At 33.0% G+C, this 72,089-nt stretch overlaps 2 protein-coding genes, 1 long non-coding RNA gene, 1 other non-coding gene and 1 pseudogene across 9 annotated transcripts; 4 read left to right on the top strand and 1 right to left on the bottom strand.

Moving 5' to 3' along the window:
• Positions 1-798: 798 nt before the first annotated feature.
• LOC140004608 (probable dolichyl-diphosphooligosaccharide--protein glycosyltransferase subunit 3B) lies at positions 799-6,372 on the bottom strand (annotated as a pseudogene).
• On the top strand, positions 1,546-3,731 carry LOC113737419 (large ribosomal subunit protein uL23-like). The gene is made up of 2 exons (XM_072083758.1): positions 1,546-1,606; positions 3,285-3,731. The coding sequence occupies exons 1-2, from the start codon at positions 1,546-1,548 to the stop codon at positions 3,710-3,712; spliced, it is 489 nt and encodes a 162-aa protein (XP_071939859.1). The 3' UTR covers positions 3,713-3,731.
• A 12,455-nt stretch (positions 6,373-18,827) lies between the features above and the next one.
• On the top strand, positions 18,828-18,932 carry LOC140004634 (small nucleolar RNA R71). Its single transcript, XR_011812691.1, has one exon. It is a non-coding gene; the product is annotated as a small nucleolar RNA R71 (small nucleolar RNA).
• An 11,673-nt stretch (positions 18,933-30,605) lies between these two features.
• Positions 30,606-35,989, top strand: LOC113705036 (uncharacterized). 4 transcript variants are annotated; one of them, XR_011812672.1, is made up of 6 exons: positions 30,608-32,745; positions 34,359-34,475; positions 34,683-34,896; positions 35,029-35,054; positions 35,158-35,270; positions 35,362-35,729. It is a non-coding gene; the product is annotated as an uncharacterized lncRNA (long non-coding RNA). The 4 variants fall into 4 exon arrangements; XR_011812670.1 differs by lacking the exon at positions 35,029-35,054 and adding an exon at positions 35,746-35,989 and having other exon boundaries at positions 30,612-32,745; positions 35,362-35,641; XR_011812671.1 differs by having other exon boundaries at positions 30,606-32,745; positions 34,683-35,054.
• A 13,220-nt stretch (positions 35,990-49,209) lies between these two features.
• On the top strand, positions 49,210-54,182 carry LOC140004607 (norfluorocurarine oxidase-like). 3 transcript variants are annotated; one of them, XM_072044704.1, is made up of 4 exons: positions 49,210-49,498; positions 49,859-49,911; positions 52,023-52,841; positions 53,407-54,182. In XM_072044704.1, the coding sequence occupies exons 3-4, from the start codon at positions 52,161-52,163 to the stop codon at positions 54,016-54,018; spliced, it is 1,293 nt and encodes a 430-aa protein (XP_071900805.1). In that variant the 5' UTR covers positions 49,210-49,498; positions 49,859-49,911; positions 52,023-52,160; the 3' UTR covers positions 54,019-54,182. The 3 variants fall into 3 exon arrangements, with proteins under 3 accessions (XP_071900805.1, XP_071900803.1, XP_071900804.1); XM_072044702.1 differs by having other exon boundaries at positions 50,201-52,841; XM_072044703.1 differs by having other exon boundaries at positions 49,210-49,911; positions 50,201-52,841.
• The last annotated feature ends 17,907 nt before the right edge of the window (positions 54,183-72,089 follow it).

The following is a 72,089-nucleotide window of genomic DNA, read 5'->3' as shown; positions in this document are numbered from 1 at the left end:
CTAGTGATTAGGAGAAGGCTCATTGAATTCTTTTCGCTATCAGATTCAAGATTAAATTTTGTACGCAACAATTGAGATTGAAAGGGCATGGGAAGGAGTAGGAAGGTATTTAAAAAAAATATTCATCCAAGTTAACTTTATGACTTATTCAACATTGGTACCGAGAAAGTTAACAGAGTAAGGTTGATCTTTAGAACATTTAATTGAAAAACATGCATATTTCACATCAGAGTTACTTCTATTGTATTTTATTTCAAGACAAATGACATACAAACACCATGATCATTCCATTGTCACTACAAGAATTTTGGTCATCAATGACAACTACTTTTCGTCACAAAAAAGCAAAAAGTCGTCACTGATGACTTTTATTGACAACATTTCGGTTGTCACAGAGTCGTCACTGAATCTCCGTCGGTAAAAGTATACAGTGACGACTTTAAAGTCGTCAGTGAATAAAAACTTTTTTATGACAAGATATGTTGTCAATAAAAGCTACAAATTTAGTGACGACATGCTTTCTTGTCAATGATGCATGAAGCAACATAGTCAGTGTATATATTAATTAGTGACAATTTTGTTGTCAATAAACCCCTTATCAACTGTGACAACAACTTCTTATCAATGAATAGTTTTGATTCAGTGACAACAACAATTGTCAATAAAGACAGCCTGCTTGAGAAATGCTACTCATTTACAACACCTTGCAATGTGTAGTTTGATGATTTTCCTACTACAATAATATCTAAAAAATGAAAACATCAGCAATGTTTAATAAATAACAAACGTAGACACCCGTTACAATAGGAAATGCCATAATAACATATTAAATATTCAAATGTCATAAATAAGTGCAACATCACACTACAAATAGTTTGATAAGTTTCAATAGAGCAAATTTTGCCATATAAGTCAAGGCTACACTAAAAAACAATTCCAAGTCCCAAAACATTTTCCGTGCTACCGAAACATTTTCTAAACTTAAGATAGCACTATAACCATAGTTTTTGAGTCGACACGTAAGCCGTACTGCTAATCTTCCAAACCTCTAAAATGAGCAATATATCTGCAATAAAATAGTAAAGTTATTAGTAGATGATAGAAAAATTAAAACAAGGAAAATTAGTTAAGGAGTCACCAAAAAATAAAGTGAATCATTTGTTTTAAGTCTCATCTAGATAGTGGCTATACAAAGAGTAGAAAAAGAGACATTATATGGGTAGTTCGGAAACAGAGTCTACTAGAGGATGGAAGTTTAATAACATTCATTAAGAGCCAAGGATTATATGGGCAGAATTGTTCCACTTCTTTATTTTAATATTAAGATGTCAAAGGACAGCAACAAACGATTCCACATTTATGAGAAACAACTTTGCAAACTTCACTGTGTTTTAGACCAAAAGTAGTCTTTGAAGCTTTGAATGTCATAGGATTTCATATATCTAAAAATATGTAACTATACATAAGGTCTAATAAACAAGAAAAAGCAGCCTTATCACCTACCAAGCACTTTTGAAGGATACTAATTTGTCCATTACTTGAGACATGAATCCAACTACTGCCTACAAGAATAGTGAAATCAGCATATACAGCAACAAGATAAAAAGTAAGTCCAAGCACCGTACACATGATTGCAAGTTGGCTAATTGAAGAGACAAATTGGATATCCTAATAGCTGGAAGCTATAAGAGCTACACCTAGAGCCAAAAAGTCAAACTTTATCCGAGTCCATGTTAATAGTAACCTGTGGACTTATTGCCAGAATAATTACTTTTAAGACTCCAACAGTGGCAGGGGGAGAGAAAGTGCTACTACAAGAAGCAGAAACATATTCAAAACTATCATCTTTTAACTAAAGTGAGTTAGCAACTAGTGTTCATTAAGCACATTTGTCAATATCATAATTATGTAGACACAATACTTTGGTTAGGATACACAGGAATGTCAAAGCCATTATTTACAAGTGACAAATCACATACAACAAATTGTAGTGACCAAACTTGTAATTCATTGTTTGAAAACCACAAATTGATTACCAAAAAACATGAAACAGTAATCATTTTCAAGATTTTTGAGACTTTAGGCAGGCAAAAGCAAGCCCTAAGTCTTAAATACGTTTGGAATTTTTTTAATCTAGTTTTTCATTTTCTTGCCTGTACTCTGCTACCAATGGAACGCATTGCAAATTCCAGTAGTTCAAAGAAGTAGTACAACATACATGACTAATTTGTGCTGTGACATCTGCCAAAGATTGTCTTCATGACACGATTTTGTGCATTGACAGAATGATTTAGACTCATGCAGGACATATTTGCTTCATTTCGAATGTCTTTCCCTTGTTTTTCTGTCTTTAGTTTAGATAGAATCAGGATATCAACTAGCTTCACACTCAATTTTGTATCGCAAGTGGAGATTCTTCACCAAGATTCTACTCATTCTAAAGCACTTACCAAAAGATACTTCATATGAATTAAATATACATCATCAAAGCAGCCATTCAATCGAATTACTTGCCGCATGGGAAGTTTCTACTTCAATTTTAGCAGAGTCAATAGCACTTCAGAATGGATATTGCTTCAGAAAAATTAACACAGTAGAAGCAGAAAATGCAATAAACTTTAGAGATTCTTATGCAACCCAGCAAGTATTAACCATAAAACAGATAGAAGGCATTCATTCAAATTACTTGCTGCATGGGAAGTTTCTCCTTCAATTTTAATAGAGTCAATAGCACTTCAGAACAGAAATTGCTTCAGAAAAATTTGCACAGTAGAAGCAGGAAATGCAATAAATTTCAGAGGTTTTTACGCAACTCAACAAGTATTAACTGCACAACAGATAGAAATGAGACGTAATGTCAAAGTACTTACCACTTTCAACTCCATCAATCCATCAAATGGCTGATAAGTTGCTATTCCACTAATACTCATGTCCTGTCCCAATATTGATTCCTTGGCATTCTCTGCTAGCCATTCTTGAACCAAATCTAGTGACAACTGGTCCAATAAACAAAAAAAAATCTTACAAGTAATTACACTCCATCCTTAAACTTAAAATCAGCATATAAACAAAAGCGAACATTTAAGTGCAACTATATATTGTTATTAATGAAAAATTCTGATTCAATGATAACTCTTTATCACCATGAAAATTGAAAATTTTCCTACAACAATTATATCTATAAATGGAAAAAAATGACAATGATTTATAATTAGCAAATGAATGCATCCATTGCATTACGAAATGTCAAAATATCATATAAGCATTCAAATATCATAATGAAGTTCAACAACACCCTATAGCCAAGGTTGCCAAATTTGTCAAATCTAGGACAACTTTTAAGAAGAAAGCCAAGAAGATCCGGACCAAAGTTACCTTCCATCGTCCTAAGACATTGAAAAAGGACGGGAACCCGAAGTACCCACGCATCAGTGCTCCTCCTAGGAATAAGTTGGACCATTATCAGATTCTCAAATATCCTTTGACTACTGAATCTGCCATGAAAAAGATTGAAGATAACAATACCATGGTATTCATAGTTGACATCCGTGCTGATAAGAAGAAAATCAAAGATGCAGTGAAGAAGATGTACGACATACAGATCAAGAAAGTGAACACTTTGATCAGGCCTGATGGAACAAAGAAAGCATATGTTCGGTTGACTCCAGACTACGATGCTTTGGATGTGGCAAACAAGATTGGAATAATATAAACAAATTTAGTCATTGTTTTGTTCCGATAAAAGATACTGTCTTTTAAGTGTGACAATTTGCTAGGCTGTTTTGTCGTGAAAAAAAAATACCAAATTTCAACACAAGGGGGAATTTTTAACATCAGACAAAATTTCACTAAACCTTGCCATTTCCCAATTTCACTATATCTCTTGTAGTTCGGTTGCTTAGCTAAAATTTGCAATCCAATAAGAACCTCAATAATTAAAGCTGGACATTCAAAATCAGCCCCAAAGAAAATCAAAATCAGGCCCAAACTAATGCACCAAATTAGCTCAAGAAATAAGTACTGCTATTAAACTTCAGCCTCAAAGGAATAATATAACAAGTTGATAAGGCAACAAGCACTACTATAACAAGTACTGATATAAGTACTGCTATGAACAATATAACCAGTTGATAAGACGATAAGCACAACACTAAAGGAAAAGCAACTTCAGTTCACTTGCTTAGCTAAAACATTCAAATAAACTAAACTAAACTAAACCAAAACAATCCAAACTAATGCACCACAGAGGATACAAGGTGTCAAGTATGATAACCAAAGTAATGTCGATCATGATATAAGGTGTCAAGTAGGAGCAATGTGTACCAACATAACTAGAATGTTTCTTTGCCATTTAAAAGCAAAAAACAACTTTCTTGTTCTAGATCTCTGAAATTACTTTTGCTGTTTGTCATGGTGTATTAATTCCATAGAAAACCAGCACCCCTTAATATTGTATTCCAATCAAACTAGTAAGTTAGGCAAGTGGCGGGACATTGCAAAACATTCACAATGAAATTTACTTCAAGAATGGCACCAAAAATGGGAACCATTCATGTGAAAAGAAAAGGTATTACCTCAAGGAATGCCTTCAAAACCCACATAAAAGTTAGTATTATTACTCCGTTAACAGAAAATCCAACCTACATCCAGCAAAAAGTTTGTGATTATATAGTATAAAATAATGCTATATGGAGAACAAACTACCATGTAAGACATGAAACTACCATGTAAGACATGAAACTTAAATTCCAGGAAAGCAAGCAAAACAGATTTTACAAAGTACTTATTCTTACTCGAACTAGAAAACTACCATAAAGATCACCGTTGTGCAAGTTGATTGAGAATTACTTATATCACAAATAATATAGCAGTATCCTCTTGCACTAAGCTCTAGCACTCAAGCATCATCCTCTCTAGTCTAATTACTGAGTACGTAGTATAGCCTTTTAAAATGTTATGGAATTGTGAATCAAATTCTTCCAACTCCTGAAGAAACACCCACTACCAACTGCAAATGCCAACTTATAGCTCTAGTTCATAATTTGGCATGTGATTTGCAATTTGGCCGCAGGTTTACCATTCAAAATTGCACCTTTCCTCATTTAGTCGGAAACTTATCTCAAAGCCATATCTACATGTGAAAGAAGATCTAGAACAGATACCATAGAAAACGAGAAAACAAGTGATTGCTATGCTTATTACAAGCATTTCACCAAGACAACACCAAAAAGATACATAAATCACTGCCAATTACATGATTCAATTTTTTTAGCAACAGTTGCAAATACAGAATATGAGCACAAAAGCAAAATAAAAGGTACATTGTTAATTTACACCAAAAATAAAACGTCAATTTTCCTTATCTGAAACACTAACAAAAACTAACACGGTAGAACAAACTAAAATCAAGAAACCAGAAATGCGACAAGAATGCCAACAAAAATCATCTGAACAGCCCAGGAGGAAATAAACATCACCAACCTCTGAGCATTCCTATTCCTCACATAGACAATAACATGAGTAACAAAAGCCAGCAACAATCCCACCACAGTGTACAAGAACCCAACCGCGAACCCTTTAGCTCCCAATTGCATCCCGGACCCCCTGATAAAAGAAAACCAACTTCCCAGGGTCATTCCTATCAACCAAAAACATGGGTATTTTCCTAATTATGTTATGCATTGAACCGGAGACACTGAAAAAGTAGACAAAAATCTCTCCGGTCATCCAAATACTCTTATTGTGCAAAAGGGTGTTCCCATAAATCACTTTTTTCACCAAGAATGGAGCCGAAATCAGAATAACAGCAATGAGAAACATCAATTGCTTCTTAGAAATCAAAGAGGGGCGATCAATTGGCCCAATGCTCAGCTTCGTTTTGGCCTTGACAAATTCAGCCATGGATTCGGCGAGCCTCGAGAAATCTGATGCATTTATCTGGACGGAGTCTTTCTTGACATCGGTGTGGGGCAGAGAATTTACTCCGAAAAGGGCGAAAAAGGACTGGAATTCTTGAAATTCGATGTCGAAGAAGAAGAGTTTTGAGTGAGAAGTTGGAGGGTTGTTGGCTAAAAAGGATTTAGAGACGAGGGAGAACTCGGATTTGAGAGAAGGGAGGGAGAGTTCGGGTTTGGAGTGGAGTTGTTGGGTGTCGAAGAAGACGAGGAAAGTACAGGGACGATGAGTTGGAATGGATAGAATCCGTTTGAGGGAATCAGTGAGATGGATAACGCCGCCTTTGGGGGACTGGGATTGGAGGGATTCGAGCTGCAAGAGCAAATCCGAACTGGGGTCTTGAGAATTGGTGGAGATCGGGAGGAGGGTGATGAGGAAGAGGATGATGAAGATTGGGGCTTTTGTGAAGGCCATTTTGCAACCTACTATAAGTTAATGTCCGTCTAAATTCTTTTTTGGGCGAAAAGGAAAAAAATTGGTGGTAAAAAAATGGTGGGAAAACGAAAACTTTTCCTGATGAATTGACGTGGGCAAAAGTAGAAAAATATGTTTAAAGTAGCAGTGCCTTTTGAAGGATATTTGCCTGACGAATTGCCCTTTAATGCTATAGTATTATTCTTTATTTTTTAGCAAAAAATAAAAATTTTCATCAACATAGGTGGCAAAATTTGTTAATTTCATATAATTGAAAATATACTTTTAATATATGATTGTTGTATTATTTCTTATGCAAATATAACATTTAATTATTTAAATTTGATTTTATTTTTACAATTTATAAAATTTTTATCACTTATATAATATTTTTAAAACCCTAATACATCTAAATTTGATTTTATTTTTCAAATTTATAAGATTTTTATTTAAAAAAATGGGATACGGATAAGATATCCGGTTGGTTCGATTTGCATAGATGCATATGAGAATATCCGAATACTCTTTAAACCCGCATGCGGGTTTAAGGAGATTATGGCAACTCTCTGACACACTAGTTACCCATCCAACTTGTGTGTAACTAAAATATATTTAAATAATATATTTCATATTTTTGTTATTTAGAGTTTAACAAAACATTAATATTGGGTAGATTTGAGGGATATGCATAATTTTGCATATTTGTAGGAATATTAGAAAATGGAAAATTTGGGTAAATTCCCAAATTTTGGAGGTAAGGTGCAATCCAAGAACTAAAACAGTCATTTATAAAACCTTAACAGTAATAAGGTGCAAACCAAAACTGCAATCCAAGAGTAATATCATTACAAATTTCATAACCATACATTAAATAAATAGAAATGCAATCCAATACTATCCAAAACACAAAATGTCTTGGGTATAATAGTAATTTTGCATTATATGATGTCAGCAATTGGGTCCCAAGTTCTGCCAGGGGAGGTCAGTGTAATTGTGGAAACCTCAGGGGAGGTTTCTGAAATTATCCCTTTTTAATATTGTCAATTGCTAGTTTTTAATAGTTTTGTGAAAATATTGATAATGGTTGAGAAAATTTTGTTACATTACTGCAAGTAATAAATGTGCTTTTGTTCTTTTTCAAACATTTATTTTAATGTTTAATTTTGTTTAAAACTATTGTACTAGTATAGATTTGCAAGACAAAACTTAAGTTCTCAATAGTTAAAAAATTCATTACAGAGAAAACACAAAGTAGTAGTTGCAAAATGTGTATAAATTACAGATATTTTAATGTGTATAAATTACAGTTTATTTTAATGTTTAATTTTGTTTGAAACTATTTTACTAGTTTAGATTTGCAAGACATAGATTTATGGGTAATTTCTTTTTTTTTTTTGCTTTCACATATTTAATTTATGTTAAATACAAAACCTACCAGTTTCCCTTTCAAAAAAATATTAGTGCAACATTTTTTGAATTTTACTTACAAACATTTATGTATTTAACATAAATTAAATGATTCAGAGTGAAATGCCCATAAAGAGCAGAATATTTGTTCATGTAATGGAGGAAACCCACAAAGAGTTGGTACTTTATGGGTCATTTCTTTTTAAAAAAAATTTAATTTATGTTGAAAAGATAACCTGCCAGTTTTCGTTTTGTAAGAAATCAGTGTAACACTTTTTGAATTTTACTTACAAACATTTATAAATTTAACATAAATTATATGTTTGAAAGTAAAATACCCATAAAAAGTTGGTACTTTGAATAGATAATGCTCATTTGCCCATAAACTACACTCTCTGAAGGCTATTTTGTTAATTACTTTGTAGTACTTTGTTATTCCTTTGCTAATACTACTTGGCATGTAGTACAAAAGATAAATCTGGCATAAATTTCTTATTCCATTGATAAAAAGACCTGCCTGCCTTATAACTATTGTAATGAAAGATATATCTTTAGAGTTTATAACAAATTATTACTTAAGTTTGAGAAAATTATAAAATATTTATGCATGGTTTATCAAGATACCATTCGCAATTTCCTAATAAAAAAATAGGGGCTAAATTGTAAAAGCTAGGGTGCCATAATAAAAATAATAAAATTGGTGTATTACATATGGGGGTTAAATTGCAAAAGTTAGAGTGCCATAATAGAATTAATGAAATTGGTGAATTACATATGGGGCTAAATTACAAAAGTTAGGGAGTAATAATAGAATTAAAGAAATCGGTGTACTACATATGGAGCTAAATTGTAAAAGTTAAGGTATCATAATGGAATTAATGGAATTTTTTACAACATTTGGGGCTAAATCGCAAAAGTTAGGGTGACACAGTAGAATTAATGAAAGTGACTTAAAAATAATTACTTTAAACAGTGACAATTAATTCTTGTCACTAAATCCGAATCGGTAGAGTGACAGTGACGATATTAGAAGTTGTCACTATAGAAATCATTTTAGTGACAACTTTTTCAAGGTCGTCACTGAAGACTTAGTTGCTTTGAGCAATTATGACAACTTTCCTTGTCGTCACTAAACAATGTTGTCACTAATGACCATATTTCTTGCAGTGTAGTTTGTGACGAATATAACGGGTCGTCACTAAACATTTGGTTGCTTTGATGCAATTGTGACAACTTTAGGTGTCGCGACTAAAGAAACTCCTTTTGTGACGACTTATTGTCATCACTACAAAATGTTGTCACAAATAACTTTTTTTTTCGTGATCAGTGACGACAACAAAAAGTCGTCCGTAAATAACTTAAATTAATATTTAAGTAACTATGACTAGTTTAATAAATCATCAAATTTTAAAAAAAAATTAAATTAATATTGAGGCTCACAATTAAATAAAGTCATAGTTAATAAATCATCAAATTTAAAAAAAATAAATTAATATTGAGGTTCACAATTAAATAAATGCATTAGAGATGTTCAAGTTAGTGATGATACTTATGTTGTCACTAACTACACTATAGTTTTATTGACAAAAATTGGTCGTCAATAAACATAAACAGTGACAACAACGAAAAGTTGTCAAAGAAAGTGGTAGAATTACTGACAACTTTTATCAAGTCGTCACTATCGCAAAACTCGCGCCTTCCAAGTCCCATGGCGCGAAGTAGTTTTGTGACAACAATTAAAAGTTGTCACTGAAAACTCAGTTGCTTTGAGTCAATTGTGACAACCTTCAAAGTCGTGACTAAACAACCTGATTTTGTGACGACTTTTTGTCGTCACAAAGAAATGTTGTCACTAATGACCTTTTTTCTTGTAGTGTGTATTCTTAAGCATCCCAGAGCATTTAGAGCATTGCTAATATCTTTCCCAAGGTAGCTAGGAGCTACGGAACTCTTTGTATGTGAAAGCTCTATTAAGTATAAACAGGAGGATTTCCTTTGTCAGTCAAAGCCATTGCAGGTTCTATTGCAACATCATTAGATAGAGCCAAGAACGTTGTAATGGTTGTTCAGGCTTTTGTGTTTGTTACCACTCGATGTTTAGGACTTATGAACAAATCATCCCGTACCATTTACAAAAAAGATGGATACCTAGCAGGGAGATATACATGATTATTGGCAAGAATTATAGTTCAATGAGCTTCAGGATAATATGTACATTTAATAGGAGACCACGAATGACGATTAATGCATCAGGCAAAGGTTCAACACCAACCCACTATTTTCTTCCTTGAAGAACTGAAGTTTAGGTCTTCTGCCTTGATGAAACATAGTTATGAGATTAAGATTATAGTGTTCTGGCATTCCCAATCTAAGAACAGCTGAACTTGGGTTAGCTCATCTTCCAAGTAGCCTATGAGTCCCAATCCTTCACAAATCAAATCCAAAATCCTCAAGAGAAACTTCCATGCTTCAACACAATATGTACTTATGACATCCCTAAAAAAAGGTTGTATGAATTGTGATGCTAATCATTGTAATGGAATTCCTGATTTCATTCTTATTTAAATAAGTTGGGTCATACATAGAGGCTTCACTGATATCTGGTAGGCTTTTCGGGCAAAGATTGAATATGATCCTCCACAGGATGGCAACTGTGTGTGACGTTATCACTCCAGTAGTGAAAATCTTCTTTGTGATAATTTAGAGTGCTGGAGAAGATTCTGCAGATTTGCCAAAACAACTTTCATGTTTTGCACAAGAATTAGTTCGACCTCCATCATTGAGAAAATAATAGTTGATGTGGTGTTAAATGCACAGAAGTGAAAATGCGAGCTACCAATACGCGACCCTAAGGTCACGTATTCCATGGTCGCGTATTCTTTTCTGTTTTCTGAAACTTGCTCATCAACTTGCCCTACTTTCACACAACTTTTCCAACTCACTTTCAACTAACAATTTCGGCTGTATCTGACCAAGAAGAGTGTGCAAAGTTAAAGAAACAACTCATGGGAGTTTCAAGAGTCAAAAATTACAACTAGAAATAATTCATTTTGCTCTTGAATCCTCTATAAAAAACAACCTTTGGAAACCATTTTCACAACTTTGGAAGACTAGAGAAACTTACCAAAAATGTAGTCTTCACTAGAATTTTCTTAGTTCATTAGTGAGAGCAATATAGTATAGTTAGTGTAGTTTTTCCTTCTTGTATTTGTAGCTAGATTTGATAAAGATTGAGGAGCATAGATGAAGAGTTGGAGCTCATGTAACAAGGGTGATTTCTCTTCTATCACTTTCTCTTTTGTATTTGATTTCATGTTTAACTATAATAAAAGTTTGGATCTTGTTTTTCATGTTTAGTTAAAGTTTATACCTAGAGTTATGGATGAACTTTCTATTTCTTGTTAGTGATGTTTATTTGGTTATTTAGTGATATTATTTTGAGCAAGTTATTTATCACTTTTGCTTATGTAATCATGATTAACTGGCCATTAATTATGATAATCTTAAAGTGTTAAGTTTGCAATGAGAATTGGAATTTAATAATAGTTCAAAGAAGTAATGAACCTAGGGAGTACACTCACGAGAGTAGAAGAGCACCTTTGTATCTTTAGTGACTTGTTTCATATAATTTCATAGAAGAAATGATTTTATAATTAATTTCATAACCATGAGAGTAGGTATGACTTAGTTACAATTATAGTTGATTCACTACGAGAGTAGGTTTCACATACATTAGAAAATTGCATTATAACTAGCTAAGATAATAGCATTCACTTAACCGGTAATGTCATTTGCAAGAGTAGTAAGGAATTCCATACCTTTAGCAGTTTTCTATTGTATTTTTGTTACTTTTATAGTGTAGACTTAATTTATTGTACTTGTTAAAGTCTAACTAATACAAGAGTTTGAAAACTACCAGTAATTGATAATCTTTCCTGTGGGATCGACACCTCAGTAAACGACTCATATACTTGCGAAAAAACACGTGTAGGGTATTTAGAATTTATAAATGTAAAATTTGACTGTGGATAACTTAATTGTATATGTATACCCCACGCTCATCAGCAACATCCGCAAAGGTGTCTTAAATGCCATCCGATAAGTCCAAAGTGCATTGTCGAGTTTTCTTATCCAATCTTTTCTTGATATGTTCATCGTTTTTTCTAAAATGAACTTGGTCTCTTGATTGGCTAACTCCACTTATCCGCTTGTTTAAGATGTGAGAACCCTCACTTAAAAATATAAGTTCTCCTAAATCACTTGCATTACCCTAAGACTAAATAAATTGTAACATTTCCTTCTATTGCATTGCATTGTCTTTCTATATGAATTGTAACATCTTTTTGAATTGGTATCATTTTATTTCACTATATGCACTAGGACCAAATACCCTTTTTTATTTGTGTTTGAGACCTTATGTGAAAGTTTAAGGGTACTATTTAGACATTTGAAGCATTTGGAGGGAAGAAACATTAATTGGCAAAGTTTAAGGGAAGGAATGACCAAGATTGGGCCAAGTGTCAATGGGACCACTCAAACAAATTGACCAAGGAAATTAGTATTTTAAAACCTTTTTGGTTCCATTTTTTTCCCTTGCTTGGCTGATTTTCTTGAACTCCAAAGAGAGGAAAAAAATTCCATTTTTCTTGCTTGAAACCCTAGCTTGGACTTTGAGAAAAAATCAAAGGAGAAGGAACCTTAGTTAGTTTGAGTAAACTATCTTCAAGACTTGCTTGTGATTCAAGCTTGGAACTCTTGCTTTGGTGGACTTTTGGGTGGTTCAAACTTCATTTAAGAAAGGTGAATGATCCTTAAACCCTAGTTTTATTGTTTACTATCAAGTGTTTAAGGTATTGATGACAAACTAGAAGTTGAATTAATGTTGTTTGTGGTTAAATTCCTTGAGCTAAGTAGAAGTAAAGTTGGATGTATGGCATGCCATGTGTTTGATTCTTTGCCTAAGCTTTGTTTGTGATTTTTCTTGATGTATTAGCATGTTATGAACCCTCTTAAAGTTAGAAATAACTCTTGAAATGTTGGTTAAGTTAAAAATAATGAAAGGATGGAGTTTAGTGGTGAAGGTGAACTTGGGACTGTTCTCTTTTCCTCCTTGCTAGCCGGCCATGGATTGGAGGTTTTCCCCTTGATCTTTGTGACTTATTGAACCTTAATTAAGTTGAAGAAACTTGGCTAAACATTGGTTTAAGCTTGTATGTGAATTGAGGTGAAATAGAGCAAGTAAATTGGTTGATTTGGCAAGGTAGCGGACTGTTTTGTTCTTCCTTGTTGGCCGGACTGCCTTGATTCATTTTATCATTTTGTGTGTTGAATTTTAAGCTTAAATAGTGCTATATAACTTGACTCCTTGTATATTAACTTTAGTAGATTGAATTGGATGAATTTGAGCCAAAATGAATGAGGTTAGGAAGGAGGATTAGGGTGATTTTGTCAAAGTCCTGAGCTGATCAGAACAGGAAAATCAGCCAACTTCCCCGGACTTCTGGTATTGATAGGAGAGGAATTAGAGTTTTTATTTTACACTGTTGAAAAACTCTTTGAGTTTAGTTTCCAACACCACCAACGGCGAGCGATTTTGACTTTTCTACAGTGAGATATGGCCATTTTCTCGAGACTGCGCGCAGGCGACTGTTATACCCAAGAAAACCCTTTTGAACTTGAATGAGATTTTCCTTTTACTCAACTTTCGTGCACTTGTCAAACTCATTTTCTTATGACCTTTTCCTACATTTTTTGTTTAACTTGCATGGTAAATTGAGTCGATTAACGAACCACTTGGTCACCTAATGAACTTACGTTTGGATTGGAAAATGAATCTAGAATATTAACAACTTTCACTCGTTGCCCTAGGACTGGAAAATGAAGGTGAGGGTAATCACGGGACTTCACGGACTGCATTTCTTAACAGGTGAGTGTTTCACTACTTGTTACTTCTCTATGTAAGATATCTGAATACTTGGTCTGTGATTGTTTGATCTAAACATTTGATTTGACAAACTTGAGGTGAGCATGTACTATATCACAGTCTACCTCCTTTGATTCTACCGAGACTCTGTATACTGATAATTTAAAATGTGATTTCTCTATATTTGACTATACGTCGTTTGGGTGATATCCCATCAACTACTATGACTGTTTGAGTACCCAACCTCGTAGGTGAGTTAATTGTATTGAGCCAGCAAGGGTTTGGTCGAGAAGGTCGATGAACCCTGGGGACTATTTACTGAAATCCGGAAACTGGTATATTCGAGTATACCTAATTATATTGTTTGAGGTGTTCGGGCCCGATAAGAGGGTGACTGGTGGACAGAATTTTGAGAAAGTGATGTTATACAGACATTAAATTCATTAAATACATACGTTGACGGAGAATCAACGGATTTTCAATACGATCAAACTTAAGTGGATTTGGCTTTTGGAAGCCATGCACCCGTATCCTTAAATTAAATTGTGATTAAATTGTTCCAGTATTATATTGTGTTTGTTTGTTTATATTACGCCTCTAATTGGTTATGTGCCTACATGTTTATTTGGAACCTCACTGAGGTTTAGCTTACCCCATTCCCTTTTGTTTTCCTTAACAGATATATGATGGAACTGTTGTCAAGAGCCTGCATAGTCTTAAATCTTATCTTGAGCTTGTACTTTGGGTTATAATCTTTTGTTTAGAACACTTTATATTTGACTCTCGTAAGTTTGAATTTGTAAGTTTGGTACTTATTTTGTAAATTAAGTTTGGGATTGTAAGTTTGACATTTATCTCTATATCTAAGTTTAGGAAGTTGATGTGACGATTATATTTTCATTATGGTTTGTAACCTTTACTTCGAAGATATTTCATTAGTTTTTTAGGGTTGCTGGTTCATTAGTTGACTGAGTCCCAACGAGAGTTGGGCAGGCAGCTCGCTAATCCTTAGGGTTCGCCTTGGAGAGAGGTGGGGCTATCATATAAGAATGGTATGAAAGTGATGTTTAATGCCTACAACCATACTTAAGTAACAAAGAATCAAGTTGTTTATTATAAAAATGCTTTCCTTCGTCGATTACTATGGCCCTAGGGATACCGAATCTACTAAAAATGTTCTTTTTAAAGAACCGAAATACCACCTTAGTATCATTATTAGGTGAAGCGATTGCCTCCACTCATTTAGAAATATAGTCTACAACTACTAAAATGTACATATTATTAAAAGAACTAGGAAATGGTCACATAAAATCTATATCTCACACATCAAATAACTTTACTTCTAAGAAAGTAGTTAAGGGCATTTCATTTTTTCCAGAGATATTTCTGGTTCTTTGACAAGCATCACAGCTTTTAACATACTCCCTGACATCTCAGTACATGGTAGGCCAATAAAATTTTGATTGCCACACCTTAGTTACGGTTTTACAAGTACTAAAATGATCATCCGTTTCTAAATTATGACAATGATATAAAATATCATGTACCTTCTCTTCGAGAATACATCTACGAACCATACCATCGGTACAATACTTATAGAGTAATGGTTCCTCCCAAAAATAGTTTTTAACATCATGTAAGAGTTTTTTTGGTGAAAATTAAAACCCTTCGGAAGTACTCCACTTACGAAATAATTAGTAAAATCCGCATACCATGGAGAATTGATAAGTGTTAGGACAAATTCATCAGGAAAATTCTCTTTAATTAAAATTTGGTCATTTGTCAAGATATACTCTAGTTTTGAAAGGTGATCTGCTAAAAGGTTCTTCGATATCTTTTTATCCTTAATTTTAACATCAAATTCCTGCAATAAAAGAATCCACCGGATTAGATTAGGTTTTGCATCTTTCTTATGTAGTAAGTATTTAAGAGTTGAATGGTTCATATAGATGATAACTTTAGATCCTGCTAAATAGGATCTAAATTTATTTAGGGCAAATATTACCGCCAATAACTCATTTTCCATAGTTGCATAATTGAGTTGCATTTCGTTTAACTATTTGCTAGCATAATAGATAACATGCATCTTTCCTTCTTTCTTTTGCCTTAAAACTGCTCCAACCACGTAGTCGTTTGTATGTATCACACATCAATTCAAAGGGTGGCGACAAATCCGGTGAAGTTATAATAGTGCAGAAGTGAATTCCTTTTTCAACTTATCAAATGTAATTAAACACTCATCATTAAAATGAAAAGGGGTATCTTTACATTGTAAATCACATAATGATTTTGCTATTTTAGAAAAATCCTTAATAAAATGTTTATAAAAGCCTGTGTGTCCAAGGAAGCTTCTTATTCCCTTGATATTGTTTGGAGGTGGTATTCACTCTATAACTTCTATTTTTGTTTTGTTCATTTCAATACCTTTAGAGAAAATCTTGTACCCTAAAACAATTCCTTTACGAACCATAAAATGACGTTTCTCCCAATTTAGTACAAGATTTGTCTCCTCGCATCTCTGCAAAATTAAATCTAAATTATGAAGATAATGATCAAAAGATTAACCAAAGACTGAAAAATCATCCATAAAAATCTCCATAATTTTCTCAATATAATCAGAAAATATGGCTATCATGCAATGTTGAAATGTAGCAAGAGCGTTGTATAGGTCAAATGACATCCTTTTAAAAGCCAAGGTGCCATAGGGGCAAATAAATGTGGTCTTTTCTTGATCTTCCAGAGTTATTGTTAGTTGTTATAATCTAAAAATTCATCAAGAAAATAATAAAATTCATAACCAACTATACGTTCTAATAATTGATCAAGAAAGGGTAAATGAAAATGATCTTTTCTAGTGACTGCATTCAATTTCCTGTAATCAATATATACTCTCCACCCAACCACAAGTCGTGATGGAATCATTTCATCATTCTTGCCCATTATTATTGTGATTCCACTCTTCTTAGGGACAACATGAATTGGGCTAATGCAAATACTATCAGAGATGGGAAAAATTATACCTGCATCAAGCCACTTGAAAATTTCATTTCTTACCATCTCTTTCATATTTGAATTGAGTCTCCTTTGAATTTCTACCACTAATTTGCAATTGTCCTCTAATAAAATGAGATGCATACATATAAAAGGACTTATACCTTTGATATCCTGGATTGTCCACCCAATCACCCTTTTGTGCTTTCTTAGAACTTTTAGCAGTTTCGTATATTGTTCCTCGTCTAAGTGAGCACTTACAATCCCCAGTAGAGTGCTATTCTCTCTAAGAAATTCATACCTTAGATGGTTGGGAAGCGGTTTGAACTCTAATTTTGACAGTTCAATCTCTGAAGGTGGTGGTAGTACTTTTCCTTGACCAAGGTTTTATAAACGTTACCTCTTTTATAAAGTATTTGAAAATTCAATTGCTTGGCCAATGCTTTAGTTTCTTCATCATTTCCCTCTTGCATCCCTACACTCATTAAACAAAGCTCAAGAGGATCGAAGTCAAGATTGACTCGACTCAACTCTTAGATTAGCATTTCAATAGTGTCAATGGAACAAGCATGATCGCAAAAAAAAGGTATTTTTTCATTTCATTCAAGTTAAATACTACCTCTTCTTCACTTACTTGAAACTTAAGTTTGCCATTTTTGACATCAATGATAGTACCGCAGTTGCTAAAAATGGTCTACCAAGAATAATTGGTATAGACATATCTTCCTCCATATCTAATACCACAAAATCCATAGGAATGATGAATTTTTGAACTTTAATCAACACATTTTTTCAAAACTCCTAATGGATATCTAATAGACCGATCGGCTAACTGCAAACTAATATTAGTGCGTTTTAACTCATGCAAACCTAATTTTCTAGTCACTGTTAAAGGAATTAATGATACACTAGTACCAAGGTCACATAATGTCTTAGAAAATTCAATGTTACCAATGGTGCAGGGTATAGAAAAACTTTCTGGATCCTTCAATTTTGGCGGTAGCTTGTTTTGTATAATGATACTGTATCCTCCATTAATACTATCGTTTCGCGATCCTCAAATTTCCTCTTTGGCATCGTGATCTCCTTAAGGAACTTTGTATATGAAGGAATCTGCAAAATAGCATCAGCGAAAGGAATATTAATATGCAATTGTTTCAAAATTTTGACAAACTTTTCAAAATCTTTGTCAAACTTATTTGGCTTGAGTCATTGAGGAAATGGAACTGCCGGAGGTATTGGAATGGTAGTGGAAGATGAAGGTTGATTTTTTTTTTCCCTACTACATTACCCCACACTCGCATCTTGCTCCACTCACTCATTTCCTTGCTTCTCACTCTCATTGTTTCCCCCATTTTCTACCGTCGGAGGATTCTCTAGTCCTTTACCACTACGAAGAGTAATGAACTTGACATGTTCTCTCGGATTCACCTCAGTTTTATTAGGTAATTCTACTTGATTTCGATTGTTAATAGAATTGGCAATTTGACCAATTTGGACCTTTACGTTTCTATATATCTCGGCCAATTGGTCCAACTGCCCCTCTAGTCGCTAGAACCTCTCTGAAGTACCCCTGGCTAACTTTTCCATTGCTATCTCCCAACCCGATTTAGTATCTACTTGTGGTTGTCTTGGTTGGGATCCCGGTGGATTAATCGGCTTTTGAGGATTGCATTGATCTTTTCACCCAAAATTTGGATGATTTCTCCATCTCGGATTGTATGTATTCGAGTATATGTTATTTTGAGTATTTCTATTGTAATTATTAACAAATTGAACCTAATCAAGATCAATACACCCGTTAGTATCATGATCACCTCCGCATATAGAACAAGAAGCTACATGTACATTAGATGAACTTGTACCACATCCAACTTATCTACTTAACATTTTCATCATATTGCTCATTTGGGCACTGCGCATATTAATGGTATCAATTTCGATCATACCTGCTTGGACTCTTGGATTACCTCTTTCATTAGCCCATTGATAATTGTTTGCCGCCATTTCCTCTATCAAACCTTGAGGTTCTTGGGGTGATTTTGCCATCAAGACTTCACCTACAGCTACATCAATAGTCATTTTAGTAGAAAAGAATAAACCATTATAGAAGGTTTGTACGATTAGCCAATCGAAAAATCCATGGTGTGGATATTTCCGAAACAAATCTCTAAACCTTTCCTCCGCTTCATATAATAATTCACCATCCTGTTGGCTAAAACTAGTAATATCCTCTAAACTTAGCCGTTTTGCCGAGTGAAAAATATTTATTCAAGAATGCTCTAGACGAATCATTCCAAGTAGTGAAAGTTTTAGGAGCATGAGAGTGTAGCCAAATTTTAACTTTATCTCTTAAAGAAAATGGGAACAACTTTAGCCGTATTGCATCCTTACTAACTACATTCATTTTGATTGCATCACATACCTCCAAAAATATGACTAAGTGCATATTTGGATCCTCTATGACATTACCTCTAAATTGAAATTGTTGAACTATTTGAATTAATAGTGGTTTAATTTCAAAATTGTTAGCATTTATTGTTGGCCGTGCTATACTTGTTTGAGATTCTTGAGTTCCCGGTAAAACAAAATCCTTAAGAGATCGCCTATTTGTTTCATTTTCTACTATTTCATCTTCAACAGGTAGCTCTATTGTGATTTTCCCTATTTCTTGTTGAATCTTTTCTTCTTCTTGTTGTGGTGTACGTCTTCTTTGTCTACGCAATGTCCTTTCAATTTTCAGATCAAAGGGTGTAATTACCCGTAAAGTTCAGTGTATACACTACAAACAAAAAGAAAATAACAAAATTAGTAATTTTACACTAAAAAGTGACTAAAAAAATCTATATAAAGACCACACAAAAGTTTTAACTACAATTACAAGAAAGTGTCTAAATTAATAAAGTTTGTTCGATCCTAATACTGTCATTCCTTGGCAACGACGCCTAAAACTTGACTGATTTTTATATAAGTATAAGTTTAATTTCGAAGTATACCCGTTTTACTGCAAGCATACATGTCAAATTAGCAGTTTAGGGCATATATCGGATCGATCCCACAGGGAGCAACTTTACAAGTATTAAGACCTTACTTACTCTATTATTTAGACTAATAATCAATTAAATCAAGAAAAGTTGTAATTACTACTATCTAACTAGTTTTAACTAGATAATTTGCAAAGCAACAATGGAGAAAATTCACTAAGTACTTGAGTTTAGGAATGTAGAGTCCACTTATGGTATAAAAGATACAAATAAATAGAATTACCTCTTGTTACAACTCAACTCTTGTTTAACTAGGGATTCAGTTCTAATATTACCAAATCTCATTCTCATGATGAAATGGCCTAAACTAGACTAGTTTTTCCTATTCTCATGGTGAATAACTAAATCTACTCTTGTTTTTTTCATGAAATGTAAGGTTAATCCACTTAAATCTATCTCTATTCTCATAAGTCTACTACTTAAGCTCTAAAATGTTGTTCCATCATTATTACCAACCTTCATTGAATAATAACAAATAACAACTTGCTATTGGTGAGCAAGCAACAAGTGATAAGCATGAATAATAGACAAGTTAATACAAAGTATAACAAGTGTAAATCATATTCAATTCATATCAAATAGCCACAAGTTTCATTTACTGCCTAGATTTAGAAATTAAGCTACTCATATAATATATGACAAGAAAGAACATTGTTTCATTGCATGAACACATATTGAATCACAAGCAAAAGATAAATAAAGAAAGCTTAGCCAAAATAATGAAAAAGCTCCCAATGATCTTCTATTTCTTCGACAAAATGAGTTGTACAATAAAGTCTCCAATTGTTCTCACATTGTTTTAGCTAGAGAGACCAAAACAAGACTAAAAACTAAGCTGCAATGCTAAAATTTGATGATAACTACTTCTAATGTCTCTCTCCCTCCTTTCTAATGATTCTTACATGTCTAGTGTTAAGAGAGTCAAAAAGTTGTTTTTAACAAGATATAAAACTTCTTTTCTCTTCCTTTTGAAACCTTGAGCATGTGCAGCTGAAATTCTGTTTAGAAATTGAGCTGAAAAGCAGTGTGAAAGTAGAGCAAGTTGCAGAAATCAGGCTCGAATACACGACCTTAGGAATACGTGACTTACGGTCGTGTATTGACAGCTCGCATTTTCATTTCTGCAAATTTAGCACCACTTCAAATGATATTTTCTCAATGATGGAGGCCGAACTAACTCTTGTGCAAAACATGAAAGTTGCAACCCTTTGTATTATCTTTTCAATGCCTCAAGAATCATTTAATTTGAAACTCTGTGAACTAAGAATTGACCAAAATACCGTCTACTGGTTAGAACCTTGTTTTAGCTTTCGACAATGAAAATACATTTTTGTATTTCGACCTTTTAACAAATAAAATGACTAAACTGGGCTTCAATTTCTTCATACCAAATGTAGTTCTATTTCTTAGCTTCAAAATGTATAAGAATCACCTTAATCCGATCCTTGTAACGCAAGATATAGTCGAAATACCATAAGATGTCAAAGCTGAAAAACTTGCATTTCTTCCTTTGAATATTTTACATTTCATGCATTCTTTTTATAACTTTAAATCATCAATAATCATCCAATTCTCTTCTTAATTCATGCTATTTGATGATTGAATCATTAAACCTACTGATGGATTATTGTTATAAGTACAAGTTTAATTTCGAATTACACCTGTTTTACTACAAGCATACAGGTCAAGCTAGTAGTTTTAGAGTATATATCGGGTCGAACCCACAGAGAGCGCTATACAAGTACTAAATCCTTACTTACTCTGTTATTTAGACTAATGATCAATTTAAACAAGAGAAACTATGATTAATACTACCTACAAATCTTAACTAGATATTTACAAGATAACAACTGAAGAAAATTTACTAAAAACTCGAGTCTAGGGATGTAGATTCCACTTATGGCATAAACAACACAAATGAATAGATTTACCTCTTGTTACAATTCTTGTTTAACTAGGGATTCATTTCCAATATTACCAAATCTCATTCTCATGATAAAATGGCCTAGATATAGTCTAGTTTTCCCTATTCTCATGGTGAATAACTAGATCTACTATTGTTTTCTTCATGAAATGCACGTTTAATCCACTTAAGTGTATCTCTATTCTCATGAGTCTACTACTCAAGCTCTACTCATGTTGTTCCATCATTATTACCAATTTTCATTGAATAATAACAGCTAAGAGCTTGCTATTGGTGATCAAGCAACAACAAATGATAAGCATGCACAAATAGACAAGTTAATACAAGATGTAACAAGTGTAAAACATATTCATTTCATATCAATTAGCCATAAGTTTCATCTATTCCCTAGATCTAGAAAATTAGCTACTCATGTAAGATATAACAATAAAACACATAGTTCATTGCATGAGCACGTTATGAATCACAAGTTAAAGATAGAAAAGGAAAGCTTAACCAAAATAATGAAGAAGCTCCCAATGATCTTCAATTTCTTCAACAAAATGGTGTACAATGAAGTCTCCAATTGTTCTCACAAAAAGTACTAGTTAATGAGAACAAGATAAGACTTTCTTCTAAGTTCCTATGCTAAAAACTGATAAGATCTCCTCTAATATGTGCTACTCTCTCTTCTAATGATTCTAACATCTCCTTGTTAAGAGAGTAAAAAAGGTGGACTTTGGACAAGATATAAAGCTCCTTTCCTTTTCCTTTTTGCATTAGAAGCATGTGCAGCTGAAATTCTCTCTCCAACTATAGCTGGAAAGTAGTGTGAAAACAAGGCAAGTGGCTGAGAAAGTTACTGAAATCAGGCTACAATACTCGACTTGAGAATACGCGACTGCAACCTACGTATTCTCAAGTCGCGTATTCACTTCTGTGAATTTGGCTTCATTTCAACGACTATTTCTCTATGATGGAGGCCAAACTAGCTTTTCTGCAAAACATAAAATTGTAGTCCCTTGAGTTTGCTTTCCAATGCTTTAAGAATCATCCAATTTAGAGTTTTGTGGACTGAGATATGATCGAAATACCATCGACTGGTCAATCCCTTGTTTCAGCTCTCGACCATACAAATAAGCTTCTGTGTTTTCAACTTTTTTGACCAGGAAAAAAACTGAATTGGATTCGATGTCTTCATACCAAATGTAGATCTATCTAAAAAGCTTTAAAATGGTATAAAGATCACCTCGATCCGATCATTGTAACTCAAGATATTGCCGAAATACAAAGATGTGTCAAAACTGTCTTCACTTGCATTTCTTCATTTGAATATTTTGCACTTCATGTCTTCTTTTAACCTCTTCAAATTATCAATTATCATCCAATTCTCTTCTCAATTCACACCCCTTTCGATGATTGAATCATTAAACCTACAAAAACATGAAGTTTTTACCATTAAAATCCATAGAAATGCAATGTTTGCCATTTAACCACAAAATGTACATTTTTACCAAAACCCTAGTTAATTAGTTATATAACTAGTTAAAACACACCAAAACTAACTAATAAAATACACTAAAAACACATAAAATATATACTTATCACCTACCAAAAACATGAAGTTTTCACCATTAAAATACATAGAAATGCAATGTTAACACTTAAACCACAAAATACATATTTTCAATAAAATCCTAACTAATTAGCTATAAAAGTGTCTAAAACACACCAAGCTAATTCGTATATATCACAGGTCTTTAAGATCAAATTAACTTCTTTTGTGATGTTTGGACACAAGTGTGGCTTCTCTTTATAATTGAGGTGAGTTAATTGATGATTTTTTATGTGAGCACAAAAGTTGTTCAAGTGTTGATCCGGTTGTTAGGATTCGAGCAGGGTGAAATGTCTTCTATTACTTTCATTTCAGTGAAGTCAAAGAGATCAATTTCTCAAATTCCTAGGGTTTTCAAGCTCACAATTTTGCAAACCAAGCTTCAAATCAAGACTTTAAAGATGTTGATGGGAAATCCGCACCATAAACCCTAATTCATGAGGTGGATCAAGGAGTAGATTCTTTATTGATTTGGCGTCATCTATTTCTCTTAGGGTGCGTTTGATAAAACTGAAAAATGGAAATTAAAATCTGAAATCTGAAATTTGAATCCATTAAATTATTAAATTGTTAAGTATTAAATCAAATACATTTGAGTGTATATCACATTTAGTGATAAATGAATAGTTTATCACTTATTTTTGGGAGTAAGTTTTGCCTAGGAAAGTCGGTATCACTTAATTAATTTAGATGTTCAATTTTTTATTATCAAATACGTCTGAACATATTAAGTTCTGAATCTATTAAATTTAAATACTGAATTGGATGATCAAAATGGGCCTTAATTTCTTAGTTATTTAGTCGATTGTGTTAAGAATAAATTGCACCAGCTTGCATGTAAGATGGAACCACATAGTTGTTGTTTTAATTGAGTTGTTTTGGGCCTTTTAGGTTAGTAAAATAATTGGCTACTTAAAATTTAAGTTGGGCCTTAATTAGTTAGTTCTTAGTTGATTACTTAAGCAGTTAAATCTTGGCCCTTTTGGATTTGTACTTTGGCTATAAATAGTCAAAGTCTTTGCTTTGATTAATAAAGACAATAGAGAGAACATATTTTCCAACATTAAACACATGTGTGTTTCCCTCTTGGCTTCTTTATGAGCTATCCTTGAGCACTTTAGAGTAGTCCTAGGGTGCTCATCGACATACTAATCAAGTAGTCACATTGATTGTGGTATTGTCTACCTATCAAATGTTCTTAAGCCATTCCCTGAGCATTTTGATATCTGCTGCCCAAACCTTGATATCGATTCTAGATCCTCAGGGCTTGTGGTACTACAAGTTATATCTTAAATAGGGAGTAAAATGTATTAGCTGCCATTAGAGTTAGTTGAAGGTGTCAAAGTTATATCCCTTTTAGTTTTCTTGTTAGTGTCTTTGTCGTTCTTATTCTAGAGTTCTAGGGCTTTGTGTTTTGAGTAAAAAAAAAAATTATTATTCATTCACAGTACTGTTCATCCGTGTTATTGTTCATCTCGAAAAAAAATTCTGTTCAAAGTGTTTCTTGGAAATCCAAAGTTCTTACCTAGGGTTTCTTCGTGAGCCTTGTTGAATCTTGGGTTGTGTGAGCTATTGGCGCTTGATACTTGAAACCCTAAATTTTGGTTCTTGAAGTTCTTGAAATTTTTTTGGGGAAATCTTGGCTGTTCATGTCTATTTCTTGAATCTTTCTTGAGTTTCTTGAGTTTCTTGATTAAATTCCAGAAGTTCTTAAAGATCTTGAAACAAACTTTAAGGTTTCTTGAATTCTTGTGCTCAAACTTTTCAAGTCTTGAAATCCTTGAAATCTTGGAAATTTGGGGCTTGTCTTTAACGAGTTTCGTCACAAGTTTGGCGGCATTCGTATCAATTTTCCTGCTCTCTTTTTGGGTATTTTTCAGTTTACAAGGAATAGATATACATATTCATCTGCAAATGATCTATATATGGATGTAACTAGAATTGCATTATTTAACCTGTTAATTTCACCCTCGTTTATTTTTCCCTATATGTGAGGCTGATGTTATTCTCTAAATCTAGCTTTATTGCATATATCTTGAATAAGGTTAGTAATTTCATCACTGGACTCATAATTTGTAAAATTCAGTTGTTTTGATGTGATTATATGAACACTAGCTTCTAACTGTGCTCTAAAATTAGTTATCTTCGGGCTTTTGATTGCATCTATTTCCTCATTACTTTTTAGGATTTAGGGTTCATCAATTGTGCATGCTTTGGATTTCTGAGTTGGTTTTCCCTTTTCACTTTTGTGATTTTAAATGCAAAAAATTTTGGTTCCTTCAAAATTTGTGATTGATTTATGTGATAAACTGAAATTGTTTCTATAATATATTGTTATTTCTTTTGCGAAAAGTCATTTTTCAATTGGTTGATTTGTCAAATTGGTTGACAATATTCATCCTACTTTTTTCAGAATCGTTTGGCTTTCTCTTCTTTTGTTATGAATTCTTTTAATTTGCTATTTAGCAAAAGGTTTGTTTTGTAAGTTTTATTGTTTTTTTTTTTTTTTGCTTTGGGTTATTTGTTTGAAACGTTAAAGAAGCCTGGTTGTTTGTAGTTGTTTACTTAGTTCCTAATCGAAGAATTCCTGCAGGCACACATGATTGATCGTAGTAATAAATTACCTCGAGTACCTTAGGGCCGAACTCACTGGAACGAGTTAATTTTCTACTTTATTTATTCTAACAAAAATAACAAAAGTTGAGCTCAAAGTTTGTTTTAATCACTACTCAAGAAATTAAATAAATAATCAAATCAAACAAGATACAGGTGAAAAAACAAATGGCAAAGGACTAGGTTTCAAATTTTGATCCAGAGTTTGAGTTAATTAACCAGTTAATTTCTTAACATGGCAAGAATGTATCACACGCCAGTACCTTAAATTATGTCTAGATACATCTAAGTTTTGCCTAATTAAATCTTACGTCTCTCTCGATATCATATGCATTTAATTAAACTCTTTAAGATCACAGGTGATATAGTTTCATCTTACATACTCTAATCTATTTTCATGATTAGGTTAGGTATGTTTATTTATGTAGTGCACGGTTGTATATTGCTTCTCAGTTCAATGCAATCCAAAAAGCATGTCTATGGTGGCCAATCACAAATATGTAATTAAATCAGAATAAATAAATCAAGGCAAAAATTAAGAAATTAACTAAGATAAATAATCAAACCTCCATCATAAAACCGTAATGCTAAATATAAATTAGTTCATCATATTTGTAAGAGTAGGCAATACTTCAATATTGAAAAATAGAAGACTTAGAATAAAGAGCATGTAGAACTTCCTAGTTGAAGAAACGCTAAATCCTGCACCTTGATCTCTAACTTTGATTCTTGAATCTCAAAGAAAAATCTTAGAACTAATGTTTATATGCAAATGTTTTCTCCCTAAAAACATCATATTTATAGTTTCTTAAAGTATTATCCCAAACAGGGTAGGATCGGGCTTATTGGAGCTAAAAATGACAATTTCGTTCATTTTTCTGATGAACTCCAGCCTTAACCCTGGTGCTGGAATTGGGACTAGAGAAACACCAACGAGAAGACCGAAATCAATATTAGACAGACCTCTTGGGATCCATGTGGAGATCCATTTTGAAGTCAAAAAACTCTATTAACAAGGCTAAATCATCTCTTGGTCAAAATATGAAAGTTATAACCCTTTGAATTAGATTTTCAATGCCACAAGATTAATGTCATTTAGGGGTATGGACATTGAGATATGCCCAAAGTACTAAAAACTGGTCAGAAGAGCATCACAACAAAACTATACGTTAGTAATTTGGACTTTTGGGTATGAAAACATGAGAACCAAACTGTAATGTCTTGATAAAAGTTGTAGAGAACCCTCTTAGCTTCCGAATCAATTAAGAATCATCTCAATCTGATTTTGGTAACTCAAGTTATTGACAAAATATTGAAACATGTCAATCTGGTCAAATCCCTTCTTACTCTTTATGTTTTCTTCTTCCGTTGCTTCTTTGCGCTATGTTTTTAGTCCATTTTCTATCCAGTTGAACTATTCACCTATTAGAACAATATAAGAGTAAAATTAAGTAGTTTCTACTCAATATAAAACTCAAATAGCGTAGTTAACTAGCACCTTATACATCAAAATATACTATAAATTACACTCTATCACTTCCTTTTTTGAATATTAGATCTATTACTTGGTTCCTATTCTGAAATTTGGATCTATGATGAATTTAGGAATCAAACTAAAGTTGATTGATAAAAGTTGTTATTTTTCATAATTTTCATTAGGTATATTTGTCAAATAAATTGAAGTCTTCGTCCAAAATAGGCTTCAATGGAAATCTTTTAAACAAGATACGTGCTACTTGATCTTGTAATTATTTTGCACGTTGAGTTGTCTGCAACTACTTGTTCTTTGTAATTGAAGGTAGTTTCAATCGTTAGTAGATGTTTGTGGGCCTGAACAAATATGATACTGAGCCTGAGCAGAGAAAAATCTTCAATGAAGTTGATGAGTTTATTAAAGTCAAGCTAATGATGAATCCTGAAACTAAGTAAAATAATGGATTCACATATCTTAGTTTTGTAAATGTGGAACAAGCTAAACAAGCTTTGTTCATAGGTCAAAAATGAAGTTTTTTTTTTTCTGATTTAGTTGTTATGATAAAAACTGAATTTAATTCATATCTTTAGCAGCCCCAAATTCCAGATGCATGGAAAACAATGTAGTATTACCCAAGTCAAGATAGTGATACTTAATTTGTTTCTAGTTAATATCTGCAAAACATGGACAAAGGATGATGTAAGTAGATAAGGACAATGAGAAAGAAGAAGGGATGGTTTGGACAATTCGGGGAAGGAGTGTGAGTGAGAGGCCCCAAGTTTGAACCCTCCCACTTATACGGAAAAAAATAAATAAATAAGGTAAAGCAGTATGGTGTTGCGAACCCTACTTTTGTTGATGACAGTAATAGTAATGGTACAATCGAGGCTTTGCTGTTTCAAAATTCTCTTGTCGTTATGATGCCATGGATGCTTTTAAATGTTCACAAAAGATGTTGTGTTTGGAGCTAATATACCTGCTGAGGTTTCTTGTGTAAATTCCTTCCTTGATCCAGGTGACGAGATCATGATTCAGATAACAGGCTCAAAGCAACATTGGAAAGAATGGCAAGACTCTTCATGCCCCTTCTATTTTTGGTATCTCAAAATTTTCAAGAACGGCAGAACAAAGCAAGATTTTCATCATTGTAGAAACAAGATACATTGACAAGTTTATAGTTAAGGCAATAGTCAAAGCTGACCAAGTTTCTGATCCTCTTTGAGGGAAAACTTGTTGAAAGCTTCAAGAATCGTGGTGTTACTTTTGTTCAAGTAAGCATCATCAATTTTTCATGAGTAATCTTTACTTTCTCACCTACCAATTTGGCTTAATTGAAATGTTTTATTACATTTAGATTGGTGACATTATGACGTGATCAAAAGGCTACGGTTCCTCTATATTGGGATGATTGGAGCATAACATTTGGTAATGATGCTAACTTTGCTTAAAAGTGCTTGTAACAAATCTCTTGCTTCTTTCTCTCAAAGATGCTTCTTCCCCACGGCTTTCAGTGAACAGAGAAGCAATGAGAATACAAAGACAAAGGTTATTTCGAGCAGTAGTAATTCATTATTAATTGCTTGTCTAACTTTATAATAGAAGGGTGATAGTTAATTGCTTCTCTAATCGTAAGGAAATGCTCATTTATCCAAAAAATTGAGCAAGATATGCAGTACTTCAGCACTGATAAATATTAGACGAACAAGAAATACATCCCATGGTTTGTTGCTCTTGCAAAAGCTGCTAGCTAAAGAAAGAAGCTAGGCTAGCGTGAAAAATCATCTTCAACATAAAGTGTCATTCCCGTGAATGTGGCCCATCACATAAATTGGTTGTCCTTGCAAAATTTGAAACTAAATTTTGTTCCGTGTGGTTAATGATTTATGTCGGTATAAGCATGATTCCTGTGTTGAGGATGCCATAGTTTAATAGACAAGATTGAAACCCAATAACATAAGTATCTTGGGTCCAAACGCGCAACGGATCTTCTGTCCCACTTTTTATTATATTGTTATTTCTCCTACATAAATATCATGTTTTAGTTCATTTTTGTTTCCTTAAAATCCAATAACTATTAATTGAGTAATACATAAAATTTAACAAACTCAAAAAATTAAAATGGATAAAAAATGAGATTTTTTATGAATTTTCTGCTATATTTTTAAATTTTCATTATATATTGCTTTTTTGAAACTGCTGTATTTATTTTTCACTCAATTAATAGTTATTGAATTTTAAGAAAATAAAAAAGAACTAAAACATGATATTTATGTAGGAGAAATAACAATATAATAAAAAATGGGACAAATAATGACATAAAATATGAGACAGAAGATCCGTTGCGGTCCGAATCCCCGTTCTCACTCCTCCTGTGCTACAAAAATTGAAAAAAAAAAAAAATTCCCGTGAGTTATAACCGGATTCTTCATGAATATAAATCCAAGACAGAAGCAAAAGTGACATAAAGTTGACAGCCGCTAATGATTTTGGCAAAAGCATATTATTGTTACTATTTTTTTGTTGTTTGAAAGTGATATAGTCGAGTAATTTCAGATTCTTCTTGAATATAGTCCAAGACAGTAGCAAAATTGACATAATTAAGTTGGTAGCCGTTAATGCATTTATAAACACCAACCTTTTACTATTTTTTAATATTTTTTTTGAAATTTTTATTTATTTATGGATCATTTATTTTTAGGCTTTCTAATGTATATTTTTATTATTTTTGTAGGTTTATCTAAAAAAGGAAAAAAAATAGTGAAAATGAAAAGAAAAAAATCTTGGCATTTACTTTTCCTTTTTTTAAAAAAAAATTATTTGGTAGCCGTTAATGCATTTATAAACACCAACCTTTTACTATTTTTTAATATTTTTTTTGAAATTTTTATTTATTTATGGATCATTTATTTTTACGCTTTCTAATGTATATTTTTATTATTTTTGTAGGTTTATCTAAAAAAGGAAAAAATAGTGAAAATGAAAAGAAAAAAATCTTGGCATTTACTTTTCCTTTTTTTAAAAAAATTATATCAACATACCTCATACTTTCTTTTTTTTTTAGACTACTTAATTATTAACCTGCTCGCGCTGGGTTGGTCTACTGTGAAGGTAGCCTCATTAGGTGAATTCCACCTGGGTTCGATTCCGGACAGCAGCCTAGCTGTTAAATTCTTCAGCATCGGTTGGGCCTGCTCTGCTGGAGCGATGTGAGATTAGTCGGGTGTAGATCCGGATACCTACAGTGTTGAAAAAAAAAAAAAATATTAACCTAACGCTACACTCCACCTCCCATCCTTCTCTTCTTCTTTTCGTACAAAATTCATCATCACACAACTCTCTCACGTCTCTCTCTCTCTCCCAAGGATACACACCCTTGCACGCCATCAAAAACACACCTCACTCCATTCTCTCCTTCTCTCTTGGCTCACACACGAAACAAACAAAAAAGAAGAAGACCCAAGGGAGTTGAGGAAGAAAGTTGTTGCTGAAGGAGCTATTGCCGCCATCGAGCTCATCCAACTCATCAAGAAAGGATTGTAAAATTCTTCTCTGTCTCTTTTCAATTTCTAATATGAATGGCAGGCATCATCTGGTTTTCTTTTCACTTGATATTTATGCGTATTTGGATGAAGCTTGGAGCCTGATAAATGAGTGTTTGAGTTGTTTTCTTGAATTCATGGCTTTTGATGTTAATTTGGCAAACAAAAGCAACAATCCATATCATGGCTTGCTCATGTTTGGTAAAATGCCTGAATGAATATAGAATTAAAAAAGGGGCAAATATGTGTGTATATGTTAGCATATTTGCAGCGATTTGTTGTGATGAAAAAAAGAGTTATTTTAAATCTGAAAGTTAGTGGATCCTCATGTCCAAGCAAGTCACGGGTTTGTTTGATTTTTATGAATTTTGTTTCTCTTTCTTGCAACTAACTGAATAGCGGCTGCGTTGTAGAATTTAAGGGTGAGGTTTGGTGCGTTCATCAGCCACACAAGAGTGGTTTGGGGATGGATCAGAGAGAGAGAGAGAGAGAGAGAATTTGCTGGAAAAACAAGAGAAAACAGGGCTGACGAACCGGCCCTGTTCAAGCCCGAATATCTCTTTCATGATTCATCGTTTTAGGGACATTCTTTTTGCTGCACTTTCCCAAGTCATCGGGAAGTAACTGTTCTGTTGAAGGTTTCTGAGGGAAACCACTCTAAAGTTGCGAAAATTCTTGTTCAAATCACCCATTTCTCAGCTTTTGAAATCCGAAGTTCAGAGAAGAATTCCACAAATTTTGAATTTCGGCCATCCACCGATGTCTAGTCCAACTTAAAACCCTTAGAGGAGTTGTAGATAACCTTACTTGATCAACTCTTTTCATTTTATATCATATTTGACTAATTTCTTAAAATTTTCTCCCATTCTTGATTGACAATAGTGATTTCTTTTTTGGGATGTTTTGTCCTAAAATTTTACATGAGCCTTGCCATTTTCGACCTGTAAAGATGTAGGACATGAGTTTTCTGCAATTTTTTACGTTGAGTTATGTGAAGCTTAGGAATCTCAGCGTGAATCTCTTTTCATTACCCTATGAACTTGCTAATCTAACTTTCTTTGCTTTTCGTTGGTTTATGGCAAGGATGCATGAGTTAGAAGTTTCCTTTGTATTCCTGTGTTTTAATTTATTTTCATGAAGAGATGAGTCATCGGAGTTCTTCCATCCTTTGGGTTATCAGTTGAAAAGTTTTGATGCTTTGTGTGGTTTTCCCTTTGTTTCCTTTTTCTCTCTTTTCTTTTTGGACAGTGCTACAGTGCCTATAGTTATGGTAACGATATTAGGGAAACCTGCTATTATAGGTTTCTATTACCTTTAGTGACAGATCAAATCTTTTAGTGACTTTTTAAATATTATATTAAAATAATTAATATTAACTTTAGTAAGTTTTTAATTAAAACTAGTAAGTATATGCCTGAAAGATAAGATTTAGTCAGAAATAGAAATTTACACTTTGAGTAATTTAATTTACTTATTATTTGACAAAATTTACTTATGTTTAAATTAAACTTACCAATACTGAAAGTAAAAAATGTACATATTTAAGTAAAAAAACGGTTTTGGGTTCCTGAAAACGGTTTTGGGTATCACCTTTCTCTTTAAAGTTATCTACCTTCTTCTTATTCAGTTCCCAGTTCCAATGATACGATTGAATTCCCAGGCAAAGGTTTCCACTTTGATCCACACTTTCTCTTTGTTACAATTGAATAAATCTTCTCACTTCAAAATTTTCATCTTTAGTTCACACTTTGCTTCTATCCTTTCTCATCGTTCGGTTGGGTTTGAGTGCTGCCATATGCAAACACAACAAAAGGGTTAGCGACGGTGGTAGCCAGCCAAAGAGCATATGAAAAACAGCAGTGACGAGGTTAGATCATCATGTTCTCTTGAAATCGTTTGATTATATTGCTGTAATTTATTTATATTTCATTTGTTTTGTTTGTCAAGATTTTCTTGGGAAATCAAGGCTGAGAATTTGAAGATTTTATTGCAATTTTGGGGCCGAAAATGTCCGTTGAAACATCTAGGAAATGGTTGTAGTTTTGATTGTCTACGGGTAAAATATGTTTAATAGCCATGTGAAACATCTAGGAAAGGACTTGAGACCAGGCGTTTAAGTTAAATGTGATTAATTTGTGAATGCATATAAGATGTTTGGTGAAATGTCAAAGAGAAATTTGTATGTTGTGATTGCTACTCTGTGCGGGTGAGAATTACTAATATATTAGTAACTCAACATGAGCTTTATAACTTGAATTCTTCAGGCAAGAGAGGTTTCTCCCGTTTTGGAATTCTAAGTTGATACGCTTGATGGAGCATATGTTATTGAACTGAACTGATCTAGAATCATTGTTGCGAATCTGTTGTTTCTATGGAAATTTATTATCAGCCTCTTGAATTTTTTACTCCATTGTAACGTCTGCAATGCCACGGAAATTTGGCCATTATTACTCTTGTAAATCTGTGTTGCAGAAGCAATTCTTATTACCATCCTATGATACATGTAGATTTTGTAGAATCACATCTTCCCTCTTCTTCAGTCAGGAAAGGAGAGAAAATTCATAGAACAGTTTCCGACCATCAATCAATTATGGTGTTATACATACTTCATATTTTTGCATTTTTTTGTTTATTTTTCTTTTGAATGGTGTTGCATGGGGCAAACCTGCGGAATCCAGTGGTCTTTGAGCAAAGGATTGTCAAATGCTGGTTGTTGATACATATAGACACAATCAATTATATCACCGTCTTTGCTCTGTCATGAGAAAAAATTTTGAATTTCATTGTAAAGAGCCAAAGGCATTCAACATAATCTAATCTACCTACCCGCAAATTTGTGACTTTCATTGAACTAAGGATTAGATTATGCTGGTTGTTTCGATATTTTGGACATGTGAATAACTCATCTTCCTCCTAAAAAATTACTAATACGTAAACCCTTACCGGGAGAGTCAAAATAGCTTGTTAATGCCATTGCTATATCATAACGATTAGACTGGAACATAAATCTGTTGAATGGGTTGATTGGAACAAAATTCAGATGAATGGTTTATATGAGAATTGAGGTTTTCAATTAGTTTGATGATGGTTTGTAATATAGAGAGAATGGAGTTCTAATCATAAAATACCTAGAAAAGAAACGGGTTGCCAAGTCGAGAAGATAAGTAAGTTTTTAATTCAAACTAGTAAGTATATGCCTGAAAGATAAGTTTTAGTCAGAAATAGAAATTTACACTTTGAGTAATTTAATTTACTTATTATTTGACAAAATTTACTTATGTTTAAACTAAACTTACTAATACTAAAAGTAAAAAATTTACATATTTAAGTGAAAAAATCACCGGGTTTCTAAAAATGATTTTGGGTTGCTGAAAACGGTTTTGGGTTCCTGAAACACTTTCGGGTATCACCTATCTCTTTAAAGTCATCTGTCTTCTTCTTATTTAGTTCTCAATTCCAACGATACGATTGAATTCCCAGGCAAAGGTTTCCACTTTGGTCCATACTTTCTCTTGGTCCAATTGTTGTTGCTACAAAGGGACAAAAGGCAAAACAGTCCACTCACAAGCGAAAGCGAAGACGATGCAAAAATTGCAAGTAATCACCTACTCTTAAAATTGACTTATTCTACGGTTAGAATAGCTTTGCAAAACCAGATATGAATGAGCAATGCTAAATTTCATCCACTCATTGGCTTTATGTTAGAAGGCCAAAAATGTTAGTTATATATGTACACTTCATATACGCCTTTATAAATTCAATCTTATTGTTTATGGATTGTGCTTGGCAATTTTTTTCCCGCAGGTCATTTGGACATGATAGACGAAAATGTACTAAAGTGTGCACAGATGCATATGAAACTCACAATTATGATCATGTTGGGGCACCCAATAATGTTGAGAATGTAAATTTGAATCTGATAGGATCATCCGATGGCCTATTGCAATCAGATTCACAGCATGGATGCAATAAGGAATTAATGGATAGTAATTGGTTTCAGATCATTCCTCCTGGTCAGGTAATGTATAGCTTGCTTTTATTTATTTTTGTGTGAAGGCATGAAATATAATGGTGCTCTATTTGCATTTGTATGGGCATTAATGTGGGCATGCAATCCTTCATTAATCCAAAGTTATGTACAAAACACTAGCTTGTTAGGAGATGAAAAGTATTCAGGTACATTTTTCCTTCTTCACGCCTAAGTTTTATGTTATTTATTTGCTATGATTATGTGTTGTTGTGGCCTTTTTTTAATACAAATCTTGTGATGGTTTTGTAGTGAATGAACCAGATTTCAGCCAAGACCATTAAGGAATTTTATTCTTGAGAGAGTACAAATGTTTTTGCACGTCTTTGCTCAAAGCTTTTAGGATGATTTAAGTTTCTTCGAAGGTAGTTTAATGCGTTTTGATTGTAAATCTGAACATAATCTCCTTAGTTTGCAATTTCTGGTGTTTACTTGTTTTAATGTGAATAATTTCAGCTTGCTTGGAAAAAAGTTTGGTGATCAAATTTCAGATATTGTTAGCATCCAAGTGCTCTTGGGTTTGTAAACCAGAAATGTCAATCCAAATTGAAGCTTTTGATAGTGATATCAGAGCCCTTGATGCTGGTGATCAAATTCTCAAATCAAGTTACTAGCCTTTTGATTGCTTCAGATTTCTGAAGCCAAAGTCTTTGTGCTCTAAATTCAGTTCTTGGCCATGTAATCTTGTCATGCTTAGATAGCTATATCTAGTGTCCTGCCAGCTTAATTTTGATGCGTAAGTATCAATTATTAAAAGTTAGATTCATTCTGATGCTCAAAATGAGCCGTTTTCTCCTATTTTGAAATACCAATTTCATATCTAATGTCTTGTGCATGTAGATTTTGCTGTTTACTTCAAATTGGACTGGCTTACTTGATGAGCAGAACTCGAAAAGCAACTCAAATACTCATGTTATACAATACTCAGCACACGGTTTTTTAGGCTTTAAAACGTCATTAATGAAAGTTACCCATTCGGTTGTTTAGGAATGTTAGGAGATTCGTCAAATTCAAATGACGATGCCTGAAACTTGTACTTATCCCCAAATTTGTGTTGTAGTACAGTATCAAGATCTTGCACCTATTCCATTCACCTATAAAAATTATGATTATCATAAAATGACATTTTATAATAATTTACATACTAATTGCCAATTAAAAGCAAGTTTCATAAAAAATGTGCATGTAAATCCATATTGTGAATGATACGAAATATTTTTGAAACTCACGAAACTTAATATATGGGTAAATTTACTATAATTTTAAAAGATTACGCTACATTAGATACGATCACTTTACCTTTTATACTTGTGACCTAGAAAATAAATTTATTAAAACACATAACATTTATAAATGATGCATACATTTATTAAAATGCTTAAAACGCAAAACATTTATGAATGAAACATACAATCATTATTATACATTTATGTTACCAACAACTACTAACTATAATATTAAGTTTCAACCATTAATAAAAAAATCTTAGCACTAGTTTAAATAAACTTCTTAATACTTGTTTCATATAAGTTTCTTTAAGTAATATAGTAAATTTATGCCACAAACTAGTAAGTTTTGATGATTAACCAAATTATTATTCTTTCAACAAGATTTACTATTAATCTATAAAAACTTACTATTACTTGAACTAAACTTACTCCCCACAAAACTAAGTTTCGAATGTAGAGTAGTAATTTAATTTTTAAAAAAAGTAACTTTCATTTTTATTTCGATTTACTTTTTGAAACATAAATAGGATAACACTTATATGACCATTTTCGATTTATTTTTTATTTACTTTTAGCGGCCATTTGATTATTTGATAGGCCTATCCACCTAAATAGGATAACACTTAAAAATAAAAAAGTAAGTTTTCCATCTAAAATAGTAAGTTAACAGTAATAAATTAGTAACTTTTATACTTCAAAATGTAAATTGGAATAAATATTAAACTTACTTTTTAAATAAATAAATTACTACTTTATATCCCAAACTTACTTTTTATAGTGTAAGTTTAATTCATGTAATAGTAAGTTTTAATACATAAATAGTAATTCTTACTGATAACATGGTAAAATTGATTAATAATCAAAATTTACTGATTTATGAGACACATGTACTATTTTACTTTAAAACATATTTCAAACTAGTGTTAGGGAATTTATTTGAAATAACGATAAGATGTTTTATTAATGATTAATTTTTAGTACCTTAGTTAGTAAGTATTCATAATATACCTGTATAATACAAGATTATAGTTAACATTTAAAAAAATTTATTTACATATTTTAAAATACTATGGAAAAAAGTTTGACTTTTCACATAATCTCGTAAAATATGTAATAAAATTTTGTCGTATTATAAGTTTTTAATTATTTTCAATTTTTGAAAAGTTTGAAAGTTTGGATAATAATAACAACAAATCTTCCTAGTTATATATAGAATATTACTTGTTTATATATCAAAATTTTTATAAATTAACACCTATGAATATAATAAGATGATAAAGTTTTAATAAATTTACATATGAGACACAAGAAATAATAAGAGTAAAAGCCTAAACAAAATGAGAAATAATATAATAACAAAAATTATAAATTTAGTATAACAATTAATATAAGAAAATTAAATTAAATTTAGAAGGTAAATTAAATAACAATGTCAAGGTTAGAGGTCATGGTAAATGTTACAAATTTTAGGAGAAATTATGTACTGTAAAAATGGTTTAATAATTTTCTATTAAGCATAACTATTGCATACAAAAGGAAAAGATATTTGATTTTATTTTGCTTTGATTAGAAGAACTTGTACTAGTAATAAAAGAAATTTCAATTCAACAATCAACGTGTACATGATTACAGTAATTTTTTAGTCATTTAGACTAATATATGTCATAAAGTAGTCAGATTTAGTCGTTTGTGAATTCATAATTTTAACAATTTACATAAAATTCATCTATTAAAAATTATGATTATTATAAAATGCCCTTTCATAATAATTTACTTACCATTTGCCAATAAAAAAAGAGTTTGATAGAAAACATATGGATACAAATCCATAATGTAAATGATACAAAGTATGTTTGAAAGTCACAAAACTTAACATATGGGTAATTTTACTATAATTTTCAAAGATTATTCTATGTTAATACAACTTTAATTTTTATACTTGTGACCCATAAAATAAATTTATTAAGATTTTACCATTTTATTAAATTCATAGGCATTAATATATGAAAATTGCGTACCATTTTATTATATTCATCGGTGTCCATATATGGAAATTGTGATGTATAGATAAGTGCAATTCTATATATAACTCAAAAGATTTTTTTTTACTGTCATCCAAACTTTTTAACCTTTTACAAATTCAAAAATAATTCAAAATTTATAATATGACAAATTATTCTTACATATTTTATAAGGTCATATGCAAAAAAAAAGTTTTCATAGTTTATTTAAAATGCTTAAAACATATAACATTTATAAATGATACGTACAATTGTGTATCATACATTTACATTACGAGTAATTACTAACTATAATACTAAGTTTCAATTATTAATAAAAAATCTTAACATTATTTCAAATAAACTTCCTAATACTTGTTCCATATAAGTTTCTTTAAGTAAAATAGTAAATTTATGTCATAAACTAGTAAGTTTTGATGATTAACCCAAATTTACTATTCTATCAACAATATTTACTATTAGTCTATAAAAACTTACTATTATTTGAACTAAACTTACTCTCCAAAAAGTAAGTTTTAGATATAGAGTAGTTATCTACTTCAAAAAAAAAGTAAGTTCCATATTTCTTCAAATTTACTTTTTGAGACATAAAAGTTACTAATTTCTTGAGTTAACTTACTATTTTTAATGTAAAACTTACTAACCATATTTTTAGGTACTATTTTATTTAGATGACCAGTATAACAGGTAATCAAATGGTCGATAAAAGTGTTTTTACCTGTTATATCAGGTAAAAACAGTTTCGTTATCATAACGCTCGTTACTTCAGAGAAGAATTCCACAAATTTTGAATTTCGGCCATCCTCCGATGTCTAGTCCAACTTAAAACCCTTAGAGGAGTTGTAGATAACCTTACTTGATCAACTCTTTTCATTTTATATCATATTTGACTAATTTCTTAAAATTTTCTCCCATTCTTGATTGACAATAGTGATTTCTTTTTTGGGATGTTTTGTCCTAAAATTTTACATGAGCCTTGCCATTTTCGACCTGTAAAGATGTAGGACATGAGTTTTCTGCAATTTTTTACGTTGAGTTATGTGAAGCTTAGGAATCTCAGCGTGAATCTCTTTTCATTACCCTATGAACTTGCTAATCTAACTTTCTTTGCTTTTCGTTGGTTTATGGCAAGGATGCATGAGTTAGAAGTTTCCTTTGTATTCCTGTGTTTTAATTTATTTTCATGAAGAGATGAGTCATCGGAGTTCTTCCATCCTTTGGGTTATCAGTTGAAAAGTTTTGATGCTTTGTGTGGTTTTCCCTTTGTTTCCTTTTTCTCTCTTTTCTTTTTTTGCCCCAGAGTTTGTTCTTCTTGGTTAGAGTTGGCGCATAGTTGGTGCCTTGGTGGCCTTGCTATGAGTTTTTGAAATAATTTGACCTGGGTTGACTTTTTCTTCCTTGTTCTCCTAAACTAATGCCTTTGTCTTTTCTTTTCCCTTTTGCCAACCTTGTTGCGTGCTTCTTTTCCTGTTTCTTTTTTTTACTTCTTCTTTCTTTTTTTTTTATGTCATATGTGATATAAATGAAGTTATTGGATTAGTTGAGTTGGGCTTTTAGGTTATGATATGGGCTGAATTAATACTTTATATTGGGCTTGCTTGTGGTTTTGCATAGTCTTGTTTGTATCTCTATATGGTCTTGTTAGGGGGTTTACTCATGGGTTGAAGTTTGGGTTGTAGAATATAAGTTTATTTGGGTTGCTTTAATCTTGAGTTGGACTTACTTGTTTATTTCATTCCTGCTTACATGCATTCTAATAGAGTTATTTAGGTAGTTTCGTTTGGATCAGAAGACTCAGTCCAAATGTCTAGCTTTGTTGATGTTCGGAGTTGAGTTAAAAAATGAAAATCCTAGTCTCTTATTTGTTTTTTTCTTTCTTGCTTGCTTTCCTCCATTTTTGGTTCAACATGGAGCCTTCGATATCTTTTGCATTTATTCATGATAATTGCTTGCCGATTTCTTTCATCGAAGCCCCAAAAAAAAGTATATTTGCTGTTTGGCCCCCTAATTTTGGCATAATCATGTTAAGGCCCCAAATTTTGTGAAAACTGACAGAATTTTTCTTTTGAATTCTTGGCCTTCTTGTATGATGTTCATGCATGCTTTGATGAATGAATTCAGGTTTTTCAAGTTAATTAAAGTTTAAGTGAATTTATTAAATTTAGATTTCTAATTTTACAACTTTAGGAACTAATGTATATTGTTTTTGGGGATAATTTCAAAAACCTCCCCTGAGGTTTGTATTGATTGTAATTACCTTCCTGAAGTTTGAAAAATTACATACACATCTCCTAGAAAGTATGTTTGTTAACAAGTCGTGATATAAGAACAAAAAGTCTTATGAATATTGTATATTGCCTCTATTTGTTTTACAAAACAAATTAAAATTTTAAGGTAGTTCTTTGCAAAAAAAATTTAGGCCATGTTTCAAGGCATCAATTTTTAATGCTCGGACTTCATTTTTTTGCCCTTTGCTAAGTAAGTTGTGAAGAAACTGTTTTTAACAAATGTATCTCTACTGGTCAGCTATTTATAAAACTAGGCAAGAAGTTCATTTAAATGACCTTGGAATTGAATATAATGTATTAGGTTGAGATTGGAGCTTTTGAATAAAGAAACATTCGCAAAATAACATCAAGGGACATAAGTGTAATTTTATAAATCTCAAGGGAGGTGGCTGCAATTGTCAGAAACCTCAAGAAAGGTTTATGAAATTGTACCTTTGTTTTTCTAGCTCTAGTTCATTCTTTATACACTTATTATTGTGCACTTCACTAGATTTTTCACATGCATTTCTGACGTACCATTTCTATATTAGAAAGATACATTACAATACTAGTATCAAAAAGTAAAAGGCGCTCAACCTTGTGTTTTATTCTTATGTTATTATGATGGGACTAATTTTTTATATTTATGGTACCTAAATGTAATTGGTGACTGCTAAAATGGCTCTAATCTAAAAGAAACTTACAGGGGCATTGAGAATCTCTATGTGGTAATGTGTTCGTGACGTGCTCTTCCATTCATGTGCATTTGTATATGATGCATGACTCGTGTGTCATATACCAAAAAATATATCTCGAGGAGGCGAATTTTAAAATACATAAATTTAAATGTATAATCTAAATATCTTTAGGTTTTTTCGGGAGGAAGATTATTTGATTTGACAATATGTAATTTTGTAAGGGAGGAAAATTGAATTCTATAAAACTTCAGCCCTAATCCCCTAGTTTTGTCCTTGTACATGAGTATCACATCACATGTAGTGATAAGGGCAAAAAAAAAAAAAAAATCTTGTTGCCACCTAAAAAATTGAAATAGTATCTTTTTTGCCTACTCAATATGTGTTGGGATAATATTAGAAACCTTCCTTGAGGTTTCTCTTAATATCACTTAACACCCCTGAGGTTTTAGAAATATCACTTACCTTCCCTAGTAATTGTAAAAACATTATATTAACTCTCACTTGACACATAATTTACAAAATATCAAATAAATGAATCTCAAAAATTTTAAAAATAAACGAAAGTCACTTTCGTTTTTTCCCTTTTCTTCATCATTCTCTCTCATTCATATTTTTTGGATGACTATGCAATATTTTATTTGTAAATTACAATAAATTAAATTTTGTTTATCTTTTACTTTTTGTGATTGTGATAAAGTGGAGTATGATTACCCCTGAGGTTTTAGAAATATCACTTACCTTCCCTAGTAATTGTAAAAACATTATATTAACTCTCACTTGACACATAATTTACAAAATATCAAATAAATGAATCTCAAAAATTTTAAAAATAAACGAAAGTCACTTTCGTTTTTTCCCTTTTCTTCATCATTCTCTCTCATTCATATTTTTTGGATGACTATGCAATATTTTATTTGTAAATTACAATAAATTAAATTTTGTTTATCTTTTACTTTTTGTGATTGTGATAAAGTGGAGTATGATTTATTTGCTTATCTTGAGTTGATTTTTATAATGATTGATACAGTTTAATGATTTGAGCAAGAATTGAGAAGATATTGGAAAAAATATAAATTCATAAGAAATTGGTTTTGAGCATACAAAATTAAATTGATGCAAGTGTATTTCTTTTTAAATAATTTTTTTATTTTTCAAATTTATATTTTTGTGGGATATAGCATTGTGATATGGTTGTACTATCGGAGATTGTTTTTAAGGTGATGGTTTTCTTGAAGTGAACAAAGTGGTTCAGGAATATTTTTATTTAGCAAGTGATATTTTTAAAACTTTAGGGGTGTCATATGATATTAAAAGAAATCTCAGGAGAGGTTTATGATATTATCCCATATGTGTTTGATTTCACAAAAGTGGTAAGGGTTCATTCGGTTAGCTTTACCTCTAGATTATGCTTTATCCGTACTTTTAGGATTAAAAATTAAGTCAAACCAATGAAACCTAATTATATTCTTTACTTATATGCTTTTCTTTCGCATTTTTCCTTTTCCTTTTCATTGACAGCAGTTGGCTCCTCAATTTTTTTTCCTCTTTCTCTTTCTTTCTCTCCTTTTTGTGTAAAAATATATAGCGAAGCTTTTTGTGAATTGGCATAAATAAACTAAAACTAACCGAAAATAATCATTTTAATGGTGAAATTCAAAGGAATGACTACTAATATATCACTTTTGTGAGTTTGAATGTGCGATTTAAAACCAGCAAATAATTTAGTGGCCAAAACTATACTACTTGAATAGTTTGGTTACTATTTAAGTTTTTTCAATGGTAATAAATTAGATTTAAGTTACTTGTGAGAGGCATCGAAAGAAGCCAAAGTGGACTATTTACTTCATCATGAAATTCTTTTTAATAATAATAAATTAGATTGAGTAAATTGTGAGAGGCAGTGAAGGAAGCCAAGGTGGATAAATTAGATTAATAATAATAAATTCTTTTTATTTATTCCATCATCAATATTGCATCCTTAAAAGTTTGAAGTCATTAATCTTTTTCACACACTATCTATAATAAAAAAATTCATACAATATATATATTGCATACTAGATTCAAAATGAAAACTACAATAGATCAACTTTCAAGAACGATTCAAAAGAATCAAGATAAACCTTTGAAAACTCTCAAGAAAATTACAATAAATCAACAATAGTTGAATAATGATTAATTAAAAGTCTACTAACAAGTGTCCTAATGACACCTATTTATAGGCGAAAAACATCTGAAACCGAAAAAGGAAAAAAAATCAAGAAAATGAGAAGACGGCCAAAAATCATGTTGTTGGCCAAGGCTGGATCCAACGCTAGATCGGAGGCTCTCCAAGTTGAAGCCGGGGTCGGATTGAAGTCAAACAGCTTCAAAATTCCTGCAATTCCAAACGATGCTGGATGATCCATTCATAGACTTTTTTTTTTTTTTTTTTTTTGTGTGTGCATACGGATTCTTGTTGTCCAAATTTTGTTCCTGGATGATGTTTCACAATTTAAAGTTCATTTCCACGCCTCTTTACTGCCTTATCCTATTCTTATATTAATTTAATTAGGAATTCATCAAAACTGATTATAATGATTGGTTAGAATGTAATCCAATAAATCTAATACAAAGATAATGCGATAAGAAAGTTCTGATTCATAATGCTTAAAGATTATCTCAAGCCGCTACCAATCAAAGAAAAAAGAGTGATTTTTTTTCCCCATTTCCATGATGTGTAAAAGATTAGGCAATAAAAATTTCATTCTATAATTAGGATAGAAATTGGAGCAGAAAATTTGAGTGAAAATGAAAAAGATTGAGAAAAAAAAAAAAGGAAAAGGGAAGCAACTTGGGTGAGGAGTCCTTGATTAAGGCCAAATATGAAGAATTAGTTTTGAGTTCAAGTCTCTTCCTTCCTTCCTGCTTCTCAAGTTTCACCCTTTTTCTATTGAATTTTTTTTTTTTTTTAAAAAAAGCAACTTAGAGTTTAAACATTTGATAATGATGAATTTAGTACTTGGCATAGGTTTAGATCCCATTTGAGGTTGCGGTACTTTTGGTTAAAAAAGCATTTTTATGTGCTAATTAAGGCATTTTATAAATATTATCCCATAAAATTAGAAGTAGAGCTTTTGGTGTTAAAAGCAATTTTAGCAAAATATCAAAAATTGGTGCTTTTAGAGTAACTTTTGTGATTTAAAAAATAAATATTAAATTTAATCATTTTATCCTATATTATGAGCTCAATAAAGAGATAAATACTGACGGGTTTTTGATATGTGTACAAGTTTAAATCCAATTTATATCCGTTTTGATTGCAAATATATAGGTCAAATTAGTAGTTTAGGGCATATATCGGGTCAATCTCACGAGAAAAATTGGACAATTACCGACACTACTAAAGTTTCTCTATTATTTAGACGATTAAAGAATTAAAAGAAATAAAACTATGTTAAACTTATGCAAGAAAATAACAAATGAAAACTTTTTACATTATGGTATTCCTAACTACTCATACAATGGCTATTTTTGGATTATTGATTCCTAACTATCTTGGCTAGTCATGCTGTAATTTTCTAATACGTGTGACATCCACTTTCGTAATAAATCAACTATACTTATAACTAATCCATACCTACTATCATGGTTATGAAATTAGTTATAAGTTCATTTATTCTACGAAATTACATGAAATGAATCACTAAAACTACAAAAGGTGCAACTCTATTCTCGTGAGTGCACTCCCTAGATTTAGCACTTCTTGAACTAGTGTTAGATCTCAATTTTCATTGAAGAAATAACATCTTTAGGTAATCACAATTAATGGTACCAAGTTAATCATGATTTAAAGAGTTAAATAACTTAAAATAATAGCATCAAATAACCAAATAATAAATACTAACAATCATAGAAAGTTCAACCAAACTCAAGACATAAACTTTAAAAACATATAATAAACATAGAATTCAACTTTAGAAACATATAATAAACATAGAATTCAAACTTGTATATTAACTAAACAATAGAATCAAGTACAAAAGATAAAAAGAGTTTGAAAATAAATGTAACTCTTGTCACATAAGCTCATCTACTCCATCTTTGTCTCCTTCTTCATCTTTGTTTAGCTAATGAACAAGAAGTATGGACTATCTAATTAAACAATCCTATACTATTCTAACCTAACACTAAGAAAATATAAGAGCTACATTTTAGTAGTATTTCTTGCACTCTTCAAGCTCTCTTGATTCTTGCAACTCCATGGCTATTTATAAAAGAATTTTGTCAAGAAATGAGGCTTCAAACATCACTTTTATAGCTGCAAAATAGTTGTCACATGTCCATCAATAGCTGTGAATTATTTGAGGAGAAAACAAGTTGTGAAAGTGGAAAATCGTAATTTCTGATCAGAATCCGTCTAGAAACTGGTCGGATATACGGCCAGATTTCTCCCCTGCTTTGCTTCTCAATTTTTGTTCAGTCTTCGATATTGTTCCAATTTTGCATTAATTTCAACTGAACTTTTCTCGATGATAAAAGTTGAATTAACTCTTTACCAAAATATAAGACTTGTAACCCTTTGAGTTAGTTTGCCAATGTATTAAGAATCATCTCATTTGAATTTGTGTAAGCTGAGAAATGGCTGAAATACCCTTAACTGCTCAATGCTATGTTTCAGCTTCGACCATAGAAATTGGCTACTATAATTTGGCTTTTTGACTTGGAAAACCTTTAAATAGGATTTCGATGTCTCATAGAAAATGTAGATCTATCTCTTATCTTCAAAATGGTTCAAGAATCATTTCAATCCGATACTTGTAACTCAAGATATTGCCGAAATACTAAAATGTGTCAAAACTATCAACTTTCCTTTTTCATCCAAATGAAGTCTATTTTCAACCCCTATAAAAAAAATTATGGATAAAATGCAAGTAAAAAGGGACATAAACCTCATTTAATCACTTAAAAACATTTTAAACTAATTATAGCCAAACGTAATCCATTTTCTTCCTATCGTATTGCCAAAGTGACTAAAAATAATATAAAATGTCATTCAAATATAGCTCAAATTAGTTACTTATCAAATACATTTAAAAATTTTAAATCACACATTATTTAATACAATAAGTACTCATTGAACTATATTTCAAATAATATATTTAAAAGCACTTAAAAATTCTAAGGGGAAAAATCTAACAAAATCTACAAAAAAAAAAATCTACAAAGAACATTTGATCATTAAGCAACTAAGGGAAAAAATCTATAAAAAAAATGAAAATATACTAAAGGAAGTAGAAGACAATAACAAAAAAGATTCTTATCAAATTTAAATATCTTGGAGAGGCTAGCTATCAATATTGACTATTTGCTCCTAGCTCCACTTGTTTTGGTCAATTATTCAAGTGTTCAACTATGACGTTCTCCAGTATTGTGGACTGCAAGAACACCAATCTGGAAAGAGGAAGTTGCAGGTCCTGACTAGGCTGTGCGCGCAATCTGTTTGTAGAGTTGGTGGTGGGCGTGAGACGAGTTTTGGTCCTCGTTCCCATCGCAATCTATTTTGCTAAATGGATTTATACGGATCGAATAATTCATGCAAATCCATCAATTCAATTGGGTTGAAATCGTTATCGATCTAAAGTCATTACGCTTCATACAAATCCATTTAAACTTGCTTTGTATGGACTCCATTTTGCCGCCTCTATTATGCAGGATGAGTTGGAAGTCATGACCCGCAATTGTGATGTAGAAAATGTACGATGACTTTTTAAGTTTTTAAGCAAGTCATGCAATCATAGTTGTTAAAACCGGCACAGGAAGGAGCTCAGCAAAGGAGGTGGGTCAACGGATCACTGGTTCAATCTGTGGGTGAGTGGTTGAATCAGTGGATCACTAAATATATTTAAATATTATATTTCATAATTTTTGATATAAGATATATGATATAAATTAATGCCATAGCAAATGCTCATTTAATTTAATTTGCTAAGAATAATTAATTCATATAAGAATCAATAGAACATAAATTTATTTAGTAATCCACCAAACTTTAAGTGTAAACTTTTATCTGTGTTTAGTGTAATTATCTAGCTTAGTTACGAATTTTAAGTGCAAAAAATTATTAAAAAAAATATTTGTCTTTAAAATGAATTATGTAATATGTTATTTTTGAAATCCATTTTATAACTTATAGAGTTTGAGGGGTCATAAGTTTTTATTAAAAGATTCCAAATAAATTTGTTTTAGAGATATTAAAAAAAAAGATAGAATTAACAAGATGTTTATATACTATAAGAATGCTATTCTATTAACATATGGTAAAGTGGCTTAGTGGTAAGTATACTATAGCATATACCAAAGGTTTGAAGTTTGAATCCTAGTAAAGCTGACTAAATTTTTCCCACAAAACCATGGTCCATGGACAAAACTGATCGGTTCTCGATTTAATCCAGTTGAATTGCCGGATCCTTGACTAGTCAATGACCTCTATGTTCAAGCAATCTAATTAGAAACCCAATCCAGTCCAATAGCCGGTTCATCGGATTGACCGGTTCAATTGCCGAGCAGTGCCGAATCTCTAACTACATAAGGCGCGGAAGGCCTTGCTACAGTGATTCCGCTGGTTATTTTGTAATTTGAGCGTTGATTTTGTCTTCATTTGTCTTTGTAGGTGTGATGGAAGTCATTGTGAGGTCATCTCTGTTTCATGCTTGTCGGCCACAGGTTCTAAATTTTGGTCGCCTTATTCCAATTTTACCCTTTTACACTGGTTTCGTTGTTGTTTCTCTGCAGATTTTGGCCTTTTCCGTCTTTTTATTGCAAGTAGTGGTTGGCCCGTTGCCTGCTGCATATACCTACCCAGATTTCTTGGACCTCTCACGGTTTTTGCGAAATCTTTTATGGTCTGCCGTATTATGTTGGTTCATTGTGTTTGGATTTCAGAAACAAAAAAAATGCTACTATATCCATCCATATATAGCCAAAAAAAAAAATGATAGGCAAACAAATCACCAACTTTGGCTGCCAAATTACTCTTTACAAGTTTCTCGCAACTTTCAATAGCATAAAATTAATTAGAACCAATAATCAAATCACAATTAGACAAAACATAAATATACCGTAAACAATAAAAATACCAAAAAATTGCAAAACAATTACTTACTCTACTAATAGAAAAACATATCAAAATCATAATCATTCAAAATAATACAAAATATGACAAATTCATACTACATTACAAAAATTATATTACAAATCTTTACACGTGTTCCAATATAGAATACTATGTCTTCTGCTCTCAATATGTGCCCGTAAAGCTCCAGGTGTCTTTTGCTCGCAATATGTGACCGCCACAAATTTGGTTTTAATATTAATATATACTGAATTATATTAGTTTAAAGCTTCCCCTCACGCTCCAGTTACAAGTTAATTGTTTCCTTTTGCTATTATGATCATGTTTTATTTTCTAATATGTCTATATCTAATAAATATAAATCGCAAAATAAAATATCTCCATATCTAAGAAATATAAAATATAAATCAATTATGAACCAAATATACATGTCAACAAAAATATGGATTTTTTTAAAAAAGGTACACATCAGGACAGATTGTGTGTGTATCTAATACTATTGATTTAAAGCTTTTGCGTTTTAATATTGGCAAAGTGATGATTAATTCTGTGTTTTTTTATATATAACTGATTTTTAGCGAAATATATATATTGACAAGAATATTTATTTCCAGAAATTTATATATATGTATATATATCAACACAAATTTAAATTTTGTTTGTATCTAATAAATGTTTATATATATGTATACATATGGACACAAATTTAAATTTCCTGTTTATCTAATAAATATTTTTTACCTTCTCAATTATTAATTTAAAGTTTTTGCGTCTGTTTAGCAAAATACATAGCAATTCCTCTACGATGCCACCGCATGCTATCAAATTTTACGTGGCTCTTCTCTGGTGATTAAAGGTTACGTGGCGCAAAATTTATTTTACGTGGTTACAAATTACAAGTTACACCTGTAGGTACAGCTCATGTCGTGTACTTAAAGATAGAGATATGTTTGTTTCATTCAGTTCTTTCACATATTACATACAGTCATAGTGGACTTGCAATCATTAGTCACATTTAATGCATGCACGTGCTTCGTTCTGCCAGGCCACAAACTCTTTGTATAGTTGAAGGTTATGCATTCCGTCTGCATTAACCTTTTCGCTCTCAGTTTCTTTCATTTGGTTTTCTTCATCTACGGTCTAGCAGCTATTATAATGTTTAGAGATGTTTCTCTTCTCTCTTGCGCCTTTCTGTTAGCTCGTTATTTTCTATTGGCTTTTCCTGATCCCTGTGTCGAATTCTCAGCTTCACGCCGGCTTTAATCAGGTACGTCCTTGTTTTTCTTTACTGCATTTCCTGGTTGACCTTTTCCTTGTTTGCTCTTAGTTAATCTGCAGTTACTTATTTTCTTTTCTTGTGGTTGAAGTTATGTTTCTATCATTTTTTTCCTCCCGATTAAGTACCTAAAAATATCTGTTTTGTTTCCATGATTTTTGCGATAAAACTCAGTACTTCGCGCAGAATCATTTTTCTTTGTTGCAGCTTTTTAGTCTGCATTAACTCTGAATTTTTTTACGTTAGCTGACTCCATAAACTATTAACAAATTTAAAAAATCTTCTTGCTTTTCCCATTTTGGTGTATTTTGCTCATGCTCACTGTGTGTGCCTTTTCCATGATCATACCAGTTCATTTAGTGCACCCAAGTTTTCCGCGATCCTATTAGCCGTTTATTATTCAGGTAAAGCAATCCTTTCTTCGCTTAATTGCTTCTCCTTTGCTTACTGTTCAGTGTATTCTGCTTTGTTCTATTTGATTTTGCATACCATGTTTGTTATCTCTTTGCCTATTGAGTAGCGATCATCTATATATAAAAAAGGCACATGCTTTTTGCTTTCATATTCATGATCTGCGAAATTTCCAGAAACTTTTAAACAGTATGGGCACCCCGCGACAGCCGCGGGATCGAATGCCTAGTTTAATAACTATGCATGCAATGACCCCTAAATTGTGCATCTTGACCAAAACAGATATCCATCAGTATCTAAAATTAGAAGTTGAAGCACGAAACGAGAAGCAAATAGAGAGCAATTAAGGTATCCAAAAGTGAAAACTGCAGCTCGATTGGAAGTTCGACAAATCCTTGTAGGAATGCCAAGCTTATGCGTGGTGCTTCAATTGTTGCAAATCTATACTATATATAAAAGTGCTTTGAATGGTTTATCAATGAGTGTTTTTTTTAACTTTTTTTATTTATCTAATATGTCTTTAAGACAATTTGCCTACATATGCCCTTAATTTCCTGTTGAAATACTAATACTATCCACTTGGGAGTACATGCTATGTTTCTAACTATGTTAGGCTCTGAGGCTAGTAGTAGTCATTTTGTAAATAGATGTGACTCAATTGTTGCAAATAATAACAAATCAGCCTTCTAAGAAGAAAATAAGATATTTTGTAATAGAAATGACACACGCTACTTTGGTCTATATGCGTACAAAAAGCATGCCACATGAAGAACACAAGAAAGAGGTAAGTATACAAATAGAAAGCTCTAATAAAAATGAGCAGAAAAGTCAAATTGATTATTTTGTGATTAACTTTGTGTACATGCCGTAGTTCTTTTGAATTTTCTTTTCCATTCTAGCCAAAGGCTGCTTTTTTAAACAAGAACTTTCAAATGTTTGAGGTAACTAAGAATCTTACAAGTCCCGGTCCGATGTGACAGAACCTTACAAGTCAAAGAAATAAAGCAAACGAAAGCGGAAAAAATATTAATAAATATTAATAAGACGCCCCTATGTTATACGAATCAAACCTGATGTAATAAAGGTCAGATTAAAATAAAGCAAACAATTTGCCCACAAGTCTCAATTGAAGAAAAATCTTTCCACTTCATTTTTTGTTCCAAGTACATAGCGATCACCCCACAAGGTTATCAATTATGGCATAGCTTTTAGTATAATTGTATTTAACTACTAGTGGACAAAGTTGTCGAATGTATTTGACTACTAGTGGACAAATTTGTCGAACAACTATGACCAAAGAAAGAGCTAGACAATAACTGTTGTCATTTCATAGTTATACTCATTAACAAGAAAAATAGGATTCTATCTTTTATATGACAATTAGAATTTTCCTATCAAATTCTAAGTACATTAAAAAGTCACGAGAAGCAAGATAAAATGGTATGAAAAAGACTATCAAATTCTTAAATAAACCACATGATCTACCCAAAAATTTTCCTATCTACGAAACCTTTTGTCACATACAAAGAATTAAGCTCCTCTCCATTAACTGAAAAGGATTTTAATGTATATACAAAAATGAAAATTAAATTGATTAAATTTTACCATTAGATCAAACTTTAAAACTTTTATCGTTATTTTGAACTATTTTCTACTGTCCAAATATTTTGTTCAAATAGAATAACAAAAATGTTCATAGATAAGTTTGATTTTTAATTGCGTTGATCTACTTGTGAAAATAAAACTATTCGCATAAACATATTACTTTCTGAAAATTTATTTGTATAGATATAAATATATAGAAGATTCCAATATCACTGCTCAAAAAGTGAACGACCCTAGGACCTTCCATGGTCGTACTCGTACAACGGTGCCGTAAATGATGTATTGACTTAATCATCCCCACTGGTCCTGCTTTACTGAATTTTCTATGGTAAAAGAGCTTGAAAAACTAGTATAAAAAGAGAACACCAGCACAGCCAAATGCATGATCATATATCACATGGCTTTCATCAATCTTGATCTTTCATTTTTCTCAATTTTTTCCTTGCTCATATTCCTTCTACCCCTTCTCAAATGGTTCTATGCTGCTTCTAAACCCCAGAAAAAGTTACCACCATCTCCACCAAAGCTCCCAATTATTGGCAATCTTCACCAGCTTGGCCAGTTTCCACATCGCTCCCTCCAATCACTGTCAAGAAAATATGGTCCACTCGTGCTGCTTGAACTGGGAAGCAAGCCAATGCTGGTTGTCTCTTCCTCTGATGCAGCTTGCCAGATCTTGAAAACCCATGATTTATCCTTTGCAAGCAGGCCTAAATCGAGCATCCCAGATAAACTCTTTTACGGAAGCAAGGACATAGCTTTTGCGCCATATGGCGAGTATTGGAGACAACTAAAAAGCATTTCTATGATTCATCTTTTGAGTAACAAAAGGATTCAGTCTTTTCAACATGTCAGAGAAGAAGAGACGTCACTCATGATCGAGAAGATCAGCCGAATGTGTTCTTCCACAGCTGTAAACTTAAGTGACATGTTTTTAATTCTCACAAATGATATAATCTGTAGGGTTGCCTTGGGGAGGAAGTATAGTGAGGAAGAAAATGGGAGGAAAAGTATGGAGAATTTGAAGGTGTTTGGTGAGTTACAGGGTATTTTTGATGTAGGAAACTATATTCCTTCGCTTGCATGGGTTAATCGCTTCAATGGCTTGGATTCTAAAGTGAAGAAAACGGTTAAACAGATTGATGGATTTCTGGAGGGTGTGATAGAAGAGCACATGAATAAGGGGAAAGGAAAGGCTGAAAGCGACTCTACTACTGAGGAAAGATGCCAAGACTTTGTAGATATCTTGATTGAGATTAATGAGGAAAAGACTATGGGCTTTGCTCTTGAGCGAGATGCCATGAAAGCTATCATCCTGGTAAATTTCTCTCTGCATCTCTTTGCATTGGTAATAAATCTTTGGGATCGAAGCAAGTATGGTTGATTTTGGTGTGGTTGCAGACGGTCATTTTATTCTTATTTTTTAAATTTGGTACATACTAATATCAGTAAATTGGAGTACAACATATAAATCACAACCGAACTTGCATCAAATTCTAAATTTTTTACCTGTTTTAACCACTCAAACATATAAATATTCAGGTTTGTTGAGTTAAGCCTTATGAAGCCTGGATTGATGAGTGAATGGAGTAATAATTGGGTTTTGTCAATCGAGATTTGACAAACCTAAACTCAACCCATTTAAATAGTCATATATACGTTAGAACTATAGAAGCTCACAAACCTTAGGCTCTTTATTGGACTATGAGCCAGCCCAAGCTAGCTTATATTTATTGATTTTTAAAATCATTTCATTGATAAAGTTTGATTACTGCATGGTTTTGAATAAAGTTGGATTGGTACATAATAGAAATAAAGGCTTATTGCCATTGTATAAACGAAACATGTTCTAATGCAACACTTTCTTTGATTCCATTATTTAGGATGTCTTTGGTGCTGGATCTGATACAACACATTCAGTTATGGATTGGGGAATGTCAGAACTTCTAAAGAACCCCAAAGTCTTGCATAAATTGCAGGCTGAGGTAAGAGATGTGACTCAAGGAAAACCAGAAATAACTCGAGCTGATATGGAGAAAATGCAGTACTTAAAAGCAGTGATTAAAGAAACTCTGCGACTTCATACTCCAGTTCCATTACTGGGTCCTAAAGAATCGAATCGAGACGTCAAAATAATGGGGTATGATGTACCAACGAGCACACAGGTGCTTGTGAATGCTTGGGCAATTGCAAGAGATCCATTGTTGTGGGAGAACCCTGAGGAATTTCGACCTGAGAGGTTTTTGGGCTCGAGTGTAGATTTTCATGGTTTGAACTTTGAGTTAATTCCGTTTGGTGCTGGACGAAGAGTTTGCCCGGGTGTCAACTTCGCCATGTCAGTAATTGAACTTGCATTGGCAAAACTGGTCAACAAATTTAACTTTACATCACCTGATGGAATCAATCCAAACGAGTTGGACATGACCGAATCATTTGGTATCACAGTCCACAGAAAATTTCCTCTGCATGCCATTGCCACACCATATTCTTGCTAATATCTTTGTTTATGATGTAACTATAGTGATGGGTTATTGTATACTATTTAAGTTATCTACAATTTACTGATAATGTTGGAATTTCGTAGTGGCTTAGTCCCTCTTTTTGGTGTGATTATCATGGGTTCAGCCATATATTTACCGTTCTTATATAGTGATATAAATTTACCTTTCTTATAGTAATGCATTGATCCAAGTTACCATTGGCGTCGGCCTAGTGATTACGGGATGGCTCTTTGAATTCTCTTCACTATTAGATTTAAGACTTAAATTTTGCGCGTAACAATTGAGATTGAAAGGGCACGGGAAGGAGTTAATCCAAGTTAAAGCCGCTGCTGGTTCTATTGCAACATCATTAGATGGAGCCAAGAACGTTGCAATGGTTGTTCAAGTTTTTGTGTTTGTTACCACTCGATGTTTAGGACTTATGAACAAATCATTACTGATTACCCGTACCATTTACGAAAAAGATGGATACCTAGCAGGGGGATATACATGATTATTGGCAAGAATTACAGTTCAATGAGCTTCAGGATAATACATACATTTAATAGGAGACCACAAATGACGATTAATGCATCAGGCAAAGGTTCAACACCAACCCACTGTTTTCTTCCTTGAAGAGCTGAAGTCCAGGTCTTGTGTCTTGATGAAGCATAGTTATGAGATTAAAATCATAGTGTTCTGGCATTCCCAGTCTAAGAGCACCTGAACTTTGGTTAGCTCACCTTCAAAGTAGCCTATGAGTCCCAATCCTTCACAAATCAGATCCAAAATCCTCAAGAGAAACTTTCGTGCTTCAAAAAAGGTTGTATGAATTGTGGTGCTAATCATTGTAAGGGAATTCCTAACTTCATTCTTATTTAAATAAGTTGGGTCATACGTAGAGGCTTTACCGATATCTGGTAGGCGCAAAGATTGAATATAATCCTCCACAGGATGGCAACTGTGTGTGATGTTATCACTCCAGTGGTGAAAATCTTCTTTGTGATAATTTAGAGTGCTTGAGAAGATTCTGCAGATTTGGCTGATGTCACTGTCGTTGGAGTAAAAGCCTGGCAGCCTAAAGAATTCCTGGATAACATTCATTGTCTCCTCCATTAAGCCTTCAGAAACTCCATGAATAATGACCTGAACTAACAGCATTTACTTATGAGTAGCAAGATTGATAATGTGTTCCAAATGATGGTCTTAGACAATCATCATCAAGGATTATGTTTAGTTTTTCAGTTCAAACATAATCAGTACTATGAACCTGAAAGAATCCAAATTCTTGGCTTGATTTCATAATCGGCTCAATGACTTCAGCTTGTTCAAGCCTGCAGCTTCCTCAAGGTCAATGGTTGGAATGTTGATGGGGTGCAAAATTGTTATTCAATTTATAATTATTTTTCCCTTGATTTTAGCTAAATATTGTATTAATTAATTGATTCTACTTATTTTTGATATTTGGTGCTAATTGTAGGGAGGAGGAACAAAAAGTGATAAAAGAGGTGATTTTTCAAAAATTACTTTCAAGTCTAGAAGACTCAGGAATTTATCGCGCACGGAGATTTCCTAGTTTGAGTTAAATATGGACATCTTAGGTGGAATTTGGAAGACTTTAATTATCTTTGGTAGTTGTACAGTTGAATTAGGAAACATGAGTTATTATTGTTTTTATTTCCCTTTTTTCTAATTAGGCAATAGGCCTTTATTATGAGTAGTAGACACGAAGTAGGAAACAAAGAATAAGGGAAGTCGGATTCCCGTTTGATTAGTACTCCGTAGGGTAGAAACCATAAAAAGAGGGTCGTGACTCTTTTGCTAGAGAGGAGAAGAACGGCTGCTTGGCCTTTCTGTTCGTCTTTTCTTGAGTTTTCTTCTTTTGTCGAACGTTCGCGCAATTTTCTTCAATGGAATTGCTTGGGTTGTTCTCAATAGAGAGTAGCTGAATTTCTTTTTCTAGTCGAAGGTCAACTTGGAGATTCGGTTCCAAACATCTGTGAGATCGAATTATTTTATTTATTTCTTTTATTCATTGGTATTCGTACGTTTTCTGGTTTAACTTCTTATGATTGTTCTGTTATTTGAATGTTAAGGGTCCGACATTCGAATTAACCTAACAATCTACTATTAGATTAACGGGTTGAATCCGTAATTATTTGATTGGTTAATGCCAGTGGCGATTAGCATGATTGGTCCCGTGTTAGGAAAATGAGATGATCTAACTTAAATAAACCCTCATAGTGTGTTTGTTAGTTAGGGTTGGATTTTTCTAATTCTTAATGCAATCAAAGAATTAAATCCTACGGTCGTACCTAGGATTGTTTCTTGGTTAGAGAAAAAGTCAACGGTTGTACCTTGCCTATCGACAAAGTAAGGAAAAGTTGGTTGTCAGAATTTGTTGATAGTTATAATCAATCTATTAATGAGTAATTGAATTATCTTTGCATCGATGATCAGTTGAATGGACCGTGGCTGAAAAGTTGCACCTTGAGCTAGAATCGTATCTACTGTTGATTAACTCCTATTTATTTCCGTTAGTTGTTTTATTAGTTGGTTAATTAAGTTGTTTTTATATTTTCTAAAATTTCCCCTATTCAGGATTCTAGAAGAAACGAATCATCTCCAATCCCTGTGGATTCGACCCTACTCACCGTTATATATAAACATTTGTATTTATCTTGAGTAGATAATTATTATTGTACAGGCTCGACACCTGTTAATTTTTGGCGCCGTTGTCGGGGTCTGGTACATAATTAATTTGTTTCTTTTGGAGTTCATCTTATTTTTATTTTTATTTTTCTCTTATTATTATTATTTTTTTACTAGTTTATGACTGCTAACATTCAATATTTTTGTGATAGATTGAATTTTATTCCTAGGAGGAGTAATGAGACTTGTGTATTTTGTAATGATCAATATTTAGATACACTAACCTTTTTTTCGAGAAAAATTGGCTATTGCAACTTGTGGATTCTATTATGCCTCAAATCATTCAATTGATAGGTGCCCCGTATTTCAAAATGGCCTGAATGCCCCAATCAATACTTTTGGAGGTTTTTCACCCCGATCTCAAACGTGGTATGACCCTTATTCAAATGAATATGATTAAGGATAGTGAGATAATTCCAATTTTAATTATGCGACAGGGCCAATGGATTTTCAACAGCAAGAGTCTCAAGAACCATCATCCACGTCAGGTATGTCTCTTGAAGAAATGATTGAATCACTAGCTACTAACACAGATCGATTTCATCAAAAGACACAAATGAACATTCGTAACCTGGTGGATCGAGTGCGTCTATTGACATCTAGAATAATGCAATTGGCTTCTCAAATATGTGAAGAATTGCTCTTATAGACTATTATCGATCTTGAGAAAGATGAGAGTGCAATTACCCTAACATGTGATGAGGAGCTGCAAGAGTCCCCAGGAGAAGGATCTACAGATGCCGTTGAAAAGGAAGTTGAGAATAAAAAAATAAAACTCCAATCTCTAATTGTTCAAGTGGATGAATCCAGTGAATAATTCTCAAATATGGTGACATCTTCTCCATTCTCTAGCCAACATTACCCTGTCTCTTATTCTATAATTTCTGCTAGTGCAATTGATTTTGTTATATCAGAAATTTTTGAGTTTCATGGCAGGAATAAGTTAGGAGTTGCTATGGCCAAATATCTTGAACCGATAAGTGCTCGTGATGGAGGAGCAAGTGAAGAATTAAGCTCACCGTTTAACTGTTTGGTGCTATCTACTAGTCAATGGAAGAAAGCAACTAGTATGCTTAAAAATCATTCTATTTACGAGGGTTACCATGATTACATAGAGGATGAAACATTGAAACAAGCTATAAGATTTTATCCTCCGTGAACAAGCATAGCAATGTCTAGCCAAAGACATTAAAGAAAGACGCTTATTGGGAGGCAACCCAATTCAATTTTTAGTTTATTTTAATTATTAGTTTCATTATATTTATCTTATGTTTTTCATATTTGGTGTGTTTAATTTTCATTTTTTGTTTCAATGGTCAGAAGACTTCCTCCCGATAGGACGTGTCAGTGAGTAGAGGGCACGTGGTAATGCGCTAATAATTCGCTCCACCACCAGAAACGTTTACACCATCAGGCCGTGCCCACGGCTACTTGCCCGAGAGCTCATGTTTTGAGTTTAAAGGCCGACAAGGCAACATGACGCGCACGCACCTAGAGGACACGTTGTAACTTGTAATTAGTCAACTTTATCATCAGAAGAGTTTCAACCAACAAAACATGCCCACGTCTTGTTCCAACAAGGGGGAAGTAAAAAAAAACAGAGAGACAAAAAGATTTTTTTTTCTTTCTTTCTTTCTTTCCTTTTCTTTTTCCTTTTCTCTTTCCTTTCTTTCTCTCTTCTTTTTTTTCCTCTCTTCTTTCTTTGTATCTTTCTTCCCTTTCCATTTTCTTTGCCATAGCTGTCCGTCTTTCTTCACCATCGACTATTACGTCCCAAGGAAGGTCACCGTTGCTATTGGACCAATTTCATCCCTCTCCAATTTGCTTCACCGTCGGCAATCGTAGCCCCTAAAATTTGTCGGCCGAATGGTGCACCACTAAAGGAGATTTCTCACCTGCATGGACAAGTCCATCAAATGGATGATCGGTTGGCTAATGTCGAGCTTCACATGTCTTTTGCCTCTCACCTATAGCTGTGCCACAACCCCCCTGATAATCAGGGAAGTTTCATTGCTCCCTTCCTCTACTTTTATTTTTTTTATTTCTTACATTAGGGACAATGTAAGATTTAGGTGTGGGGGGTAGTATATGATAGTATATTAGAAAAGTACAAGTGTAGGCATTTTTGTTGGAATTTTTGTTCAACTTTGTCGAATTTTATCCAATTTTTGCCACTTCTTGCATATTTTTGTGGTTATTTCTAATTAACAATGGCTAGATATTTCAAAATTTTCTATTGCTAAGGTTTTATGTGTTAATGTATCAAGTATAGCATGGTTAAGTCGAAGCGTATCTCTCTGGCGAATATTTGAGATTTGTGACTTTTACCATTTTTGATTAACTTTTCTAGATATTGTAAATATTTGTCTGTCATTTTTCATGTAAATTGGTTCAACTATTAATTTTAGTTCTCCATGTTTGAGAGATGAAGCAGACTTGTGATCTTTAATTTTATTTTGTTGCTAATCTGTGAATCATATTTGATTATACTCCGCTGGTTATCGTTGCCTAGTAACCGGGGGTTTTCGCCAAAAGTGTCGACTTTCGCGTCAAAAAGTGGCGATAGCTATGAGTATGTGGTCATTAAGTGATAAGAGTTGAGTAACCGGGCTCTTTCATTTAGTAGATGTCAGAGTTTGCGTCAAAAGCTTTGAATAGTTAAGGACTAAGTTTTTTCTCCCGAATTAAAAAAAAAAAAACTCAAGTGTGGGGATATTTTAAAAAAGAAAAAAAGATGTGCTAATAGTGAAAAATGTCAAAGTGTATTTTGCTTAACAGTCAAACCATTTGCTAACAAATGCTAGTTGAATATTTTATATCCTTATATTGGTTAGTCAAAAATTGGGAGAGTCTTTTGGTTATAAAAGCTAACCAGAGAGACATCTTGGAGACTAGCCACTAGTGCTTGACATGTGTTTTAATTGTATCTTGGCAATGGGTAATTTGAGTGATAGCCATTCTTTGAACTTGTTTGTTTGATTTGTTGTTTCTCAAGTTTGAGGATAAGCATGATCTAGCTGTGGAGGGAATTGATAGGGTGCAAAATTGTTATTCAATTTATAATTATTTTTCCCTTGATTTAGCTAAATATTGTATTAATTGATTGATTCTAGTTATATTTTGTATTTGGTGCTAATTGTAGGGAAGTGGAGCAAAAAGTGATAAAAGATGTAATTTTTCAAAAATTACTTTCAAGTCCAGAAGACTCGGAAATTTATCACGCATGGAGATTTCCTAGTTCGAGTTAAATATGGATATCTTTGGTGGAATTTGGAAGACTTTAATTATTTTTGTTAGTTGTAGAGTTGAATTAGGAAACATGAGTTATTATTATTTTTATTTCCTTTTTTTCTAATTAGGCAATAGGCCTATATTATGAGTAGTAGAAACGAAGTAGGAAACAAAGAATAAGGGAAGCCGGATTCCCATTTGATTAGTACTTCGTAGGATAGAAAGAATAAAAAACGGGTCGTGACTCTTTTGTTAGAGAGGAGAGGAATGGCCGCTTGGCCTTTCTGTTCGTCTTTTCTTGAGTTTTCTTCTTTTGTCGAACGTTCACGCAATTTTCTTCAATGGAATTGCTTGGGTTGTTCTCAATGGAGAATAGCTGAATTTCTTTTTCTAGTCGAAGGTCAACTTGAAGACTCGGTTCCAAACATTTGTAAGATCGAATTATTTTACTTATTTCTTTTATTCATTGGTATTCGTACGTTTTTTGGTTTAACTTCTTATGATTGTTGTGTTATTTGAATGTCAAGGGCCTGCTATTCAAATTAATCAATAATCTACTGTCAGATTAACCGGTTGAATCCGTAATTGTTTGATTGGTTAATGCTAGCGGCGACTAGCGTGATTGGTCCCATATTAGAGAAACACGTGATCTAACTTAAATAAACCCTCGTAGCGTGTTTGTTGGTTAGGGTTTGGCTTTTCTAATTCTTAATACAATCGAAAAATTAAATTCTACAGTCGTACCTAGGGTTGTTTCTTGGTTAGAGAACTAGTCAACGATCGTACTTTGCCTATCGATAAAGTAAGGAAAAGTTGATTGTCAGAACTTGTCGATGATAATAACCAATCTATTAATGAATAATTGAATTATATTTGCATCGATGATCAGTTAAATGGACCGTGTCTGAAAAGTTACACCTTTAGTTAGAGTCGTATCTACTGTTGATTAATTCCTATTTATTTTCGTTAGTTGTTTTATTAGTTGGTTAATTAAGTTATTTTTATATTTTCTAAAATTGCCCCTATTCAGGACTCTAAAAGAAATGAATTATCTCTAATCCCTGTGGATTCGACCCTGCTCACCATTTTATACAAAAATTTGTATTTTTCTTGAGTAGGTAATTATTATTGCACCGGCTCGACACCTGTCAAATGTCTTGTAAGACTTGCCTCCTTTAGGGGCAATTATGACCGACATGATTGATTTTAAAGTGATTGATATTCTAACTAATTAATTGATATTTTGTTAATAATTAATTAGTATCTCTCATTAGATAATGATTAGTGATTGATATTCTAATTAATTGATTGGTATTTTGGAAAAATTGTACCAATAGTCCCTCACATATGACTGATGTAAAATTTTAGTCCCTTAAAATTAAAATGATTGATTTTAGTTTCTAACAATTGAAAAACGATCATTTTTTATGCTTCGTCACCTTTCCGGCCAAATTTTATCGAAATGCGTCACAGATCCATCATGTGATTCATTTTTTGAGGGCAAATTTGGTAACTCATTTAATATTGAACTAATTTTCCATTTAATCTACCATTTTTTCAAATTATTCTCCACCTAAACCTAATTTCACAAATCCAAATCCACATCACTTGTTTACCTTTTCTACCATCATCTTCTCATATCACTCCCACTTCCGCCACCGCCACCACAACAATATGACCCTTTTCTCACTTCTCAATCTCCACCTCTTCCCTTTTCCCTCTTTTCTCCTCTTCTACCCCCAACTTTATGGGTCTTGTAAATAAATATATTTCTTTCTACCTCTATTTTTAAAAAAATCATGGAAATGTGTTATGTAAAATTTCAAGATTTGTTGTAACTAAACAACAAAGCTTGACAGGTGCCAAACCTGTGCAATAATAAATACCTACTCGAGAAAAATACAGATTTTGTATATAGCGGTGAGCAGGGTCGAATCCACAGGGACTGGGGATAATTCGTTTCTTCTAGAGTTTAAAGCATAGGGGGTTTTAGGATTAAATGCTAACTAAACAATTTAACTGCAGAAAAGTAATTAATTAAAAGAAATAACTAGGAGAGTTCTAGCCAAGGGTACACTTCAGAAATGGTTCATGCACTGATCATTGATGCAGAAATAATTCCAACATTTATCAACAGATCAGTTATAGTTGTCATGCACGGGATAAACAACCAACCTTTCCTTAATTTCTCGATAGCTAAGGTACGACCGTTAGCTATTTCTCTAACCCAAAAACAACCCTAGGTACGACCGTAGGATTTAATTTCTAGATTGCATTAATAATTAGAAAGGCCCAATCCTAACTAACAAACACGCTAAGAGGGTTTGTTTAAGTTAGATCGTATGTTTCCCTGACATAAACCCAATTACGCCAGTTGCTACTGGGATAGAGGTAACGAACAATTACGGATTCAATTACCCCTATTTAGCAAAATAGCCTATATGAATAATTAATTATTGCGCACTAATCAATCATACACAAGAGCTATAACAATTAAAAGCAGGAATCATAAATACCAATAAATGAGAAAGCGATTAAAATAAATACGATTTCACAGTAATTGCAGAACCAAATCTTCAGTTGTCCCTTGACTAGAAATAAGAGGCTAGTTCTCCATTAATGGAGAACCAACCTATTCGAAGCTTACAATTGCTGTCTCCCAAATTCCGTCCAAAGAAGAAAAGTAAAAGAGACGAAAAATAAAAACCAAAACAATTCCCCTTTTCAAAGTCGGCCAAAGGAGACAAAAGTCGAGACCAAGTCTAGTGCCCTCACGTCTCTTATTGTTTCCTCCTCGAAGTCAAACAGGGGCCCTGGCCAAGTAGCCATCCCACGTGATCCGGCTTTCTTTCCTCTTATTTGTTTTGTTTCCTATCAAGTACTAATACCTTGGCCTCCACTAACTAAAGGCTTGCAAAAGAATAGAACTCCAATTCTAATTGAAAAAGGGAAACCTTCTAAAACATAATACTAATTATTCCCTAATAAAACATCTTATAAAAGGTGGCAGTTTCCTAATTTTCAACCAATGCTCCACGTAGACTCCATCTTGAATTGGAACACTTGCACTTGACAATCAACTCCAAGAAAATTACCTCTTTTTAGCACTTTTTACTCCAACGCCCTGTAGTTAGCACCAAAATAAAATATCAATAGAATCCACCCAATTAATGAGATATTTAGTCAAATAATTGTGCAATAATGCCCAAAATACCCCACTAAAATGCACCCTATCAAAGCTCAACAAGGCCTGACGTAAAGATGGACGACAGAGGTAAGGCGGTGTCACCAGTAGCACATCCAGTAGTCCAACCTCTCTTCTTCTTGCGAGGGACCTAGAAAATCCAAGGCGAAGGTGGTTTCCCTACCATCACCCGTTTTCAATAATACTTTGAAGAAATGATTGTTTCTCACCACCACACCAAATCTTGATAGCTTATTCCCAAAGGACTTGAAAATTAAAAGATTCCGGAGAGCCTTAGCAAACCCATGATAGCATATGTGGTTGATATAGATATAATCACATCCGAAAGCCTCACTCAAGAAGCTCTAATTAATGTGATCATCTCCAAATTATTGAACCTAATGGCTAGCATTACTTGTAAAAAAAAGATTTGTTTTAACTTTGTTGATTCTTGAGGCTTACAAGGCTGATTTTGGAGTTATTGATGCTGTGTATTTCATCTGGCTCATTTTGCGAAAAATTCAATGAGTTTTTGTGTTGTTTTGACAAAAATAAATGAAAAGAAATCACAGCTATTTTTGGCCATTTTGACCACTTTTTGTACTATTTTTCCGTAAAATAATGCCAGAATCGAAATTTATGCAAAAAACCAAGTGAGGAGTAAAAATTTGAGACAAATTGTGAACAAAAGATGATGGTCTGCGGTGGTGCCGTTGCTAGAATGCACCATGGCAGCTCATGTGAGCTTGGTAAGAAAATGGAAGGAAGATGATAGAAAAAAGAAAAAGAAAGAAAGAATAGAGAAAATGGAGTTTTTATCAAAACTATGTCATTTTAACTAGTTTGGCATGTGGTGAATAATGAAGAGAAACGGTGTATTAGGAAATAAACGGACAATATTAATTGAGTGTCAAATTTGTCCTTAAAAAACTAATCACATGATGGGCTAGTTACATATTCCGACAAAATTTTGACCGGAAAGGTAACAAGGGACCAAAAATGAATATTTTTCAATTGTTAAGAACTAAAATCGATCATTTTGATTCAGAGGGACTGAAATTTCACATTAGTCATATGTAAGGGACTATTGGTCTTGTTAATCCTTTTGTCAATAATTAATTTGTATCTTCCATTTGCTAATGATTAATTGATGATTTCTACTGTTAATTGATGTCTTATTCAATCAGTTAATCAATCAATTAGTCAGAAAATATTATTTCGATTATGAATTTTGGCAAGATTTTCTTGATGGAAGGAAATCATAGGGATTTTTGTATGTGCCAGTAAGGGTCCCTAGCCTAGCCTATAAAATGCCTGTGGTATTCCATCAATTGTACATTTTTTGGTAAGGCATAGGCTAGAAGATCCATACTCTAAATTCTTCTTCTACTTTTCTCTTCTTCTAAATTCTCCTTCTTGTCCACATAGACAAGAAAAAGGCAAGAAGATAAAGGAGTTGTAAGGATTAATCTCTATTTAACAACAATGGCTGGAGGTAAGTCATTTAAATTTCTACTGCTTAGTACAATTTAGTTGTAATTATTTGGTTTACATGTGGTATCAAAGCCACCGTCGAACCATGTTGTTTAACATATAACTTCATGGTTTGTTGGCAATCTGAGAAGAGCTACATAGATTCAGTTAATATTAAATGAATCAAATTCAATTTGTCATGGGATCTATGTATCCATTATCTCAATGATTGAGAATTAATGGCTAATTCCATGTTTATGTATCATCCTTGTGATGATTTATTTGGTCATGCAAGTATGTATCATACATATATCATATATCGTTAGTATGATATTTGATCTTCATTTGGTTATGCTTGTATATGACAACATAACTAATTATATTTTTGCATGAATTATGGTAAGTATATGCCTTTCGACTTTGCATCATGTATGCTAAAATATTATAAATTAAAATATCAAAATGGTCACTCACATTGTCTTAGAGATGCAAAATTAGCTATAAATAAATTAAAATATATACAAACTATTAGGTAAAATGGGCACTTGTCACCATCACTATCTAAAATTACAGGTTGAAGCACCAAACAAAAAATGTAAAGGGAGAAGCAAATAGAGAGCAATTAAGGTTGTCCAAAAGTGAAAACTGCAGCTTGATTGGAACGTGGACAATATCCTAGTAGGAATGCCGAGCTTATGCAAGGTGCTTCAATTGTTGCAAACCTATACTATATATAAAAGTGTTTTGAATGATTTATCGATGGTTTTTTTTTTTTTTTACTTTTTTGATTTATCTAATATGCCTTTAAGACAATTTGCCTACATATACCCTTAATTTCCTGTTGAAATACTAATACTATCCACTTGGGAGCAGGATGCTATGTTTCTAACTATGTTAGACTCTGAGGCTAGTAGTAGTCATTTTGTAAATAGAAATCACTCAATTGCTGCAAATAATAACAAATCAGCCTTCTAAGAAGAAAATAAGATATTTTGTAATAGAAATGACTCACGCTACTTTGGTCTACATGCATACGAAAAGCATGTCAAATGAAGAGCACAAAAAGAGTTAAGTATATGTGGAATTACAAAAGATACAAATAGAAAGCTGTAATAAAAATGAGTAGAAAAGTCAAATTGATTATTTTGTGATTGACTTTGTGATTCCCTTCATACCCTTTACATATGTGAACTGGTCGAAAGATGGGACGAAGAGGGAAAGAGGGGAGGGTTGGGTTGGATGGTACGGGGGAGGGAGTGTAAGTGAGAGGTTTCGGGTTTGAATCATCCTGCTTACACTAAAAAAAAAAGTAGAAAAGTCAAATTGATTATTTTGTGATTGACTTTGTGTACATGCATGCAGTTGTTCTTTCGAATTTTCTTTTCCATTCTAGCCAAAGAAAAATAATAAAAAAAAGTTTTGCATAGCAAATGAGTTGACTCTATATGATAATTTATGATACCTCACTCCTACTTTTATGAGAAGAAAAGACTGCTTTTTCCATAAAAACTTTCAAAAGAAAAGGTTGTTTTTTCCAATAAGAACTTTCAAAATGTTTGAAGAACCGGGTACCCAGGATTCAAAGTCACAGTCCGATGAAGGGTTGCAAACAAACCGAGTCGAGTCAAGTTTTGGTCTTATCGAGTGGAGCCTTGACTTAATTTCATCGAACTCGAACTCGAGCTCGAACTCGACGAGCTGGCAATTTTGAAGCTCGAGCTCGAGCTCGACTCGATTCGAGCCGAGCTAGCCGAGATCGAGCTCGAAAAAAATAAAAATAATTATTTTATTTTTCAAAAAAATAAATAAAATAATATTTTTTCTTAATAAATAATAAAATATTAAGAATATTTATGTAATTTTACTATTAAAATAAAAATAAAAAATATATATATATATACTCGAATTCGCAAGCCAATGAGCTTAATATTTTGAGCTCGAGCTCGAGCTCGATTTTGACTCGACCAGCTTGAGCTCGACTCGAGCTCGATATTGAGCGAGCTCGAGTCGAGCTCGAATCGAGCCGCTCGCGAGTCGCTCGATTCGTTTGCACCCCTAGTCCGATGTAACCGAACTTTACGAGTCAAAGAAATAAAGCAAATGAAAGCGGAAAAAATCCAACGTCATAAGATAATAATTATTAATAAGACGCCCGTATGTTACACGAATCAAACGAACCTGATGTAATAAAGATAAGAGTAAAATAAAGGAAACAATTTGCCGACAGACCTCAATTGAAGAAAAATCTTTCCTCTTCATTTTTTGTTCCAAGTACATAACAAGGTTATCAATTATGGCATAGCTTTTGGTATGATTGTATTTGACTACTAGTGGACAAAGCTGTCGAACAACTATGACCAAAGAAAGAGCTAGACAATAACTATTGTCATGTCATAGTTATACTCATTAACAAAAAAAATAGGATTCTATCTTATGTAGCTCTTTTAATTAGACATATATGATAAGAATATATTGATAAAAAAAAGGACTTGACGTTGCCCAACAAACTAAACTGTTTGTGAGATAAAACTCAAATTCAACAAAATAAATGGTTGGTGGGATAAAATCCATCTCACCACATCCCAAGCCCAACAAACTAAACGGTTGGTGGGATAAAATCAAAATTCAACAAAATAAATGGTTGGTGGGATAAAATCTAAGTTCAACAAATATTCTATATTGCCTCTATTTGTTTTACAAAACAAATTAAATTGTAAAACAAATCAAATATTATTGTTACTTGCTGAGTAAAAAAAATTTTAAGGTAGTTCTTTGTGAAAAAAATTTAGGCCATATTTCAAGACATCAATTTTTAATGCTCAAACTTCTCTTTTTTGCCCTTTGCTAAGTAAGTTGTTGACAGGTGTTGAGCCTGTACAATAATAAAAATCTGCTCAAACTAAAGGTAATTTCTGTAGACAGTGATAAGTAGGGTCGAATCAACAGGGACTGGGAATATTTGTCTCTTTTGAAGTTCACAGTAACAAGGGGGTGTTTTTGTATAAAAGATGATAGTAATTAAACAGTTCGAATAAAATTAAATAGCTAACTAAAAATTAAATGACAAATTACTAAAGCCAAATTAACAATAGCTAAGCACTAGTCAATAAATAACTTCAGTAATGGTTCAACTAATTGATCATCGATGCAAAAATAATTCCAATTATTAACTAATAAATAAGTTATAACTGCCAGACAAGCAATGACAGTCAACTCCTCCTTACTGTGTCGATGACTGAGATACGCTCGTCAATCACTACTCTAATTGAGAAATAACCTTAGGTACGCCCGTAAGATTTAATTTTCCAATTGCCTTACGTATTAGAGGAGTTTTATTCTAACCAAATAACACACTACCAGGGTTATTTTAGATTAGCCTGCGTATTCTCCTGACACAAGCCCAATCATGCCAGTTGTCACTATTTTAGAGCAATTAAACAATTACGGATTTAACGCTCTAATTGACATCAGGTTGCTAAATTAATTCAACGTCCGGGCCCAAGATATTTAATTAGCGAAACAACCATAAACATTACAAACAGAGAATATGCAAATACCAGTAAATCAGATGAATAAATAAAATTAATTCAATCTCATAATTTTAAATGAACCAAAGTCTCCGTTGTTCCTTGACTAGAAGAAGGGATTTAGTTCATCCCTAATGAGGAAATCCCATGCGAAATTACAGAAACAATTGTCACGTCCATTCTTCTCAATTGAGATGTAAATCCGATGTATCAAGAACAAGAATAAGGGAAAAACTATATAAACAAAAGAGTGACTAATCGTTGCTTCATGACTCGCGGCCAAATTCCTACAGCCGAATCCACACCGAAAAGAAGGAAACAAATTTCCTTCCTTTCTTAAGTCTGCTGCTTGTTTCCTCTTTGTGCGGCCGCCCCCACGTTGCACTGGAATTGGAGTCCTACTCCAACTTTGACTCTTCTTTCCTTTATTAATTCAAATCAAGCAATCAACTAAAGGAATGTTTATGGTCCCACATTGCACTTCCAATTGGCAGTTGGTGTCACGCGTCTTTCCCGCATTTCCTGGACACGTTAAGGCCTGACCTGACGTGACTACGCCAAACAGCAATTGGAGTGGAAAATTTGCACAGTTTCACCACATTTTGTTCCAACTCCCTGTAATAAGCACAAATACCAAAAGTGAATAGAATCTGACAATTAATCCACATTTGGTAAGATAATAGGGGAAATTAATTACAAAATAAATAGCAAAATTGCAACCTATTAATTTCCCCACACCTAAACCATGCTTGTTCTCAAACATGAGAACAACAAACAAATACCAATATTTGACAATGGCTATTGCTCTATCTACCATATTGTCAAGATACCAAGAAAACATAGATCAAGGATCAGTGATCAAGATCCAAGAAACATCCCCCCAGTTAGCTTCTAAACCACAAACTCTTGCAATTTAAGGCAAACTAATGTAAGAAAGAGGAATGGTTGCTCAACATTATCAGCAAATGGTCCAATTATTAATCGAAATCTCAACATTAAATCCACAAATCGGCAAGTTGACTTTAAGCACATATCGACATAACTTTCACCTTTTTATCACACTTTTCTATCTTTCTTTTTTTTTTCTTTTTTTTTCAATGGGAACAAAAGACTTAGTCTCTAGCCATTAGAGCCTTTTAACGTGAGTTCCAACATTTGTCAGATGAAAGAGTCCGGTTACTCAGATTCTATCGCCACGCGACCACGTACTCATAGCAATTACTACTTTTTGACGCGAGAATCGACACTTTTGGTGAAAATCTCCAGTTACTCAGTAGTAACAACTAGTGGAGTACAGTCAAGGCTTATTTACAACCAGATAACACAAGAACTCACAATATCACAAAGAAAATAGCAGCAGCTAGCCTCATTATGTTCAAAACATGGAGAACTAAAGTTAATCACTGAACCAATTTACATGAAAATGCCAACCATTATTCCCAATGCCTAGAAAAATTAACCAAAAAATTAGAAGAGCCAAACAATCACGATATTTCCCAAAGAGATGTTCTTGGGCTCATCCACATTAACTACATACACTTTTATTACTAAAACTTGGCAATAGTAGAATTAGAGTCAACAATCCAATATCAAACCTTGGTATTCACATAAGAGCTAAGCACTAAAAAGAAAGAAAAAGAATGAAAGATAAACAAATAACAAACTAAAAATAAAGGAAAAACATCTAAAAACTAAAAACTAGAAACACTAGCACCCCATCTGACCCCCCATACCTGAATGACATATTGCCCTCAATGTGACAAATAAACAGTAATAACAAGAAGAAGGGCAATGAGACTTCTCTGAAGTCGTCAAAACAATGGCGGGTTAGGCCCAAATGGAGGTGAAAAGCCCGCGTGCTGCATAAATGCTACCAGATTCTCCACCTGTCAAAATGAGACAGGGCGGCGGCATACGGCAGCGGAAGTGATGAGAGCTGGTGGAGTGTGGTTGACGCCACACGTGAGAGGGAGCAGGGCTGCCCACGGGGTGGCCACGCGTGGTCCTAGGCTGCGCCAAGGTGTGGGGGAAGAGAGGAACGGCGAACGTTGGTGGGCTGGGCAACGACGCGCATCACGGGCTGAACGAGAGAGGAGGAGAGAGAGACGCGGCTCTGGTGGAGGGTTGCGCACGAGGTGGCGCGCGCTGGTTGAGGCGTTGCCATACGCGCAAGGGAGAAAGAGGCAGCGTTGCGGCAGCAGCCATGGGAGAAAGGGTAGGGGAGCGGTGGACAGCGGTGGCGGTCGTTCGCGATGGAGGCGGCGTACGAAGGAAAAAGGAATCGGGGAAGAAGAAAGAAAGAAAAGAGCAAGAAAGAACGAAAGGAAAGAAAGAAAGAAAAACAAAAGAGAAAAACAAAAACAAAATAGTTTTTTGGTTTTTTTTTTCATTTTTGAAGTTACAGTCAAACGATTTTTTTTAATTTAATTTTTTTTTATTTTTAAATTTTTAAAAATTTTTTTTGTATTATCATTAATGAAATTTATTTTTGAAATTCAAAATTAGAGATTAAAAGGAAATCAAAATTTTTCTCGAGATTTGAATACTTACCTTTCCCGCGAACATGACGTGGGCACGTCAAGAAGGCAAGAACCCTTCTGACGAAGAGCTCTCCAGGTGACTCGACGCGGGCGCATCATGAGGGTGGAAACCTTTTTGACCAAGCATCAAGAAGTTGTACCTTGCCACGCGCCCAGTTGACGCGGGCTCGTCAAGTCAGAGAGATACCTACAAATCATCAAAAATGAAAATTGAAGCTAAAAATTAGTCAGACTCAAGAAAAACATATTTAAACTATCAAACAAAACTGAACAAACAACTGAAAGAAATTGGGTTGCCTTCCAAAAAGCGCCTTTCTTTAATGTCTTTGGCTAGACATTGTCATGTTTGATCAGGGAGGATAAAATCTTGTGACTCGTTTCAGTGTTTCATCCTCTATATAGTCCTGATAGTCCTCGTAAATAGAGTCATTCTTGAGCAAACGAGTTACGGTCTTCCATGAACTAGTAGATGGCGCCAAACAAGTCAACAATAATCTGAATTCTGCATTCGCTCCTCCATCGCACGCATTTATTGGTCCAAGATATTTTGCCATCGCCACTCTTAATTTATTCCTGTCATGAAATTCAAAATTTTCTGATATAATAAAGTCAATCTCACTAATAGGAATTGAAGAATAAGAGTCAGGAGAATATTGATTAAGAAATGGAGAAGATGTCACCGCATTTGGAGATTGTTCACTGGATTCATTCACTTGGACGAATTGCTATTGGGGTCTCATTTCTTACACATCAACTTCTTTTTCAACTGCATCTTTAGATCCGTTTTCTTGAAACTCTTGCAGTTCCATGTCATTTGTCCGGATAATTGCACTTTCATCTTCTTTAAGGTCAATGTTGGTCTGTGAGGGCACTTCTTCACATATCTTAGAAGCTAATTGTGTTATCTTGGATGTCAATAGATGCACTTGATCCGCCAGGTTACTAATGCTCGCTTGTGTCTCCTGATGAAATCGATATGTATTAGCAGCTACTAAATCAATCATTTATTCAAGAGACATACCTGATATGGATGATGGTTGTTGAGACTTTTGCTGTTGAAAATCCATTGGCCTGGTCACATAATTAAAATTGGAATCATCCCACCATCCTTGATTATACCTATTTGAATAAGGGTCATACTACGTTTGATATTGAGATGAAAAATCTCCAAAAGTATCGATTAGAACACTTAGACCATCTTGAAATGCGGGGTATATGTCGGTTGAATGATCTAAGGCAAAATAACTTCCACAATTTGCAACAGTCAATTGATCATTAGAAAAAGCATGAGTCTCATAACTCCTTCTAGAAATAAAATCCAGTCTATCACTAAAATACGGAATGTTAGCAGCCATAAAACGGAGTATAAAAAAAATAAAAGAAAAAAAAAGAAAGAAAACAAGATGAACTAAAAACGAA

The sequence above is a fragment of the Coffea arabica genome, chromosome 3e, assembly GCF_036785885.1.
Source record: "Coffea arabica cultivar ET-39 chromosome 3e, Coffea Arabica ET-39 HiFi, whole genome shotgun sequence".
Taxonomy (NCBI): Eukaryota; Viridiplantae; Streptophyta; class Magnoliopsida; order Gentianales; family Rubiaceae; genus Coffea; species Coffea arabica.
This window is presented reverse-complemented; position numbering and strand designations above follow the sequence as displayed.

Coding starts and splice junctions, on each gene's coding strand:
- LOC113737419 (XM_072083758.1), top strand. CDS start 1,546: ATGAATCCAACTACTGCCTACAAGAATAGTGAAATCAGCATATACAGC. Junction 1,607..3,284: donor ATACAGCAACAAGATAAAAA/GTAAGTCCAAGC, acceptor ATCATAATGAAG/TTCAACAACACCCTATAGCC.
- LOC140004607 (XM_072044702.1), top strand. CDS start 51,906: ATGATCATATATCACATGGCTTTCATCAATCTTGATCTTTCATTTTTC. Junction 52,842..53,406: donor CCATGAAAGCTATCATCCTG/GTAAATTTCTCT, acceptor TCCATTATTTAG/GATGTCTTTGGTGCTGGATC.